The 72089-nt window shown below is 44.9% G+C and overlaps 1 protein-coding gene across 4 annotated transcripts; it reads right to left on the bottom strand.

Annotated features, from left to right (window-relative positions):
• Positions 1-14171: 14171 nt before the first annotated feature.
• LOC141194352 (uncharacterized) lies at positions 14172-65871 on the bottom strand. 4 transcript variants are annotated; one of them, XM_073662255.1, is made up of 9 exons: positions 28654-28742; positions 20985-21375; positions 20818-20888; positions 20301-20450; positions 20070-20171; positions 19863-19986; positions 19682-19779; positions 19387-19477; positions 14172-17423 (listed from the first exon to the last, which is right to left on the bottom strand). In XM_073662255.1, exons 4-9 carry the CDS (start codon positions 20376-20378, stop codon positions 15811-15813), a joined length of 2106 nt encoding a protein of 701 aa, XP_073518356.1. In that variant the 5' UTR covers positions 20379-20450; positions 20818-20888; positions 20985-21375; positions 28654-28742; the 3' UTR covers positions 14172-15810. The 4 variants fall into 4 exon arrangements, with proteins under 4 accessions (XP_073518356.1, XP_073518357.1, XP_073518358.1 ...); XM_073662256.1 differs by lacking the exon at positions 28654-28742 and having other exon boundaries at positions 20985-21398; XM_073662257.1 differs by lacking the exons at positions 20818-20888; positions 20985-21375; positions 28654-28742 and adding an exon at positions 20616-20809.
• Between the last annotated feature and the right edge of the window lie 6218 nt (positions 65872-72089).

The following is a 72089-nucleotide window of genomic DNA, read 5'->3' as shown; positions in this document are numbered from 1 at the left end:
TTCATTTCATTTCTATTTTTCAGCAGGGAACTATATAGAATTATGGAATTTGTGAGGAATATGGAGAGAAGACGTTTGATAAAGCCTCAGGATATTCTGGCTACTTTCCAATCCATACCGGAGGATGAATCGGAATCCGAATTGCAGGAACATGTATTTGATTCTGACAGTGATGAAGATTTCATTCCTCAGAACATATCAAGTGAATCTGAAGACTCAGAAGGAACAAATCCAGAAGGTAAGTAGTTATGTGTATTTATTTGTTCTTCCACACACTGAGTTAGGGCCTGTGCACACTAGCAGAATTCTGGCTGAATAGCCATCTGGATATTCTTGCCGCAATACAGGCCGTACCTGCCCGCTCATGCCTGAAGCTCCGCTCCGAACCCCGGGCTGGAGCCGCTGTCAGGGACAGAGCAGCGCTTGCTTACGCGCGAGCACGGCTCCGTCCCAGACAGCGGCTCCAGCCCGGGGTTCGGAGCGGAGCTTCAGGTATGAAACTCCGCTCTGTACCTGAGCGGGCAGGTACGGGCCGGATTGTGGTGAGAATATCCGGTCGGATATTCCGCCGCTAATCCAGCCAGTGTGCACGGACCCTTACAAAACAAAAATTCTAAATATTCATCAACTTTTTTACAGATATTCCAAGCACATCAACTGGGGATCGGGCTCATGCAGTTATGTTGCCTCGTGACCATCCTCCTAGTCGTGGACAGAAAAAATCAGCAAAACGTCCCAGAAATGAAAGAACAACAGATAACGATGGCGGCGAAGGTAATGCAACAACAAACACCAGAGAAGGCGAATCTGAAGGAATACTAGTTTCAGCGGATGGTATTCAATGGAAACCTGTTGAAATTGGAGAACACTTGCCTGGTAGGCGTGACAGCCAAAATATTCTTCGAGAAGCACCTGGCCCTACAGGATACGCCAGAAGAAATATCATTATCGATAGTCCTTTGAGCGCATGGCGTTTATTTTTTGATTCATATATATTGACACATATAAAGAACTGTACGCTTGCAGAAGCATGCAGGAACAATAATTTACAGTTTACTCTATCTGATGAGGAGCTAGATGCATTCATTGCGATATTCTATGCTCGTGGAATATCTGGCACGAACCGTCACTCGATTAGCAGTATTTGGTGCAATGACTGGGGAATACCGTTTTGCAAAGCGACAATGTCTAGGGACCGCTTTGTTGAAATTATGAGGTTTCTCAGATTTGATGAGAAATCTACTCGATCGGAGAGACTGCAAACGGACAAGTTTGCTCTATTTTCTACTGTGTGGGACAGGTTTATTGAAAATTGTATTGCGTGTTACAAACCTGGCCCATACATAACGGTGGTTGAGCAACTTTTCCCAAGCAAAACTAGGTGTCCATTCATGCAGTACATGCCTTCCAAACCAGATAAATATGGCCACAAATATTGGCTAGCTGTTGATAAGAGGAGCAAATATCTGGCAAATGGCTTCCCTTATCTAGGCAAAGATGACACACGCCGTGCTGAGGACCGTTTAGCTGACCATGTGGTAATGAAGTTATTGGACCCGTTTTTGAAAAAAGGTCGCAATGTTACAACCGATAATTATTTTACTTCAGTAAAATTAGCTAAACAGCTAAAAAGCTAAGGAACAACCATCATGGGAACACTGAACAAGATAAGGCGAGAAGTGCCTAAAGAAATAAAATCCATGAAAGAGGAATTGTACAACACTAAAGTGTTTAGAAATGAAGACAATTTTACACTTACAGTATATCAAGGAAAGCCCAACAAAAATGTTGTCATTTTGAGTTCCGTCCATCCAGATGTTGTTGTTGCGTCTGATTCCGCTAAAAAAACTCCAGAAACGGTAAAGTTTTACAATGAAACAAAATATGGAGTAGATGTAGTGGATCAGATGGCACGAAAATATACCACACGAACATGCACAAGGAGATGGCCTGTTCATGCATTTGAAAATGCCTTAGACTTTGCGGGTATAAATGCATGGATAATATTCAAGGAGATTACCCACCAAAAAATGTCACGCAAGGCATTTTTGCAAACGCTTGTGAGAGAGTTGAGTGGTCCTTATGTCACAGATAGGGAAAAGGGTTCCACGTCCCAAGTTTCTACATGCTCAGAAGTGATGGTTCAAACAAAATTTTGCCAGATCAAAGAAAAGTGCAAGAAAAATAGATCTGTCGGAAATTGTAAGACTTGTGGTAAGTCTTTGTGTGGGCAATGTACTGCCATAAATCAAAGGCAATGCCTAAAATGCGAAACACCAAATGTTTAGAAGGTGAATTCTGCGCCATATTTTCATTTTTATGTTCCTCCACCTACATTTTCTCTGCTTTTTATTCTTCAGTTGTTGTTTATATGTGTGCACTTGAATAAAAAAAATGTTTGAAAAACGTCTATTATAATTATTGTTATTTTCTGTAGAAAAATAAGAAAAGCAGAAAAAAAACAATCAAAAGCATTACTGTTGGATCTCACAATAATAATACATTACAAAAAATATAATTATTAATAAATAACCACAAATGAAACTCTAAAAATAAACGAAAACAAGCAAGGAGTCAAAATGACTCCTTTCAGTAGTTCTAGGCGGGGTCACGAGTCCAGTAGTCCTAGTGTTAAAGCGCTTGATAACCCGCATGCGGAAATGCATGCAAAAACGCTTGACAAACGCTTCTATATGGCCGGAAAAACGCATGTAAAATCCGCATGCGTTTTTCCTGCTAGGGAGATGCGGAAAAAATCTACAGCATTTCTGCATCGTTGGCACTTAGCCTTAGGAGGTATTTTTGTCCACTTTGATCTTAATGAACAACATGGAGCATATAGTGGCTACTGTGATCCATTTACTAACAAGGATTTCATCTTCAAGTTCTAAAGTGGGAAAAAGCTGGATTCTCAGACTCCCAGGAATTATTTTTTGATCTAGATAATTCTCAAGTGAAGTTTTGGTCCACCAAAGTTTGGTTTTCTTGAATAATAGATTTTTGTATTGATGTATGGTTTCTTTATTTGAGGTGGAGGTGTCACTAAAACCACATGTACTACCTTTTTTAAAAATGTCTATAGCCTTAGATTGCCAGACCTGTTCTCTGCCTTTAAGATCCATTTTGGATTTAATCAAACAATTTTTTACTTGGACACTCTGTAACGACAGAAATAATTCAGATATCAAAAAACGTCCAATATCACTAAGAATTTAAATTCAGTGGTCACCCTACATGTGGAACAGCATAAAAAAAAACTTCCTGAACTGTTGGTTTTTGTTTATTCCTCCCAAAAATTGGAATAAAAAGCCATTAAACAATGTCACATGCCAGAAAATGGCACCAATAAAAACTTCAAATTGTCCGGCAAAAAGCAAACCTTTACATGACTTTGTCGGTCGAAATATGGAAAAATTATAGCTATCAAAATATGGCGATGCAAAAACTAGTCTTTGCAAAAATAAGTGTATTTTAGTGTGACAGCAGCCAAACATAAAAACCCGATATAAATCTGGTATCACTAATCGCACCGACCCAAAGAATAAAGTAGTCTAATCACTTACCGTATTTTTCGGACCATAAGACGCACTTTTTTCCTCCCAAATTTTGGAGGAAAATGGGGGGTGCGTCTTATGGTCCGAATGTTGGGGGTGGGTGGTGTTTATATATGTGGGGTGTGGGGGGAGCGGTAGCGGTGGAGGAGCGGGGCACAGGAGGCAGCAGCCGCCCGCTGCAGCCTACACTGTCCCTGCTGCTAAAGAAAATGAATATTCACTGCTCCCCACGCCCCATGGGACGTGGGGAGCACTGAATATTCATGCTCCTTAATAGCGGTACACAGTGTAGCCACGCTGCGGCTCCTGCTGCTGCCGGAATCACCTGTGCACTCTGTTAAAGGGCATGAATATTCAACCTCTCTCCACGCCCATGGGCGTGGGGAGGGTTTGAATATTCATGCCCTTTAATGAGCGAGCACAGGAGATAGCCAGCAGCAGCCGCAGCGCAGCTCCGCTGTGTGCCGCTATGAAGGAGAGTGAAGTCACTGCTCCCCGTGCACACAGTCCCGGCGTGGGGAGCAGTGTCTTCCGGCAGCTGAGCTTTCTATGTGAGCCGCGCATCGCAGTGACGTCATGCGCGGCTCACATGGAAAGATCAGTGCAGGCAGACAGGACGCAGCGCTGGAGGAGAGAAGAGAGGTGAGTAGGAGTGTTTATTTTTTTTTAATGTGCAGCATGATGGGGATTAGGGGTGCCATGTATACCAGGACAGGGATGAGGGGTGCCATGCATACCAGGACAGGGATGAGGGGTGCCATGCATACCAGGACAGGGATAAGGGGTGCCATGCATACCAGGACAGGGATGAGGGGTGCCATGCATACTAGGACAGGGATGAGGGGTGTCGTGCATATCAGGATAGGGATGAGGGGTGCCATGCATACCAGGATAGGGATTAGGGGTGCCATGCATACCAGTATAGGGATGAGGAGTGCCATGCATACCAGGATAGGGATGAGGGGTGCCATGCATACCAGGATGGAGGGATGTCAGGCATACCAGGATGGGGATGGGGACCACGTATAAAAGGAAGGGGGGCGGCACATATATCAGAATATGGGATATTGTCAGAATTGGGGGACATTACCCCTATACCAGTGTCAGCAGAAGACCCCCTCCCCCTTAAAAGTGCATCATGACCACATTTTTTGCTTACATTTTTTTTTTCCTCCTCTAAAACCTAGGTGCGTCTTATGGTCCAGTGCATCTTATAGTCCGAAAAATACGGTATACCACATGAGGAACGGTATAAAAAATAAATAAAATCAATTCTTTACCTGCTGCTGATTTGTTCATTCTGCCTCCCAAAGATCGCAGGATGGCTCAGCTCACATTTATCCTGTATTCTGCGCTGAGGGCTTACACCGGGGTTTCTGTGTAAATCTCTGAAATACATGATTCAGATGGAACCCCCTGCGGAAGACTCCCTGTAATGAGTCAGATGGAGGCAACGTGGACGCAGTCTTGCCTGTGATCCCACGGTGTCTGTCTTTTAATTAGATGTGCATAAAAGTGCCATTAGCCACAGTTTTGTGAACCTCTGAAAAAAAGGACAGCGCTAAACAGAGGCCAGATAGAGTCCAGAGAAACTCTGCTGCCTCTTTATAGTAAATAGATCCCTTGGGGTAGGGTTAGGGTTGTGTTAGGGTTAGGGTTGGGGTTAGGATTAGGGTTACAGTTAGGACTAGAGTTGTGTTAAGGTTAGGGTTATGTTAGGGTTGGGATTTTTTCAAAAGTAAAGAAAAAAATGATGAGGATATGGCGATGTCACGGGTGTGTCGCCACGAAGATCGTCACGATTACACAGCCTGACTTCTCGCAGCTGAGTTTTTGGTGCTTTGTGTTTTTCGGCAGTGAGGGAGTTAATTCTCTCTCTCTCTCTGTGCTAGAGGAGGTCCAGCCTCGCCCAGCTGCAATCAATGCTGCTGTAGTGAGACTCCTTCAAATGCCTGCCGGTCTGTTAGGGAAGTGTCGGTGAAAGCATTTCATGCAGACTAACAGAGCGGATCGTGGTATTTGGAGTTTCAAAGATAAGTGTATTCGGAGAGTTTTTTCCCTTCCTCGCTTTATCATTTATCTCCTTTCCCGTTGGTGTTCCCTCTGTTGTAGTTGTGTAGTTTTTGTATGCAAGGTGGTTTTGGTTTTTCCCTTGTACTGTCTCGTTCATCAAAGTACTGAGTGTGGGCATATTATTACTTAGTCCCCTTTTGTTGTGATCGGGGTCCTTCTCAGGACTAGATTACTTAGGTGCAGGGATCCTCAGGAGGTAGGGGTTACGCTGGCGGCCTGGACCTCTGTACCTTTAACAGTACCTCCAGGTAGAGGGATTAGTCAGGGCCCCAGCTTAGGGTCAGCTTAGGCCCCCTACCTCCAGTACACAGAGACAGCGTGACATTTTCACCGACCACTTAGATTTTCTCCAGCTACCATGGATCCAGTAGCCGGTCTAGCTCGGCAGTTGCAGAGTTTGTCCATGGAGCTGGCGGACGTTAGGTCCAAGGTTTTTGTATCCTCAGGAGCAAGCCGGACCAGAACCTAAAGTAGCTCTCCCTGACAGGTTCACTGGGGGGCGGGACAAGTTTTTTGTTTTCCGGGAGGCATGCAAGTTGTACTTTCGGCTGCGGCCTCGGTCATCGGGGAGTGAAGAACAAAAGGTGGGAATTGTCATCTCGCTCCTACAAGGGGACCCACAATCTTGGGCGTTCTCTCTTCCCTCGGGTTCCCCGGCTCTCCAGTCAGTGGATAGGTTTTTCGCTGCTCTGGGACTCGTATATGATGACCCGGATCGGATCTCCCTTGCTGAGTCTAAGTTACGTAGGATCCAGCAGGGAGATCGTCCGGCGGAGGAATTCTGTTCGGAGTTCCGTAGGTGGGCCACGGACACCCAGTTGAATGACCCGGCTCTTAGGAGCCAGTTTTGTCAAGGTTTATCCGACAAATTACAGGATATGTTGGCACAGTATGACTCTCCCGCGTCACTGGAAGCCGCTATGGCCCTTGCTATTCGCGTTGACAGACGGCTTCGGGAGAGGTGCGGGATAACTCCACCCCCTGTGATGACTCCACCTCCTACAAGGTCCCCTCATATGGTGGTTCCCCTGGTCAGTCCAGAGGAGCCTATGCAATTAGGAGGGACATCATTTCGGGGGAGGGGACCGGTGGTGCGCCATAAGACAGGAAGGTGTTTCTTCTGCGGGAGAAAGGGACATTTTATTGGGGGGTGTCCATCCCGTCCCTTGCAGAGTGAAGAGTCGTCGGAAAACTGTTGATCCCAGGTTGTGTGGTGGACGGCAATCTGGGAGTAGGTATTTCGTCCCTAGGTTCGTCTCAGTTTCTCGTACCGGCGGAGGTGGTGGTGGGTACGAGAACTGAGAGGATATCTGTTCTTCTGGATAGTGGGGCCGGGGCTAATCTGGTGGACGCTCGGTTTGCCCGGGTTCAAGGTATGCGATTGAGTGAGTTGGCTAAACCCATCCCCATATTCTCGATCGATGCCAGGCCTCTCGGTCAGGGAAGTTTTTTGCAAGCTGTGCATAACGTAAAACTTCAAGTGGGGGCGATACATAAAGAACTGTTGTCTTGCTACGTGTTGGAGGGTCTTCCCACTCCTATAGTGTTGGGCCTTCCTTGGTTAACTAAGCATAACCCGGTTATTAATTGGCAATCCAGAGAGATAAGCCAATGGAGTAAATTCTGTAATAAAAACTGCATGAACACGGTCATCGATGCGGTTACTCCTTGGGTCTTACCTCCATTTCTGGCGGACTTTGAGGATGTATTCTCGGAGAAAGTGTGTCAGGAACTACCTCCTCATCGCGAGTATGACTGTTCTGTAAAACTGCTCCCTGAGGCCAAGTTACCTAAAGCTAGGTTGTATAACCTTTCTGGTCCTGAGAGGCAGGCCATGAAGGATTATATTTCAGAAAGTCTGGCTAAGGGGCATATTAGACCTTCATCTTCACCGATGGCTGTGGGGTTCTTCTTTGTTAAGAAGAAAGATGGAGGCCTACGCCCTTGCCTGGATTTCCGTGAACTTAATCGGATTACGGTCCGAGATCCGTATCCGCTCCCACTTATTCCCGATCTCTTTAATCAGATCGTGGGCGCCAAATAGTTCTCTAAGTTGGATCTTAGGGGGGCGTACAATCTGATTAGGATGAAGGAGGGGGATGAGTGGAAGACGGCGTTTAACACTCCGGAGGGGCATTATGAGAACCTTGTCATGCCATTCGGTCTGACTAATGCCCCGGCGGTGTTCCAACACTTTGTTAATGACATTTTTCGCCGCCTGGTGGGACAGTTTGTTGTCATATATCTGGATGATATCTTAATTTACTCGCCGGATCTGGTGTCTCATCAGGAGCACGTTAGGCAGGTGTTACAGATCTTGCGGGATAATAAACTGTATGCCAAATGGGAAAAGTGTGTGTTCGCCGTACAGGAACTCCAGTTTTTAGGCTTCCTGGTTTCAGCGTCCGGTTTTCGTATGGACCCTGGGAAAGTGCGGGCAGTTCTTGAGTGGGATCGGCCAGAGAATCTTAAGGCACTACAACGTTTCCTGGGGTTTGCTAATTATTACCGGAAGTTCATTCGTAATTTCTCGTCCATGGTTAAGCCTCTCACAGACATGACTAAAAAGGGGACGGATTTTTCTAGGTGGTCTGACAAGGCTTGTCAAGCATTTTCCTCCTTGAAAAAATGTTTTGCCTCGGCACCCATACTCATTCAACCTGATGCGTCACAGCCATTCATTGTAGAGGTAGACGCTTCCGAGGTAGGGGTGGGAGCAGTATTGTCACAAGGTTCGTCCCCTGGTAAGTGGCATCCGTGCGCCTTTTTCTCTAAAAAATTGTCGTCCGCTGAGAGGAATTACGATGTCGGCAATAGGGAACTCTTGGCCATTAAGTTAGCTTTTGAGGAGTGGTGCCATTTTTTGGAGGGGGCAGTCCATCCGGTCACCGTCATCACCGATCACAAGAACCTGCTATATCTGGAGTCCGCGAAACGTCTGAATCCCAGACAAGCTAGGTGGTCATTGTTTTTTACCAGGTTTAATTTTGTCGCTACATATCGTCCTGGGTCAAAAAATGTAAAGGCGGATGCCTTATCTCGTAGTTTCCCTGGGGCCGGGAATACGGACGACCCGATTCCTATCCTTCAGGAGGGGGTGGTGGTTTCGGCAGTATGCTCTGAGCTGGAGGAGGAGGTATTGGAGGCTCAGGGGGACGCCCCTGTTGGACCTCCGGGGAGACTGTTTGTTCCAGATCAGTTGCGACAAAAGGTGATCGAGGCACACCATAACTCAGTTTTTGCAGGACACCCGGGGAGTAAAGCAACTGTGGATCTCCTCTCGCGTCGGTTTTGGTGGCCTAACTTACATAAGGAGGTGGTAACTTTTGTCGCGTCCTGTGGGGTTTGTGCGCGCTCTAAGACCTCACATACCCGTCCGTCTGGGGCCCTCTTACCTTTGAAGATCCCGGAGCGTCCTTGGACTCATCTGTCTATGGACTTTATTACGGACCTCCCTCCGTCTTCGGGTAAAACGGTCATACTCGTTGTAGTGGACAGGTTCAGCAAGATGGCACATTTTATCGCTCTTCCTGCTCTCCCTAATGCTAAAACTCTTGCGCAGGTGTTCATTGGGGAGATTGTGAGGCTTCACGGGGTACCCTCCGAGGTGGTGTCTGATCGGGGGTCTCAGTTTGTGTCCAAGTTCTGGAAGGCGTTTTGTGCACGGCGGGGGATGCATTTGTCGTTCTCATCGGCTTTTCATCCTCAGACCAATGGTCAGACGGAACGAATGAACCAGAGTTTGGAGACATATCTCCGGTGTTTTGTGTCAGAGAACCAGGAGGACTTCTTTCTTACCTCTGGCAGAGTTTGCTCTTAATAATAGGCGGAGCGAGTCCACTGGTAAGTCCCCGTTTTTTGGGGCATATGGTTTTCACCCCCAGTTTTGTACTTTCAGTAGGGGGGGCTCTTCGGGGGTTCCTGAGGAGGAACGATTTTCCTCATCACTCGCTTCAGTATGGAGAGGGGTGCTGAAGAATCTGAATACTATGGGGAACCGATACAAACGTATGGCTGATAGGAGGAGAGTGTCTGGTCCGGACCTAAGTGTGAACGATCAGGTATGGTTGTCTACCAGGAATATAAAACTTAAGGTTCCCTCCTGGAAACTGGGTCCCAGGTTCATCGGGCCGTACAGAATCAGTTCTATAATTAATCCGGTGGCATTCCGTCTTGACCTCCCCCCTACGTTTAAAATTCACAACGTGTTCCACAGATCGTTGCTTAAGAGGTATGTGGCGCCGGTGGTACCGTCACCTTTACCTCCCCGTCCAGTGGTGGTCAATGGTAACTTGGAGTTCCAGGTATCGAGGGTCATCGATTCACGCTTTAATCGCCGGTCCCTTCAGTACCTGGTTCATTGGAAAGGGTATGGTCCTGAGGAGAGGATGTGGGTTCCTGCGTCGGATATTAACGCAGACCGATTAGTTCGGGCCTTCCACACGACTCACCCGGATAAACCTGGCCCTGAGGGTCCGGAGGCCCCTCGTAGAAGGGGGGGTACTGTCACGGGTGTGTCGCCACGAAGATCGTCACGATTACACAGCCTGACTTCTCGCAGCTGAGTTTTTGGTGCTTTGTGTTTTTCGGCAGTGAGGGAGTTAATTCTCTCTCTCTCTGTGCTAGACGAGGTCCAGCCTCGCCCAGCTGCAATCAATGCTGCTGTAGTGAGACTCCTTCAAATGCCTGCCCGTCTGTTAGGGAAGTGTCGGTGAAAGCATTTCATGCAGACTAACAGAGCGGATCGTGGTATTTGGAGTTTCAGAGATAAGTGTATTCGGAGAGTTTTTTCCCTTCCTCGCTTTATCATTTATCTCCTTTCCCGTTGGTGTTCCCTCTGTTGTAGTTGTGTAGTTTTTGTATGCAAGGTGGTTTTGGTTTTTCCCTTGTACTGTCTCGTTCATCAAAGTACTGAGTGTGGGCATATTATTACTCGTCCCCTTTTGTTGTGATCGGGGTCCTTCTCAGGACTAGATTACTTAGGTGCAGGGATCCTCAGGAGGTAGGGGTTACGCTGGCGGCCTGGACCTCTGTACCTTTAACAGTACCTCCAGGTAGAGGGATTAGTCAGGGCCCCAGCTTAGGGTCAGCTTAGGCCCCCTACCTCCAGTACACAGAGACAGCGTGACAGGCGACTAGTGTTGAGCGCAAGTGACATACATAACATAGTAACATAGTTTGTAAAGCCGAATAAAGATTTGCGTCCATCAAGTTCGACCTGTTAGTTCTGTAATTGCTAAAGTTGATCCAGAGGAGGGCAAAAACCCCAAATGATTTATCCAATCTTCACCTGAGGAAAAATTCCCTCCCGACTCTGAAACCAGCAGTCAGAATAAATCCCTGTATCAACCTACTATTTTATTTTATTTTTAAGTATATGCTGAAATCTGCCTGGTATCTAGAAATGCATCCAGTCCCCGCTTGAACTGGTGTAGTGAATCTGACATTACCGTCTCCTCACTCAGTGAATTCCATATTCTCACTGCTCTTACCGTAAAGAACCCCTTCCTATGCTGGTGCTGGAACCTTTTCTCTTCCAGTCTTAGTGAATGCCCTCTTGTTACCGTAATATCCCTCCTTTTGAACAAATCCCGGGCAAGATCTCTATACTGTCCCCTAACATATTTGTACACATTTATTATGTCCCCCCTCAACCTTCTCTTTTCCAGGCTGAATAGTCCTTGTTTTGCCAACCTCTCTGGGTATTGCAGTCCCTCCATTCCCTTTATTAATTTTGTTGCCCTCCTTTGTACCTTTTCAAGCTCATTTATATCCTTTCTATATATTGGGGCCCATAACTGAGCACAGTATTCCAAGTGTGGTCTGACCAGAGCTTTGTACAGTGGAAGAACAATGTTCTCATCCTTTGCAGCTATACCTCTTCTGATACATCCCATTACCCTGTTTGCCCTTACAGCAGCTTCCTGACTTTGGGCACTCCAATTTAGTTTGCTATCAATTAAGATGCCCAAGTCCTTCTCCATCTCTGAATGCCCCAATGATTTCCCATTCAGTGAGTACTGGTGACTTCCATTTTTCCTTCCCATATGTATGACCTTACATTTCTCCTCGTTAAACCTCATTTGCCATTTAATGCTCCACCTACCCAGCTTATCCAAATCCCTCTGTAGGTCTGCACTGTCCTCTTTTGTATTAATTGTTTTACATAACTTTGTGTCATCTGCAAATATTGATATTTTACTATTTATCCCGTTGACTATGTCGTTAATAAAGATATTAAATAACATTGGGCCTAGTACAGACCCCTGTGGTACCCCACTAGTGACGCTTACCCAATCTGAGTATATTCCATTTATAACCACCCTCTGCCTTCTATGCTTTAGCCAGTTAGCTACCCACTTGCAGACATTTTCCCCCAGCCCCATCATTCTCATTTTGTATACCAACCTATTATGTGGCACGCTATCGAACGCTTTTGAGAAGTCGAGATACACGACATCCATTGGTTCCCCCTGATCTACTCGAGAGCTAACCTCCTCGTAGAAGTCAATCAGGTTTGTTTGGCAGGAGCGATTCCTCATGAATCCATGTTGGTTCGGGATTAAAAGATTATTAGCATCAAGATGCTCCGTAATTGCCTCTTTAATGAAGCTTTCAAAAATTTTGCCCACAACGGACGTCAGACTCACCGGCCGATAGTTTCCGGCGTCACTTTTCGCTCCCTTTTTGAATATTGGCACTACATTCGCCTGTCGCCAATCAAGTGGTACAGACCCAGTCTCAGAGTCCTTAAATATAAGATATAATGGTCTATCACATTACTTAGTTCCCTTAGTACCCGTGGGTGTATGCCATCAGGTCCTGGTGATTTGTTTATTTTAATGTTACTGAGGCGTTTCTGTACCCCAGCTTGGGTTAGATTTGTCATACTTAGTGGAGGATTAAGCTGGTCACTTCTCATTTCTCCTGTTAGTTCTATTTCCTTTGTGAAAGTTGTCGAAAAAAAATTATTTAATAGATTAGCTTTATCCTCATCTTTCTCTATGATTTTGCCTTCCTCACTTTTTATCGCTCCAATATTATCCGATTTAATCCTTTTACTATTTGTATACGTAAAGAACAGTTTGGGATTTGATCTACTTTCCCTAGCAATACGTTTCTCTGTTTCCTCCTTCGCTATTTTTATTTGTTTTTTACAGGTTCTCGTTTTTTCCTTGTAACACATTAGTGCCTCCTTACTGTTTTCCTGTTTTAATCTCTTGAATGCCTCTTTTTTGCTATTTAACGCCCCTTTTACGTTCTTGTTCAACCATATTGGTTTCCTCTTATTTCTGGCCCTTTTATTCCCATATGGTATATACCTCTCGCACTGACTATTCAGAATTCTTTTGAAGGTTTCCCATTTACTATTCGTATTTCCTTGATTAAGAACTTTGTCCCAGTCAATAAGTTGAAGGTTTTCTATCAGCTGATCAAACTTCGCCCTCCTAAAGTTTAATGTTTTTGTTGTTCCCTTATTGATAACCCTACTGAAGGGCATTTTGGTGTTTTCAGAAATACTGCTGATACCACTACGTCACTAGAAAGTCAGCGGGAACTTAAGGAGATAATTGTCAGGAAGAAAGGGTTTAGGTTCATGGAGAACTGGGCTGACTTCTCTGTCGGCTACAGGCTGCACCTCAATGGGGAGAAAGCAGATGTGCTGGGGAAAAAAAATGGTCAGATGGATGGAGGAGCTTTCAAACTAGGATCTGGGGGAGGGAGGGTAGCCGTGCAAATAAGGGGGTAGAATAGACAGAGTGAGACATTCAAGGAAAGTAAGGAGGCGAGTAGCAGTAATAAATGTGCTAATAGTATTAAATGTCTGCAGGCAAATGAAAGAAGTCTTGAAAACAAAATGAATGAATTAGACTCTTAGGTCAGCCGCAGATTACAGAAACCTGGTTGGATGAAAGCCATGACTTGGTGTCAAACATAGATGGTTACACTACATTCAAATGGATAGGAAAGAAAAATAGGTAGACGGGTGGGTATTTTCGTTAAAACCAACTTAAGACCTCAAGCTCAATGACGACATGGGGGGCAGTTTCGACAATGTACAGCACACATGCCCAACTCTTGGTGATTATATTTGACCCACGACACCAGAACCACCACACCTATGTGGGGCCATTATTCTGCATGGAGGACTTTGTGGGATCCATTTTACTGTATGGAAAGCTTTGTGGGGCCAATCATACTGAATGGAGGACTTTGTGGGGCCCATTATTCTGTATGGAGGACTATGTGGGGCCCATTATACTGTATACTGGTTGGTCCACAACTTTGTCCAAGTTTTTCATTTTGGCCCTCTACATGTTTTGAGCTTTACATCCCTGATGTAAAGTCAGTATGGGTAATGTACATGGAAATGGCAATAATGGAAAGCTGCTAACTGGACTTTGCTACAAGCCTCCTAATATAGCTAAACATGAAGAGGATGATATGCTGCAACAAATTAAAAAGGCAACAAAAACAAGTCATGGTCAAAAGTGTTGGATCCCTTGAAATTGTGCCAGAAAATGAAGTAATTCTCCCAGAAAATTATTGCAATTACATGTTTTATTATACACGTTTATTTCCTTTGCGGTTATTGAAACAGCACAAGAAAACAGAGAAAAAAAAGGCAAATTGAACATAATTTCACACAAAACCACATAAAATAGGTCGGACAAAATTATTGACACCTTGCCAAAATTGTGGGTAAACAACTCTGTTTCAAGCATGTGAAGCTTGTTCAAACGCAATTGTGGCAAGTAACAGGTGTGGGCAATAAGAAAATCACAACTAAAACCAGATAAAAAAGGGAGAAGTTGATTCAATCTTTGCATTGTGTGCATATGTGTGGCACACTAAGCATGGAGAAAACAGAAAAAGGAGAAGAGAACTGTCTGAGGACTTGAGAACCAAAATTGTTGAAAAATATCAATAATTTCAAGGTTATAAGTCCATCTTTTGAGATCCGGATGTTCCTCTGTCCAATGTGCAACATAATCAATAAATTTACAAACACATACAGTCAAATATGGTGGAGCTTCAAAGAGGTTTTGGGGTTGTTTTGCTGCCTCAGGTCAGGTACCTTGACTGTGTGCAAGGAATCATGAAATCTGAAGATTAGCAAAGGATTTTGGGGCACAATGTAGTGCCTAGTGTCAGAAAGTTGGGTTTGCGTGCTAGGTCATGGGTCTTCCAGCATGACAATGACCCCAAACATACTTCAAGAAGCACCCAGAAAATGGATGGAAACAAAGTGCTGGACAGTTCTGACTAGCAATGAATCCGGATCTAAATCCCATTGAACACCTGTGGAGAGATCTTAAAATTGCTGTTTGGAGAAAAACTTTAAAATTTGAAAGTCCTCAGTGGAGGATACCATCTTTTCAGTTAGCCATTAGTCAGTAAGCTTTCTAGACTACTCAGGTCTTTCATCAGGCATAGTATAACACAAAATCTGAAGAGTCACATATTTATACACAACAGGGCACAGGAATAATGCAATAGATAAGACAAGTGACGTGAAGCAGAACTATCAGTTTCGGAAAGGGATAAGCAGTTGTGGCGGTAAATATGTGTGGACACAAGTAGATCTATTCTTTTTTTCTTTTTTTGGGTGGTGATGAGAATTCATCCTTGTTTTAAGTTTTTGCCTGGTCTCCCCTACATACAGACCCCCAGTTGGACATTTGCTACATATAATTAAGTACATTACATTAGTTGTGATGCAGCTGAAAGTCCCTGGGATCTTGTGGTCCTGATGTGAGTTGGGAATCTTTATCTTGTCCGCGGTCATTATAAATGGATGGGTTTTACGTACACAGTTGGTGAGGATAAATTTTGTAAGTTTCACCACAAAGGTGAAACTATCCTCCCGGTCAGTTTGCTTTCCCTCCCAGTACCTTTTAATTCTAACAGTGATGAGTTTCTGGGAGATTATACTTGTTCCTTTTATTTTTGGTTCTCCTTAGCTTGCCTTCTTTGCCCTATATGAATGTGTTTTTGTTTCTCATTCAGAGTTTTCATATTTTACTTCATACTTTCCTTTCCCCTTGTTGAGAGTGTTTTGCAGCCTCCTCTCTGGTTCCTCAGGAGGTATGAGAAACTCCTCAACGGCTTATTAGTTAGTTAGGTGTGTGGTGGCATTTTTAGTTGTGCAGCTAGGTTTTTTTTCTAGTTTCTACAGAGACTAGTTGGGTGTAGTTGCGGCATTCTCCCCTGTGTGGGTTCTCTGGTGGCTATCAAGATGCGCTTTCTGGTTAAAACATTTCCCACATTTTGAACATGAAAAAGGCTTCTCCCCTGTATGAGTTCTCTGGTGCTTATCAATATCTGATTTCTGGTTAAAACATTTCCCACATTCTGAACAAGAAAAAGGCTTCTCTCCTGTGTGAGTTCTCTGATGTTTGATAAGACTTGATTTCTCTGTAAAACATTTCCCACATTCTGAACATGAAAAAGGCTTCTCCCCTGTGTGAGTTTTGTGATGTTTGGTAAGAGTTGATTTCTCTGTAAAACATTTCCCACATTCTGAACAGGAAAATGGCTTTTCTCCTGTGCGAGTTCTCTGATGGTTGATAAGAGTTGATTTCTCTGTAAAATATTTCCCACATTCTGTACAGGAAAATGGCTTCTCCCCTTTGTGAGTTCTCTGATGTTTATTAAGATATGATTTGTGTCCAAAACATTTTCCACAATCTGAACATGAAAAAGGCTTTTCCCCTGTGTGAGTTCTCTGATGTTTGGTAAGATTTGATTTCTTTGCAAAAGATTTTCCACATTCTGAACATGAAAATGGCTTCTCCCCTGTGTGAGTTCTCTGATGTACAATAAGATTTGATTTCTCTGAAAAACATTTCTCACATTCTGAACAGGAAAATGGCTTCTCTCCTGTGTGAGTTCTCTGATGGTTGATAAGAGTTGATTTCTCTGTAAAATATTTCCCACATTCTGAACAGGAAAATGGCTTCTCCCCTGTGTGAGTTCTCTGATGTATACTAAGATATGATTTCTGTACAAAACATTTCCCACAATCTGAACATGAAAAAGGCTTCTCCTCTGTGTGGTTTCTCTGGTGCTTAAGAAAACTAGATTTCTGGTTAAAACATTTTCCACATTCTGAACATGGAAAAGGCATCTCCCCTGTGTGAGTTCCCTGATGTATATTAAGATTTGATTTCTGGTTAAAACATTTTCCACATTCTGAACAGGAAAATGGCTTCTCCCCTGTGTGAGTTCTCTGATGTGCGATAAGATTTGATTTCTCTGTAAAACATTTACCACATTCTGAACAGGAAAATGGCTTCTCCCCTGTGTGAATTCTCTGATGTGCGATAAGATTTGATTTCTCTGTAAAACATTTACCACATTCTGAACAGGAAAAAGGCTTCTCCCCTGTGTGAGTTCTCTGGTGCCTAACAAGATCTGATTTCTGATTAAAACATCTCCCACACTTGGAACAAGAAAATCTATTCTTCGCTGTGTGAATTTTTTGAGGTTTAAGAAAAGACTTTTTGAGAGGAAAACTATTTCTATATTCTGAACGTGAAAATGGCTTCTTTGCTTTAGAAGCAGTTTGTTTTTTAATGCTTGTTTTGTGACTTTGATTTTCCTTAGTAGTCGGTAATGAATCAGAAGACAGGACCTGTATCAAAGGATCAGATGACAGATCTTTGCTGTGAAGGGATGATGGTAAATCTGGAGAAATGTCATTCATTTCAATTATATCCTGTTGGATCTGAAAATTATCTGATTTGAAAACTGAAAATGTCAGCTGTCCCTCTGATCTCCTGGTACAGACATCTGCCAAGAATAAAACCAATTATTATTTTTAATAAAAAATCCTTGAATTTTATATTTTTGAACATTTCTACTTAAACTCTCCATAAAAAAGGCAAGTTATATAAAAAAAAAATTCACTTATTCACCAGGACAATGACTGTCTAATAGGAAACTTCATAGGATGGATCAGTAGAGCGAGTTCCACTGTTTTTTCATTCTGCCTCCAAAATATGGAATAAAAAGCCACCAAACAATGTTATGTAGGCGAAAATAATACCAATAAAAACTTCTACTTATTTGACAAAAAACAAGTCCCCACTCAGATCCATCATCTGTCAATGGAAAAACAGAGGTTTCCATATTACTAGTGGCTCAAAGGCTCTTGAAAAGCAACATGGCTTCCATAAACCAATCCAGCAATATCCACTCTCCCAAAGTCAGATCTCCCCCTCACTTCTGAGCTTTGCAGTAGTTTATGTGCCTAAGTCACATTCAGCATCCATGTATTTGGTATTACTATAATGAGAAGAACCCACTTAATTTACGGTGTGTGTCTCCTGGAGCACAATCTGGGCACTATGTGTTGGGTAATAAAATAGCATATTTGCAATTTTCACTCTCCAACATCCACTGCGTGCTAATTTCTGGAGAGTGACTGTAGAGTCAAAATAGTCACTTCTCCTATAAATTAATTCACTGAGGGTTATAATTTCCAAAATGGAGTCACTTTATGGGGATTTCTACTGCTTCTGCAAAAGGTGTGTCCCAACTCCTCTGGGACGTCTACTTCTCCTCCTGCTTCGACTTGTGTGAGGTCTACTTTTGACACCAGAAGCCGCCTTATTCATTCTGCAGGCGGCGCTGGTGATGGAAGAGACGTCAGAACCAGAAGCTCTGCGAGGCGCAGGCTCTGCGCAGCCACTAAGATTAGGGTTGCAGGGACCAGTAGTACCATCCAGTTTTGCAGTATGGGTGTGTGTGCTGTCCAGCTGGAATAATCTGCTCCCTACTTCAGCCATTTGGAAAGCACCGCACCCTACTAAAGCTGGAAGCATATTGCCGGAAGCTGCCAGATACAGCCTTGTTCTCCTCTGGTTCAGTCCTCTGTGCTCAGCTCCCGGCTTGTGTATTTGTTTCTGTTGTGACCTCGGCCCGTTTACTGACTACTCTTGTGTCTTCTGATTTTGTATTTTCTCTGCCCTCCTGTTCTGACCCGGCTATCTGACTATTCTTCTTCCCATGTCACTCCACAGAACAGCAGGTAACACCGTGGCCCAAGCCTAGGGGTCTCTGTGTAAGTCCAGATCCATGTAGAGAGGTTAAAGGGTGATGAGGAAAGTAATTTGTGAAATATGTAAACGGGGTAGATAAGACAAGCCTGTTCGTGGTAGCCATCTTTTGAGCTGCCAGGTGACCATGAACAGCGCCCCCAATACATTGTGTCTGCAAACTATTCCAGCAAAATCTGCATTCCTAATAGCTAAATGTCGCTCCTTCCCTTCTTAACCTGCCATGTGCCCAGACAGTAGTGTACAGCTGTATATAGGGTATTGTCAAATTCAAAAGAAGTTGGAAAATAATTTGTAAGGTCCATTTGTTTCTTATTATCCTTTGTGAAAAATTTCAAAGTTATCACCACATAAAGTGACATCTGTCAGATTTGAAAAATGGGGCCTGATCATCTGCACATTCTGCGTACGCTGTCATTTGGCTTTGTAGTTTACAGACCTGGGCAGGTAACGGTCAGCATCATCTAATCCCAGGGGGTAGGTGGATCCTCCAGGTTGTAAGTTCTATAGAAAAGGGCTTTCACAATTTCCCAAAGTAATCTGAACATTTTCGGACGGAGGAGAATGTTGTGGTCTAGCGGCAAAATGGTGATCACACGATTGTGATACAGCCGGACTACACAAACGATAAAGCAGCCACAGCCGGTGACTGAGAAGAATCTGTGACTTCTCAGTATTCAGTGATTACTACTCACCTGGGTAGTCATATGTAGAAATCTCCTCTTTACACCGCTCATCATCCCTCACATATGTCTCTGTAGTATTACTATGGGTCAGATCTTCACCCTGAAACAAATATTGTAAAAGTCACAGACAGATGGAGAAGTCACATCTATGATTGGCTCTAATCCTGCCATCTCCACCGTTCTCATTACACAAATATAAAACATAATAATGGTGGATAAAACAAGACTGAATCCAAAAATACAAAACCTTTACAGCCGTCTACACATCATAGGGGAGATCTCATGACTCCTTCTCTCCATCTACCTGATGATCCTGAGGAACATTGGGATCTTCTTGTTTACAGTCCTGTGGAAGAAGAGGATGGGGACATCTCTCTGGTGTTGTCCTCTTACTGGATAGATCTGGAGGAAACACATACAGGGACTGAATTCATTCTTTACATACAGATAATTATAGGCCGTGTGTATTTAGTCCTGTCTATTACCTGGTGATGTGAGGGGCTGGGGAACCTCCATCATGACGTTCTTGTATAGATCTTTGCGTCCTTCTAAATACTCCCACTCCTCCATGGAAAAATAGACGGCGACATCCTGACACCTTATAGGAACCTGACACACACAATGATACCGTCATCTCCCCGATCCCTTCATAGTGTTACTGTATAATGTCCCATCATTCCCAGCAGTGTCACCTCTCCAGTCAGCAGCTCAATCATCTTGTAGGCGAGTTCTAGGATCTGGTCATTGATGTCCTCATGTATCAGGGGGTGAGGTGGAGGCCCCGTGATTAATCTCTGGTTATGGAGAGACACAGTAATAAATCTCACTCCAGACATTTCCAGAGTTCTCACCTCTCCAGTTCTGTCCATCTGTTATTTCCATAGATAAGAATGATGTAATGTGACGTCATCAGAATCTCTCACCTCTCCAGTAAGCCGGAAGAGGATCTCTAGGGTGAGGTGTAATATCCTCTCCGCCATCTTGTCTCTGTCCATATCCATCTTTGATGGGTAAATCAGAAAAATTTTCTTATATAGAAGATCTTCACTGAGAGGATCCGATATTGTAGAGACCTGAAGGAGAAAAAGATAAGCTGATGGAACATTATAAAAATCCTGTGTAATAATACAACTATTGGAGATAATGAGAGGAAACATATAAGGAGATTTATTATTTTACAGTATTTAGTTTTCTTCTTTATATCTAGTAATAAAACCTTTATATTTTAGGACACATACAACAAGCAGTTTCTTCCTTGGAGTCTGCAGCTGAATACGTTTCTCATAGACGCACTGTCAGGGAAATATTGAGAAAATATTAACAATTTCTCCCAAACCCCTCTTAAACAGTGTATAATATTTCGTCAAACCCCATTAATGCGGATACAACATCATAGTATAGAGCAAGTATATATACAAATTGAAGAGAGGCGACACCTACTAGCCTCCTGGATGGTATTCAAAGGTAGGAATTCAAAAGTGTGGAGATATGGTGACACTGGTTACTTGGGTCTGCAGAAAAGAGCAGAGAGTGGCAGACTCAAGAGTTATCAGCTGAGAGGGACTGTGGAGGCAGAGATAGACCGAATAGAGCTGGACGTAGCATACCTGTGACCCCTAGTTCCTGGTTATAAGGTGGTACTGCACGTAGTGGCTTAGAGGAACGCGGTGTCCACCGCTAGTTCCTGGTGCTGTGAGCGTTGTCAGGGGCAGGATGGTATCAGCTGACCAATTGCCACCAATCCCGCAGTGCTGTGTAGTGTGCACTTCGGAAGTGCACGTGTGACGTCACCGGAAGTGACGCGTTGCTCCCAGGAAGCTGTGCGTTCCGCAGGCCGGTGTAAATGCGTTCCAGTGAGCCGGAAGTTTGAGTGCCAGGGAGAGAGAATGTGGGTTCCACCAGTATAGAGCATAAGACCCAATGGGCATGAGGCAGAGCCTTTGTTGGAGTGGAGAAGGATCCAGGAGAGGGGACAAGAGTGTGCCAGAGAGGAATAATCTGCAATAAAGGATACAATATATGAGTAGGATATGGAGATCAAAACATGTATATTATTGACCTATTCAAATTGAAGACCACATTTCCAAATGTCAAATACATTTCAACATAGGGTCACATAAGATCCCTGGGTGACAAGTTTCTCTATACCAATTGTTCAATGAGAACCAAACTCCAATCATAAAAAAACCTTATATAAAAAGCCAGTAGTTCATAGTCCCTATTAAGGCCTTTCGACTCTAAGAACTGTAATTCATGAATCCAGTAGGCTTATCTACGTTTGAGAAGGCTCACTCGGTCGCTTCCCCGACGTGGTGTCAAAACTTGTTCCAATAACTGGTATTTGAATTGAGAAATACTATGTCCTGCCGTGATAAACTGTTGGGGAATGGGTAACATTAGGTTTTTGCACCAAATTGTGGACTTGTGCTTTGAAATCCTATCCATTATGGGATGTGCCGTCTCCCCCACATAGATTCGGCCGAATGCACATTTAATAAGATATACCACATATGAACTGTCACATGTAAAGTACCCTTTGATGTTGTATATTTTGCCAGTTTGTGGGTGATGAACAATGCTACCCCTGAGGACATTGTTGCATTGACGACATTGGAGACATGGGAATGTGCCCATTTTGGGATTCTGCAAAAAACATTGTTTAGGACCTAGGTACGCTGCGCCCAAATCGGCACATACCAGAGAGTCTCTAATATTGGTTGCTCTCTTAAAACACGGTAGGAAGGGTTGTTAGAACGCAGGGATCGTGGAATAACCGGTTTGTAAGATGTTCCTGTGTTTCCTAATGGTTTTATGTAAGATGTAGGCGAAGGGCTGTAACGTGTGAACAAAGGGGATTCTGTCCTTCTGTCCTGTTTGGACGATCAGTTCTGGAATTCGACGCCTGGGGATGCAAGAAGCTAGGTGGATAGCCTCGTTCAGTGAATTTGGTCGACATTTCTTGTAACCTCTGATTGCGGATAGTTTCACTGGACACAATCCGTTTGACCCTCTGAAATCGTGATGTAGGTATAGATTTCTTCATCGACCTTGGATGATTGCTAGAAAAGTGTAATAGGCCATTGAGATCGGTGGGCTTGGAATAGTGGTCAGTTAGGTGGCCCTGTGTATCCTTGATCACCATGGTATCAAGGAAACTAACACGGCTTGAATCATATGTCATGGTGAAGCGTCTTGAAACCACAGACGTTTAATGTTGTGGGATTGATTGCATCAGATAAATGTCTTCTAATACATTTTTTTTAGCGACTCTGACGTGCATCCCACATATTATAGTTTACTCACTATACATTCTATTAAATGCACTGCTCAAAAAAATAAAGGGAACACTCAAATAACACATCCTAGATCTGAATGAATGAAATATTCTCATTGAATACTTTATTCTGTACAAAGTTGAATGTGCTGACAACAAAATCACACAAAAATCATCAATGGAAATCAAATTTATTAACCAATGGAGACCTGGATTTGGAGTCACCCCCAAAATTAAAAGTGGAAAAACACACTACAGGCTGATCCAACTTTGATGTAATGTCCTTAAAACAAGTCAAAATGAGGCTCAGTATTGTGTGTGGCCTCCACGTGCCTGTATGTCCTTCCTACAATGCCTGGGAATTCTCCTGATGAGGTTCCGCAAACTCCTGGACAGTCTGTGTTGTAACGTGACGTTGGTGGATGGAGCAAGACATGACCCAGCTTTCGTCCTTCTCCATCACAGCAACATCCCTTTAAAAACATATAAAAACTCGATACTGAGACTCTTGATCACGTCTGCTAGAGCATGTATTCCCTCGCTATGGAAAAGTAACACTATCCCGACAATCTCACTATGGTTCTCCAAAATAAATGAGATTATGTTAAGGGAGGAGCTCACCTACACGATCAATAACTCCCATGATAAATTTTATAAAACATGGTCCTACTGGAGTTTAAATCTTCCGCTGATAACTTTCCCCTATGAGGTCAAGGTAAAGTCTATACTTCAGGAGCCTCTCTGACGTTACCCTAACCCTTTTACCCATACATCCCTTCCCCCACTTCCCTTTGTCTTTCTGTATATTTGTGTTTTTGGTTTTAACTACTCGTTTTTTCTTTTATAACCCTTATTTGTTAACCAACATGAATATGTAATGACTTAATGTTTAAGTCAGAGTCACCACGCTGGTATATCCTAAAACACATTGAACCAATGTTCTACCAGCGACTCTACTTTGGATTGTGTTAACTTCTTTCATTTTGTTTTCAAATGTTTTGGAAATACTGGTTATTGTTATGGTTATGTGGTCATGTTTGACCTACTACTTGTTACACAACTAGTACCCGGCGTTTGTATTTGTATTTCCTTTTCAAAACTTAATAAAGATAAATTTATGAAGGATAACCAAGTCACAATGCGTTTGATATTTGTTTCTTGAAAAAAAAACTAGGTGAAAGTTTTCCGCCTTTTTGGATACAAAACTCAAACAAAATATGTAAAAGAATTTACAAAGTCTGGAGGATGGATCTGAGACATCGAAAAAACTAAGTTTGAAAGAGATATCAAAGACGAGTCAAATTCAATTTACACATGGAAATGAAAAACCAAGAGCTACTGTTCTGAAATACAGGTCGCACAATAAATTCAAAGGAAATAGAGGAGAGCGGAGGCCAGCTTCACAAATCCTAATGTGTCCATGGGTTCCTCTAATTATAATTCTCTGAGGACTTATCTGATGTATCAGTGGGATCAACTAAAGACAGATGGAACAAAAATAAATTCTCAAGTATTCCCCACAATTCAGCACAAAACAACAGGCCGGAAGAAAGCTCAAATGTGACCGGACATGTGCGTTCCATGCTGGAGTGCATCACGGTCTCCTATCTGCGAATGCGCATGTCCGGAAGCATGCGTTCCACGCTGGATCGCATAATGGTTTTGGATTGCATACCACCAACATAGAAAAGTCCTATCTCTGAGATCAGCGTCATGGGAGACTAAAAACAAGTATTTCACATCCTCCCATCATGCAAAAGGCACGTAGATCTACTTTATCACTACATAAAATATGGGATGATGGCCCACAGTATATTCCTAAATGATCACATTAGACCCCCATTGCATAATTAGAGATACACAAGGATCATCACATTTGCTAGTTACTAAATAGTATATGTAGGATATAACTGATAAGAAATAATTCTGATATAGAAGCTCAGATATCTCGATGACGTACAATAATATGTGAACTCCAATCACTGGGAACTGAGTAGCAATGAATAGAGTATAAAATCCAAAATGTAATCCGGAATGGGGCTGTATTCACACAAAACAAGCATAGGAAATTGGCTCATTCAGTCCCTTAGGGTCTAGTCAATCCAGTCTGGAAATCCACTCACTTTCCTTTTTGAGGATATATCTATTGTGATCACCTCCTATCACATTGGGTTTAACCACATCAATGATACAAAAGGAGATGTCTCTGGTTTCACCTCGATGTACACTATTCATGTGTCTCGCTAATCGGGTGTCCTGACCATGGCATATGTCATTCAAATGCCCCCCACCCTCCTCCTAGACTCCCTCTTGGTCTTGCCTACATAATCTGTCCAAACACAAAAAATAAAACAAGAACCGGCAACTTTGTACGGGGAAGACAATTGGTCCAGGAATAGTGTACCGATGTCATACAATAAAGAAGTACGTTTTACGGACCGGTGAGTGCTACCCTTTCTTCTTATTTGCTTACATGTTACCTACATAATCTAGGGGGCAGGTGCATGTGGCCATATATACAAGTCCTGAGGTTTTACAGTTGGAATAACCCCTCTGAAAAAAGTTTTTACTCGTGGAGGAACTCGAGAAAGATTTACATGGTCTCATCCAATTACATGTACAACATTCTCCACATCTAAAGAAACCACAGATTCTTCTATCTAGCCAAGTCCCCTTGGGTGCAGTTTTTTGGTAGAAACTATGCACTAAACGGTCCCTAATTGACCAACCCTTTCTGAAAGTTATTGTGGGAGTAGATCACACAGCACCCTCCGAGCTGGGTCGGCCACAAGTATATCCCAGGTCACTCTGATTGTCATAAGTTTTTCTTACTCGTGCTACCCCATCTTTTTCTTGGTCTCTTGGTTAGGTATGGAGGAGTCTGTTTCTCCCATTTTTCTGCAAACGATGATGTGGAATCCAAAATGTACCATGAGTACCCTATAATCCCTTAATCTGGTGTTCAGGTCTATTGCCAGTATATTCTATTGCCAGTATATTAAAATCTGTGACATTATGGCAGTACCTTCTCAACCATAAAAATTGACCCTTGGGTATTCCTCTTTTTATGGGGATGGGGTGGTGGCTATTCCACTTCAATAGTTTATTAGTGCTTGTAGGTTTATGGTAGATGAGTGTTCCTAGGGTCCCATCCCGTTCTATCTAGATTAGTACATCCAGGAAAGTCAACTGGTTATAATTAAACTCCGATGTAAATCTCAGGCCGACTCTATTGATGTTCAGTTCTCTGACAAATTCAAAAGATTGTTCACTCGTCCCTGACCAGATGATTAAAATGTAGTCTATATATTTGTACAATACCCCAATATATGAATGCCATCACTTATGATCATCCCTGAATATTGTGGATTCCTCCCACCAGCCAAGGAATAGGTTAGCATACGAGGGGGCACAAGGGCTCCCCATCGCAGTACCACTGAGCTGGTGGAAGTACTTCCTGTCAAAAATAAATAAGTTATGAGTAAAAGTTAATTTTAGAAGATCCTCCATGAAGTCATTATGTCTGCTACACTCTATTGATCTCGATTTCAATAAACGTCTTACTCCTCTGATACCATCATCATGTGGTATATTACTGTACAAAGCCTCGATATCTAGTGAGGCCTGCTCCCCTACATGCATGTATACATGCTCGAGGGTCTACATGTAGGGGAGCAGCCAAAGGGAAAACCAACTCCAGAGGGATTATTCCAACTGCAGGACCTCAGGCGGTACTGGGAGAACATTACACTGTGTGGGGGCATTACACATACTACATAAGGGGCATAATAGGGGCATTACAATGTGTGGGGCATCATACATACTGCATAAGGGGCATAATGGGGGCATTACACTGTGTGGGGGGCATCATACATACTGCACAAGGGGCATAATGGGGGCATTACACTGTGTGGGGGGCATCATACGTACTGCATAAGGGGCATAATGGGGGCATTACACTGTGTGGGGCATCATACATACTACATAAGGGGCATAATGGGGGCATTACACTGTGTGGGGGCATCATACATACTACATAAGGGGCATAATGCATTACAATGTGTGGGGCATCATACATACTGCACAGGGGGCATAATGGGGGCATTATACTGTGTGGGGGCATCATACATCCTGTATAAGGGGCATAATGGGGGCATTACACTGTGAGGGGGCATCATACATACTACATAAGGGGCATAATGCATTACAATGTGTGGGGCATCATACATACTGCACAAGTGGCATAATGGGGGCTTTACACTGTGAGGGGGCATCATACATCCTGCATAAGGGGCATAATGGGGGCATTACACTGTGTGGGGGCATCATACATCCTGCATAAGGGGCATAATGGGGGCATTACACTGTGTGGGGGCATCATACATACTGCATAAGGGGCATAATGGGGGCATTACACTGTGTGGGGGCATCATACATACTGCATAAGGGGCATAATGGGGGCATTACACTGTGTGGGGGCATCATACATCCTGCATACGGGGCATAATGGGGGCATTACACTGTGGGGGCATCATACATCCTGCATAAGGGGCATAATGGGGGCATTACACTGTGTGGGGGCATCATACATCCTGCATAAGGGGCATAATGGGGGCATTACACTGTGTGGGGGCATCATACATCCTGCATAAGGGGCATAATGGGGGCAGTACACTGTGTGGGGGGCATCATACATCCTGCATAAGGGGCATAATGGGGGCATTAAACTGTGTGGGGGCATCATACATCCTGTATAAGGGGCATAATGGGGGCATTACACTGTGTGGAGGCATCATACATCCTGCATAAGGGGCATAATGGGGGCATTACACTGTGGGGGGCATCATACATCCTGCATAAGGGGCATAATGGGGGCATTACACTGTGTGGGGGCATCATACATCCTGCACAAGGGGCATAATGGGGTCATTACACTGTGTGGGGGCATCATACATCCTGCACAAGGGGCATAATGGGGTCATTACACTGTGTGGGGGCATCATACATCCTGCATAAGGGGCATAATGGGGGCATTACACTGTGTGGGGGGCATCATACATACTGCATAAGGGGCATTACACTGTGTGGAGGCATCATACATCCTGCATAAGGGGCATAATGGGGGCATTACACTGTGGGGGGCATCATACATCCTGCATAAGGGGCATAATGGGGGCATTACACTGTGTGGGGGCATCATACATCCTGCACAAGGGGCATAATGGGGTCATTACACTGTGTGGGGGCATCATACATCCTGCACAAGGGGCATAATGGGGTCATTACACTGTGTGGGGGCATCATACATCCTGCATAAGGGGCATAATGGGGGCATTAAACTGTGTGGGGGCATCATACATCCTGTATAAGGGGCATAATGGGGACATTACACTGCGTGGGGGCATCATACATCCTGCATAAGGGGCATAATGGGGGCATTACACTGTGTGGGGGGCATCATACATACTGCATAAGGGGCATTACACTGTGTGGGGGCATCATACATCCTGTATAAGGGGCATAATGGGGACATTACACTGCGTGGGGGCATCATACATCCTGCATAAGGGGCATAATGGGGGCATTACACTGTGTGGGGGCATCATACATCCTGCATAAGGGGCATAATGGGGGCATTACACTGTGGGGGGGCATCATACATCCTGCATAAGGGGCATAATGGGGGCATTACACTGTGGGGGGGCATCATACATCCTGCATAAGGGGTATAATGGGGGGCATTACACTGTGGGGCATCATACATCCCGCATAAGGGCATAATGGGAGCATTACACTGTGGGGGGCAGTAAAGGGGTCCTGTACTATGAGAACAATACGTTTCCTCCCTTCCTGTCTCCATAGTTGGGTCGTATGTATCTATTACAGGAAACAGAACAAAAACCTTATGATTCTTATAAAGGGGCAACACAAGACCCCAAAAGAGTCTCGGTGCTGAAGGGGTTAATGCCCCCTGCGCCCAGTAATGGGGAATCTCCACATACCTCCACCTGCAGAGCCGCCACCACATATATGGCTGCTCTGTGCGCACAGGAGCTGTGATGAGGTCACAGGAGGGGAGGAGTCAGGGGTCACATGATCAGGGGCCTCAGTGGATGCAGGACTCTGCTGTGCTGGTTGTCATGGTGCTGGATGAGCTGAAGTTTATGTGTGGGGTCAGGAGGGGTTTACAGTGTGGATGTAGCAGAGCCGCGTGTGTACGAGGTGTACGGAGCAGAGCCGCGTGTGTACGAGGTGTACGGAGCAGAGCCGAGTGTGTACGAGGTGTACGGAGCGGAGCCGCGTGTGTACGAGGTGTACGGAGCGGAGCCGCGCGTGTACGAGGTGTACGGAGCAGAGCCGCGCGTGTACGAGGTGTACGGAGCAGAGCCGCGTGTGTACGAGGTGTACGGAGCAGAGCCGCATGTGTACGAGGTGTACGGAGCAGAGCCGCGTGTACGAGGCGTACGGAGCGGAGCCGCGTGTGTACGAGGCGTACGGAGCGGAGCCGCGCGTGTACGAGGCGTACGGAGCGGAGCCGCGCGTGTACGAGGCGTACGGAGCGGAGCCGCGCGTGTACGAGGCGTACGGAGCGGAGCCGCGCGTGTACGAGGTGTACGGAGCGGAGCCGCGCGTGTACGAGGTGTACGGAGCAGAGCCGCGCGTGTACGAGGCGTACGGAGCGGAGCCGCGTGTACGAGGCGTACGGAGCGGAGCCGCGTGTACGAGGCGTACGGAGCGGAGCCGCGTGTACGAGGCGTACGGAGCGGAGCCGCGTGTGTACGAGGCGTACGGAGCAGAGCCGCGTGTGTACGAGGTGTACGGAGCAGAGCCGCGCGTGTACGAGGCGTACGGAGCGGAGCCGCGCGTGTACGAGGCGTACGGAGCGGAGCCGCGCGTGTACGAGGCGTACGGAGCGGAGCCGCGCGTGTACGTGGCGTACGGAGCGGAGCCGCGCGTGTACGAGGCGTACGGAGCGGAGCCGCGCGTGTACGAGGCGTACGGAGCGGAGCCGCGCGTGTACGTTGCGTACGGAGCGGAGCCGCGCGTGTACGAGGCGTACGGAGCGGAGCCGCGCGTGTACGAGGCGTACGGAGCGGAGCCACTCGTGTACGTGGCGTACGGAGCGGAGCCGCGCGTGTACGAGGCGTACGGAGCGGAGCCGCGCGTGTACGAGGCGTACGGAGCGGAGCCGCGCGTGTACGGGGCGTACGGAGCGGAGCCGCGCGTGTACGGGGCGTACGGAGCGGAGCCGCGCGTGCACGAGGCGTACGGAGCGCAGCCGCGCGTGCACGAGGCGTACGGAGCGCAGCCGCGTGTGTCCGAGGCGTGCGGAGCAGCGCGTGTACGAGGCGTACGGAGCGGAGCCGCGCGTGCACGAGGCGTACGGAGCGGAGCCGCGCGTGCACGAGGCGTACGGAGCGGAGCCGCGCGTGCACGAGGCGTACGGAGCGGAGCCGCGCGTGCACGAGGCGTACGGAGCGCAGCCGCGCGTGCACGAGGCGTACGGAGCGCAGCCGCGCGTGCACGAGGCGTACGGAGCGCAGCCGCACGTGTACGAGGCGTGCGGAGCCGCGTGTGTACGAGGCGTACGGAACGGAGCTGCGCGTGTACGAGATGTACGGAGCCCAGCCGCGTGTGTACGAGGTGTACGGAGCGGAGCCGCGTGTATGAGGTGTACGGGGCGGAGCAGCGCGTGTACGAAATGTACGGAGCAGAGCCGCGCGTGTACAAGGTTTACGGAGCGGAGCCACACGTGTATTAGGTTACGGAGCAGAGCCGCGCATGTGTACGAGGCGTATGGACTCCGGCGATGACACCGCACCTTTCCAGGGACATGACAGCTGATCAGTACAGCTGTCACGTGCCCCTAACAGCCACAGGTGCAGTTGCGATCCATCCATGGCTGTTAACATGTTACAGGGAATTTGTCACCCCTGGGACCTATCTGACCTCTAATATTGGGATCCAGGTGATAGAAGTATGAATCTATACTCACCTGTATGTCCCATATTAGAGGTCTATTTGCTGTGTAATAGCTTTTTATTAAATTAGTTTTGGCAAGCTTCACGCCTATTAGCTTCCTTTCCTTATCCCCCCTCCTCCCCTGCTCGTCACAGGGGCCTGTGACGTGCAGTTCCCGGCCGGATCCCGCGCCTGCGCAATTTGCCCTGTATGGACGGCGCTCTTCTTCCTGCCATCTGTGTAGCCAGGTGGAGCAGGAAACTTGTGCGCAGGCGCCGGTGAGTCACAATTGTGAAATTGCACTTTTTTTGCAATTTCACCACACTTTGAATTATTTTCCTGTTTTCCAGTACACAATATGGTAAAACCAATGGTGTTGTTCAAAAGTACAACTCGTCTTGCAAAAAACAAACCCTCACATGGCCATTGACGGAACAATAAAACATTTATGGCTCTGGAGAGAAAGGGAGCAAAAAACGAAATGGAGAAGCCCAAAGTGGTAAAGGGGTTAATATCAAATAATTATAAAAAAAAAAATAGAAAAGCGTTAGAAAATATTTGTTTTTATTTCTTTCATATAGGAATCGAAGAAAACCAGCGTATGGATCTTTTCCAGCCTGGGTGCCGGGTTATCTGGGCCCATCCATCCAGTGTTGTTCATATGGTGCGAAATCCCTTCCCAGATCCCCTGAATTCCTACCTGGGATGTAAATTCCCTCAGGACCGACCCGCTGAATTCACGTCTTATCAATGAACATTTACATTTTGTTCATATTTATCCGGAACTTTTCGAAAACCGTTTAAATGGTTAACATTTCTGATTAATTCTATCATTTATTTCAGTTAAATGTACAATATAGATTTTTGGCAATGTTCACACTCTGCATCTGAGGCTGAATGGTCCACAATGTACATTATATAATCATTGTCATAGATCATTTTATAGAGAAATTCATAAACATTTTGAAATATAATAAATAGATAGTGTGGAGACATGAGGGTCAGTGGGTGGTCTCATCTTTAGAAAACCATATGGACCACGGCTCACCCCACTGAACGCCCGCTCTCCTTTCCCGTGGACACTACTCAGACCAGACAGGGTGAGGGTAACACAGTGCGCCAATAACTTATTGCACCAACACCAGCCGGTCACATACAATACAGCCCCAGCAAGTACATAAGATTGTGCAGATGACATAATCTCACCTTTCCGCTGGCTCTGAGCAGCTGTGACTTTGGAGCATCCAGGGCTGACTATCCCAACTTCTGGCCGGCAACCAGGGAGGAGGTAGCGGCAAGCTTAGGAAGCTGAGTGAGTGCAGTGAGGTACATAGCCAGGTGACCTGATTGTCTCAACCTGGATTCTCCAGCGTCTTTGAGGGGTCAGTGATGATCAGTGGAGCAGATCTGTGTTCCTCCAGCTGGTCGGTGGCTTGCTGTAGAGTGTGTGGGAAAAGAGGCAGATGCTACTTTTCTAGGTCACACCTCATATTCAGGTATTTTCCCACTGGATTGGGAGAAGGTCGTCTCTCATTGCTCCAGTGTTCATAGTTTGTCCTTCAATATTTGCAGAACAACCTTGAACTCACTAATACAATAGGTAGACAGCAAAACTAACAATGATCAATCTGTCAGTTAGCATGTGCCTTTGTTCCACGATGACAGCAGGACAATAAGCTGCAGGGGGCGCTATAATCTGTACACAGCAGCCATTCAAGATTCCAACAATTATTTACATCTACAACTAGAGTCACCAACAATAGCTCATGTCCCTGTGCCGACTGACTAATTGCATTTGGCAGAATTAAGAAGAAATGCTGGGTCCTCACATAGATATATATATATAAATATTCAACTATATACAGTATATATAGATATGGACATAAAGTTCAAGTACAGTTGAAACCAGAAGTTTACATACACTATATAAAAAGACACATCTGCATGTTTTTCTCAATATCTGACATGAAATCAGAATAAACCTTTCCCGTTTTAGGTCAATTAGGATTACCATCATTTATAATATTTGCCAAATGCCAGAATAATGAGAGAGAATGTTTTAAGGAATTTTTATTATTTACTGCAAAGTCAAAAGATTCCATACAGTACATTTCATTAGTATTTGGTACCATTGCCCTTAAACTGAATGATTTATGTCAAGCGTTTGGAATATCTTTCCACAAGCTTCTCACAATAGTTGGTCGGAATTTGGGCCCATTCCTCCTAACAAAACTGATGTAACTGATCCTGGTTTGTAGGTCGCCTTGCTCGCACCTGCCTTTTCAGCTTTGCCCATAAATTTTAAATAGGATTGAGATCAGGGCTTTGTGATGGCCACTCCAAAACATTGACTTTGTTATTCTTAAGCCACTCTCTTACCATTTTGGCAGTATGCTTCGGGTCATTGTCCATTTGGAAGACCCATTTCCGCCCAAGCTTTAACTTCCTGGCTGATGTCTTGAGATGTTGCTTCAGTATTGCCACATAATCTTCTTTTCTCATGATACCATCTATTTTGTGAAGTGCACCAGTCCCTCCTGCAGCAAAAAAAATCTACAACATGATGCTGCCACCCCCGTTTTACAGTTGGGATGGTGTTCTTATGCTTCCAAGCTTCTCCCCTTTTCCTCCAAACGTAACGATGGTCATTAAGCCCAAAAAGTTCTATTTTAGTTTCATCAGACCACAGGACATGTCTCCAAAAATTAAATGAGTTGTCCAGTACTTTTTACTATGGCCCAAATGTATTTACCCTGTTAAGATAAGGGTTTTTGTAAATACTTTTCGTTGTCGTTCTGACCTGTGAGCGGCGCTATCGCTGGCCACTCTCAAGCATCACGTGACCCCCAACTGCAGCCGGCTCTTCCTTCTGCTGATGTCACGTCAAGTGAGGTGAGACATCAGTGACAAGGTCCCCGCATTGGATAACGGGCTGTGGGCAGGGTTACCCTGCGAGTCGCACCCAGCATCCACTGCACGCTTTCCCAATGAGGAGAGGGAAAGTGCGCGGTGGATGCTGGGTGTGACGCTCGGGGTAACCCCACCCACAGCCCATCACTCACTGTGGAGCGCAGCACTGAGTCACGCCCGGCTGCAGCCAGAATTTGACGTGACATCAGTGGATGTCAGAGCCGGCTGCAGCCGGGGGTCACCAGAGCGGCCAAAAGGACAACGAAAGGTATTTACAAAAACCCTTATCTGAACAGGGTAAATACATTGGGGGATATTTGGGCCATAGTAAAAAGTACTTGACATCTTTAAGGTCTTTGCTACTGTGCAGATTTGCTAACATTAATCTGGCTCTTTTATGTTTCTTTTGCAGTAATGGCTTCTTCCTGGCAGAGTGGCCTTTCAGCCCATGTTGATACAGTACTCATTTCACTGTGGATATTGACACAATCTTACCAGCTTCCGTCATCATCTTCACAAGGTCTTTTGCTTTTGTCCTTGGGTTGATATGCACATGTCGGACCAAAGCAAGTTCATCTCTGGGACACAGAACCAGTCTCCTTCCTGAGCGGTATGATGGCTGGACATTCCCATCTTGTTTGTACTTGCGTATAATTGTTTGTACAGATGAACGAGGCACCTTGAGGTATCTTGAAATTGTACCCAAGGATGAGCCAGACTTGTGCAAGTCCACAATTCTCTTCCTGATATCTTGGCTTATTTCTTTAGACTTTCCCATGATGCTACACAAAGAAGCAGTGTCTTTCAGGTGTGCATTAAAATACAGCCACAGATGTGTCTCTAATTAACTTTGCAGTAAGTAATAAAAATGCCATAAAACATTCTCGCTTCCTCATTATTCTGGCATTTGACAAATATTATAAATTATGGTAATCCTAATTGACTTAAAACGGGAAAGGTTTATTCTGATTTCATATCAGATATTGAGAAAAACATGCATATGTGTCTTTTTATATAGTGTATAGAAACTTCTGGTTTCAACTGTACATAGAACTTTATTCACACAGATACAGTTGAAACCAGAAGTTGGGCCCCGCTTTATGTATAATTTGATCTCATTGTTTCCTTATTGTCTTAATTAATTCACTTAGACGGGCATTTTATAGGTAGCTTTTAGACGGGTAGCTACCTTCTGTCCTCGAATCATCATGATTTTATTATGTCTTGCTAATATCTTAGGCCTAATATATCAGGCCTTCTTGCCCCTTTTGGGGGCATGATTAATTTTTACATATTACTGACTTAGACATGTAAACATTAGTTTATCTTAGATCTCTTGCTATGAATTTTTATATATTTTTAATCATGATGTCCATTAGATACATATATACCCGCAATTATGTGCTCACTTGCCCTATATTGATTATTTTATATTGATATGCTGTTCTCCAGCACATGTCACTTTATCTTAGTATGCCTGTGCACTTGTCACTTTATCTTAGTATCCCTGTGCACTTGTCACTTTATCTTAGTATCCCTGTGCACTTGTCACTTTATTAAAATGCCTATTGATTTTCACATATGTGTTATTTGCTGTATTTTCAGCACTAGTCACTTTTTTGCCCCTATGGTAATGCCACTACATGGAGATAACTTTAAAGGGCATTATCATTTTTTCATTCTTATCCTATCCTACTCTTTCCTGGCACCGGCCCTGGTGCCGGTCCATTCATATAACTTTAATTAGCATCTTCACTTTCACCACACTCATCATTGTATTCACTTTCCACCAGTAAGAGGCTAGGCAGCTTTATTTATTCTTTATTTTTCATATTTTCAAAGTGATTTATTACACATCATTATGTTTCTCATTAGATATAATCCCCTCAGTGTATCATTGTGCATCATTTTCCCTGCAACACGGCCCCCCTTAAATTATTCTAATATATTCATAACTCATCATTTCATAATCTATAATTCATTATATACCTACAGTACAGACTAAAAGTTTGGACACACCTTCTCATTTAAAGATTTTTCTGTATTTTCATGACTATGAAAATTGTACATTTACACTGAAGGCATCAAAACTATGAATTAACACATGTGGAATTATATACTTAACAAAAAAGTGTGAAACAACTGAAAATATGTCTTATATTCTAGGTTCTTCTAAGTAGCCACCTTTTTGCTTTGATGACTGCTTTGCACACTCTTGGCATTCTCTTGATGAGCTTCCAGAGGTAGTCACCAGAAATGGTCTTCCAACAATCTTGAAGGAGTTCCCAGAGATGCTTAGCACTTATTGGCCCTTTTACCTTCACTCTGCGGTCCAGCTCACCCCAAACGATCTCGCTTGGGTTCAGGTCTGGTGACTGTGGAGGCCAGGTCATCTGGCGTAGTACCCCATCACTCTCCCTCTTGGTCAAATAGCCCTTACACAGCCTGGAGGTGTGTTTGGGGTCATTGTCCAGTTGAAAAATAAATGATGGTCCAACTAAACGCAAACCGGATGGAATAGCATGCCGTTGCAAAATGCTGTGGTAGCAATGCTGGTTCAGTATGCCTTCAATTTTGAATAAATCCCCAACAGTGTCACCAGCAAAGCACCCCCACACCATCACACCTCCTCCATGCTTCACGGTGGGAACCAGGCATGTAGAGTCCATCCGTTCACCTTTTCTGCGTCGCACAAAGACACGGTGGTTGGAACCAAAGATCTCAAATTTGGACTCATCAGACCAAAGCACAGATTTCCACTGGTCTAATGTCCATTCCTTGTGTTCTTTAGCCCAAACAAGTCTCTTCTGCTTGTTGCCTGTCTTTAGCAGTGGTTTCCTAGCAGCTATTTTACCATGAAGGCCTGCTGCACAAAGTCTCCTCTTAACAGTTGTTGTAGAGATGTGTCTGCTGCTAGAACTCTGTGTGGCATTGACCTGGTCTCTAATCTGAGCTGCTGTTAACCTGCGACTTCTGAGGCTGGTCAATCGGATAAACTTATCCTCAGAAGCAGAGGTGACTCTTGGTCTTCCTTTCCTGGGGCGGTCAACATGTGAGCCAGTTTTTTTGTAGCGCTTCATGGTTTTTGCAACTGCACTTGGGGACACTTTCAAAGTTTTCCCAATTTTTCGGACTGACTGACCTTCATTTCTTAAAGTAATGATGGCCACTCGTTTTTCTTTACTTAGCTGATTTTTTCTTGCCATAATACAAATTCTAACAGTCTATTCAGTAGGACTATCTGCTGTGTATCCACCTGACTTCTGCACAACACAACTGATGGTCTCAACCCCATTTATAAGGCAAGAAATCCCACTTATTAAACCTGACAGGGCACACCTGTGAACTGAAAACCATTTCCCGTGACTACCTCTTGAAGCTCATCAAGAGAATGACAAGAGTGTGCAAAGCAGTCATCAAGGCAAAAGGTGGCTACTTTGAAGAACCTAGGATATAAGACATATTTTCAGTTGTTTCACACTTTTTTGTTAAGTATATAATTCCACATGTGTTAATTCATAGTTTTGATGCCTTCAGTGTGAATGTACAATTTTCAAAGTCATGAAAATACAGAAAAATCTTTAAATGAGAAGGTGTGTCCAAAATTTTGGTCTGTACTGTACATCGTTTCCTATTGAGTTCCCCTTTTTGTATTATTGCATCATTTCATCTACACAACCCTTAGTAATCCATTGATTTCAATCCGCATTTATCTGCGTCACAGAGACAGTGTGCATGCTCCGCTCTCGATGTCTCCGGGACTTCTGATGGCGCTCATCACATGACCCGCTTGCGTTCCACGCTTGCGGTCATTGGGCGCCGGAAGGAAGATTCTCATTCAAAGAAGCAGGTACAACAGCGTCATGCATCTATTAAGTCTCACATGAGTCGGGCACTCTGGGACTCCCATTGGCCACCTTTATATTTAAATATTTTAGTCACCCTCCACCCTGACACGCCCCCGGAAGAAGCTGGCAGCAAAACGCGCGTCGGGGTGAGAGGACACAGCTGGTGACTTCTTCCACCGTCCAGGATTACTACGCTCAGCCTTACATACAAGTGTCACCTCTAGGTTACCCTCTGATTATACCTATAGGCATTTGCCATTCATATCCCTAGGCTCCCATACCAATGTTGCATCTATGCCTCACTTGTTCACTACACGAACACTGATCCTAATCACTTAGCATTATCCCTGTCAGGTCTATACTGTATGCATTTGCATTTGATATTTGTACTTTCTGGTTTGGAATTTTTTTGCTATCTAAGGCCTCTTTCACACGTTCATGTTTCTAGTACGTGTGGTGACAGTTTCTACGCGTACTGGAGACACTGACACATGTAGACCCATTCAAATCTCTGTGTCTGCGCACGTCAGTGTGTTTTTACGGATCATGTGCTCCACACGCTGACATGTCAATTTTTTTGCGGATACACGGTCCTCAAAACGTCCCACATGGATGACATCTGTGTGTTATCAGTGTGACACGTACCCGCGCCAGGGAATCAATGCTACAGTTTGCGCTGTTCCCAAGCGCCAGGTGCTGAACACTGCCCTCATCATGGTTACTGCCGGCACTGCGATCAGCACCAGCAGGCACAATGATGAGGGTAGTAGTGTCTGCTCCCCCAGTGTCCACCAGTGTAAAAATAAGATTAAAATAATAAAATTCATATAGTCACTTGACCAGAGATGTCCCCTGCTGTAATCGAGTGACTGCTGACGCTGAGGAGCCGAGGAGAATGAGCTCAGGAGCGGTGTCCTGTCACTCAATGAGTGCAGCTCCGGAGCCGCTCGCTGGAGCAAGTCATTCTACCAGGCTCCTCTGCTGAATGTCCCTCACTACCAGCGCCCCTATGACAATGACTCGCCCCCTGGGCCGTGGGGCACTCGGATCCGGGTAATAGGGGGAACGATGGGAGTAGTAGTGGCAACCCGGTTCCGTGGCTCAGGGTGGTCAGGCCTGTGGTAGTCCGTTATGTGCTGATGTTTATGTCCGACTACGCCACCCGTGGATTGCGGTTATTAGGAACCGCCGCTGCATGCAGACCGCTGGGGCTGATGAGGTGTGCAGCTAGGGTAGTGTGACTCCCCACGGGAAGAGTGCGGCCCCAGGGCAGTATAGTGGATGGTGGGAGTGATGGTAGTGAGAGTCCCAGTGCTGGTAGTGCTGGAGGAGCAAGGAGCACACAGACAACAGGTTGCAGTCCAGGGTCTTTACTAGAACAGGTAAACTGACCCACAAACAGTCCCGGCTAGGAAGGGACCTGGATGTCTGAGAGCAACGGGGAAATTGGCCCTGGTCAGGGTGAGGGTGTAGGCCTACCGTGCTTTCTGCGCACCTTCTGGCTATCTCCGCCTGATAGGGTAACAGCCCACGTTTCCGAGCTTTCCGTGTATTCTCGCCTGTATGGCCTGCGATGTGGGTTCCTTTCTGCTCCCAGCCTTGTACGGCTTTACTGGTCCCTTCGGTTGTGGCAGGGCCTCCAGGCTTCTTAGGCCAAGGAATATACAGTCCCTTGCGGACTGGTTCTCTGCTGGGGGATGTGGAATCCTTCCAGCCTCAGACACCAAAGTCTGGTAAAGTCAGTCTCTGATTTGCCAAGACAGGCCTGCTTCGCCTCTTGTCTCTGGCTGGTGGCTCTCCTACTGCCACACTTCCTCTTAGGTGCAATCAACTTTCTGTCCCTGCTCCACTCTGGGACACGTCTCAGTGCTGAGACAGGCCATCCGGTTCTCTCTAACCCTGCCCCCAGTACCAGCTTTTATAGGGGCAGCCTGCTCCCCCTACTGGCCTGAGACAGGAGGCATTGCATGCTAATGTTCCCCTGACTAGAGAACCTCCCCCTTGCTCTCAGACACAGCTTTAATTACACTTGTGGCATCCAGGCCAGGGTGACACATTCCCCCCTAGTGAAATTTAGTACTCCGGGACTAAACAATAAACAAGGACAATATGCATAACCATAAAACAATAACAGAGAGACGACGCACAGATTGAGTTCTTAAGGTCACAGTGTGGCCTGTGACCGGGTGTCCATGTCACCAGAACAAAGGGAGCCTTAACCAGGTGGGGGTCTGTCCTACCCCAAGTCCTTTACAGTCTTAGTTCATTCCTGGGTTAGGCTCTGAACGCAGTCCATACAAGTTCCCGGTTATAAAAAGTCCATAACCTTTGAGTCCTTACGGTAGCTGCAAGAAACTGAAACACAGAATTACCAAACATGCATGTAACTTGGCAAACAATTCAACATTTGGCAACAGGGTTATTTACAATCTTAGTACACTCTATATCTTCCAGCGAGCGGGTATCTGTCCCTTTGTGCTCCTGGTTGACCTACGTAGCCCACTGTCTGGTGGTGGACCAACCTGGCTTTCCCCACTAGCGTTAGGGGTACAGCTACCAGCTGGGTGTACAGGTAGGGCAGGCAGCTGTCTGCGGGTTCTTTGGCTTACCGCAGGCATGGCAGGCTCACTGTCAGCAGAGGGTTGACTCTCCTGGGCTGCTGGTACAGGCTCTTCTGCCTCTGGAACCGCTTGCTCCTCTTCACCTTCCGGCTCTGGTGTTGGTTGTTGCTGTGCCGGTTGCAGGAAATGCAGGACGGGTACCACTATGGCATCATTTATGCGAGTCCAGGACTGAGGGAACTCTCCGAGAACGGTGCTGATCTTTTCTTCCTTGTCCTCTGCGGGTTCAAGGTCACTCTGATCCTCTTCTGCACTACGGAGTTGCTCGGGGCATCTTTTGAGGTGGTCTCTGGAGACGACACTAGTGGTTTCTCCTCCATCCTTGGTGATTACGCACACCTTTGGGTTGTCGTGGTCAGACTGCAGTACGGTGTAGGGTTCCCTTTCCCACTGGTCGTCCAACTTATGTAGCCTTCTTTTTCGCTTTAGGACTTGCTCATCAGGTTCTAGGGGACCAGCAGGGGCATGTTGATTGAAGAGTCTTTCTTGCTTCTCTCTCACCTGGGCCAGGCTCTTCTCCACACTCTCCTGTACCTTCTTGTACTGCAGTTGCCTTTCCGCATCCCAGTCCGCATGCGAGGAGGTGTCCTCAGGTATTAGGACTCCCATCTCCAGGTCTACGGGCAGCTTACCCGGTCTGGCTCGCATCAGGTAAGCCGGGGTGCAGTTTGTAGCATTCACCGGGATATTGTTGTATAGGTCTATCAGGTCCGGCAGTTTTTCTGGCCACAGGCTGCGTTCCTCCAGGGGCAACGTCTTCAGGAGATCAATGACTATATTGTTCATCTTCTCACACATCCCGTTGGTTTGTGGATGGTAAGGCGTTGTCCGAATTTTCTTACAGCCATGGAGGTTGCAGAACTCCTGGAAGATTTCAGCCTCGAACGCTGGACCCTGGTCTGTCAGGACCTGTTCCGGATACCCGTGTGGACCGCAGAAATATTGCTGGAAGGCTCTGGCCGCTGTTTGGGCTGTCAAGTCCTTTACCGGGACCACCACTAGAAAACGGGAATAGTGGTCCACGATTGTCAGGGCATAGATGTATCCTGACCGGCTTGGAGCCAATTTGACGTGGTCCAGAGCTACCAGCTCAAGAGGCTGCGTGGTGACGATGGGCCTCAAGGGTGTCTTCTGGCTGGTGCGGTCCTTCCTCCTTAGGTGACAAGGGCCACAGTCTCTGCACCATTTTTCTACAGCTCCTCTCATGCCGACCCAAAAGAACCTTCCTCTTAGTAGGAACTCCAGTTTCTTCCAACCGAAGTGTCCCGCTCTGTCATGGTAAGCCCCCAGGAGCATAGCTGCATCCCGCCTTGGGACCACGACTTGCCAGATCAGCTCGTGCGTCCGGTGGTTGACAATCCTTCTGCACAACTTGACTTCGTAGAGGAACAGCTTGCTCTTCTCCTTCCATAGCTGCTTGGCTTCCTCTGGGGCATCTGGATCTAGGTGGGCATCTTCCCGGGTCAGCAGATCTTTCACCAGGCGGACTGCAGGGTCACTATCATGGGTCTCGGCCCAGCTGTGGTGAGGTAGGGGATTCATCATCACAGTTGTTAGATCCTCCTCCTTCATGCGGTGAGAGTGTTGAGCGGCTCCATACCGGTGAAACGTGGTGAGTTCTACCTCCTCCAGCTCTTTTGGGTCTTCGTCACCTTCAGGTAAGTGAGGCATTCTTGATAGGGCATCCGCGTTGGCGTTGGTTTTGCCTGCCCGGTACTTGATCACGAAGTCATAGTTGGAGAGACGGGCCATCCACCGCTGTTCCAGGGCACCCAGTCTTGCATTGTCCAGGTGTGTCAACAGGTTGTTGTCTGTGTACACGGTGAACTTTGCGGAGGCCAGGTAATGCTTGAAGCGTTCCGTCACGGCCCACACCACCGCCAATAATTCTAGCTTGAAGGAGCTGTAATTCTCCGGGTTCCTCTCGGTGGGCTTCAGCCTCCGACTGGCGTATGCGATCACCCGTTCTCTGCCCTGTTGGTTTTGGGACAGTACGGCTCCCAGTCCCACATTACTGGCATCTGTGTGGAGAATGAAAGGCTGGCCGTAATCAGGGTAGGCCAGGATCTCATCCCCCGTGAGGGCCATCTTTAGCTGGCGGAAGGACTCCTCTTCCGGTTTATCCCACTTGAAGAGTGGCTTTTGACTTCGGGACTTAGACTGTCCGATCAGGAGGTCCTGCATAGGAGCTGCCATCTTAGTGAACCCGGGGATGAACCTTCGGTAGTAGCCTACCAACCCGAGAAACTGTCTCACCTCTTTGATGTTCGAGGGGCTTGGCCAGCTCTTGATTGCCGTGACCTTGTCAGGGTCGGGGGCCACTCCTTCCGCGCTTACCACGTGCCCTAGGTACTGGACCTTTGGTTTCAGCAGGTGACACTTCGATGGTTTCACCTTCAGGCCATAGCCTGCCAGGGCTTCGAACACCTCAGCCAGGTGCTTGAAATGGTCCTCGTAGGTCTTCGAATAGACGATCACGTCGTCCAGGTAAAGGAGGACCGTCTCGAAGTTTCGGTGCCCTAGACAGCATTCCATCAGCCGCTGGAAGGTCCCTGGTGCGTTGCAGAGCCCGAAAGGCATACAGTTGAATTCGATCAGTCCCATCGGGGTGGTGAAGGCGGTCTTCTCCTTGTCAGCCTCTGCCACAGGAACCTGCCAGTACCCGCTAGTAAGGTCCAAAGTAGAAAAGAAGTTAGCAGATTTTAGTGCGGCTAAAGACTCCTCTATTCTAGGCAGCGGATATGCGTCTTTGTGGGTGATACGGTTGATTTGTCTATAGTCCACGCACATTCTCATGGTGCCGTCTTTCTTTTTCACCAGAACCAAGGGGGCTGCCCAGGGGCTACAGCTATCTCTAATGACCCCAGCTTCTTTCATCTCTCTTAGCATGCCCTTGGCGTTCTGATAATGTGCAGGGGGTACAGTCCTGTGTCTCTCTTTTATTGGTGGGTGGCTCCCTGTGGGGATGTGGTGTTCTATCCCCTTTACTCTGCCGAAGTCTAGCGGGTGCTTACTAAAGACTCTCTCGTACTCCTGTACCACCCGGTAGACTCCTTGTTTTTGGTGCACGGGAGTGGAGTCAGCACCCACGTGGAGTTTCTGGCACCAGTCCTCCTTTTGTTTCTGGGAGCCATTACCCTCCGCCTGTGGAGATGGAGGCAAGGGTTCCACGGCCCTGATAGCTTTGTGTTCGACAACAAACAGTTTGGCGAGTGTAGCGTACCTGGGTAAGTGTACTTCCCTCTCCCCAATGTTGAGGATGCGGACGGGCACCCTCCCATGACGGACATCAACCACCCCCCAGGCTGTCAAAATGGTGGGCCTGCTGTCTGAGTACACGGGTTCTACCATGGCTTGGTAGTCTCTACCTCTCAACCCGATTGCAGTCCGACACCAGATCATCATTTCACTTTTGGGAGGCATGGAAATGGGGAATGGGTCACTCAGTCTTACGCTACCGATCTCACCACCAGACAGTTCTACCTGCTGCCGTCTCATCAGGGCTTTTATCTCCTTGTTGAGGACTCTCTGTTGGCTGGAACTAGCATTCACCGCCACCTGTTGTAGAATTACAATTACCTCTGAAAGACAATTTTCAATTACGTTAGTACCCACAGTTATTTTAGGGTGACTTTCATGACGGTCAATGTCCACAATAATCACTCCCTGTGCCGGCAGTTCAACTTTACCAATTTTAATGGTCATCTCCTTGAACCCCATCTGCGGCACGGGTAAGCCATTACTGGCGATGATGCTCAAGTTACTGTATGGATACCGTGTGATATCAGCATCAGTCCAATACTGCTTAAAAAGTACATAAGGGATTGTGGTTACTTGCGACCCAGTATCCAGCAAGGCGCTCATGGGGATACCGTCCAGCACCACGGGTAAAACCGGGCACCCCCCAACGTACTTATCACGCCAATTATAAGGGCCTGGTGATCTTATGCCTGGGGGTCGGCCCTCTGCCCCAGGTTGGACCCGTTTAAATTACAGTACCTGGAAATGTGTCCGGGCTGGTTGCATCGACGGCAAATGGGCTGTCCATCCTCTGCGTAGCGGTCTGTGGGCCTCCCTCGGAACGACGGGATCCTCCTCTGTCGATGCCATGAAGAAATACAGCAAGATAAGACTTTGCCAGCAATGAATAACCTTGTAAGCCCTCAGAATCCTCCTGGATGGAGAAAGAAGAATGTTGTGAAGAAAAAACGGAGAGTGGTGGTCATGGGGGATTCCCTGTTAAGAGGAACAGAGGCCGCTATCTGCAGACTAGACATAACCTCAAGAGAAATGTGCTGTCTTCCAGGAGCAAAAATTAAAGATGTGTCTGACAGGATATCAAGACTCTTCAGACCTACAGATCACTACCCATTCCTGCTAATACATGTGGGGACAAATGACACCGCAAGAAAGGACCTGGAAACCATCTGCAGTGACTTTGAAGACTTAGGCAAGAAAGTGAAAGAATTGGGAGCGCAGGTGGTCTTCTCATCCATCCTCCCAGTGGATGGCCATGGAACAATGAGGTGGAATAAGATTCTACAGGTGAACAACTGGCTACGTCGATGGTGCCGTCAACAAGGATTTGGATTTCTGGATCACGGAATGAATTACCTATACGATGGACTACTTGCTAGAGATGGGGTGCACCTTACGAAGACTGGAAAACATGTATTTGGAAGTCGCCTTGCTACACTCATCAGAAGAGCTTTAAACTAGAACAATGTGGGAAGGGAAGCAAAAGGCCAGAAAAAGCCATACAGCTGACAAACACTATTGAGATCTCTGCTACTGGAAGTGGAAAAGAAGAACAAAGACAAAAAAATCTAAATAATAAAAATATGGGAGGAAGAGAAACCAATCACAAACTAAAATGTTTTTATACAAATGCACAAAGCATGGGCAACAAACAAGGAGAATTGGAACTACTAATGCAGGAAAAGGAATATGATGTCATTGGAATCACTGAAACTTGGTGGGACGATACACGATTGGAATAAAAGGCTAAAAGGATACAACTTATTTGCAAGAAACAGACTTGATAAACGAGGAGGAGGTGTTGCATTGTATGTTAGAAAAGCGTATATCTGCACAGAGATTGAAGCTTCAGAGACTGGGAGTTCTGTGGAAACTGTTTGGGTAAGAATACAAGGAGAGAACAACGGAAAGGACACCATTGTAGGCATTTACTACAGGCCACCTGGGCAAGCTGAAGATATGGATGAACTCTTTATGTATCAAATGACCAAGTTCTCCAAAAAATATGACGTAGTGGTCATGGGAGATTTCAACTATCCAGACATTTGTTGGGAATCTCTCTCAAGTAAAACTAACAGGTCAAGCAAATTCTTATCCTCTCTTGCTGACAACTTTATCTTCCAAAAGGTAGGGGAGAAAACAAGGGGATCTGCTACTTTGGATCTAATCCTTATAAACAGGGAGGAAATGGTTGAGGAGGTAAAGGTGGCTGGGACCCTAGGAGGCAGCGATCATGCTATTATAGAATTTTGGATAACTAGAGGAGGAAGACATGTGAAGACTCAAACTTCAAGGTTAGATTTTAGAAAGGCAGATTTTAAGAGACTCAGAAAGAGAATAGGAGGGATCCAATGGCTGGATGTCCTTAAGGACAAAAATGTCCAGGAAGGATGGGAAATTTTTAAAAATGAGATTCTCAAAGCACAATCGTTAACAATCCCGAAAAGTAGGAAGAATGGGAAGCATTTAAGGAAACCAGGATGGATGAACACAGAACTTAAACACATGCTAAAAAGAAAGAAAGAAATGTTTATTAAATGGAAAGAGGGAGGCATATCTAAAGAAGATTATAATGCAGTCTGCAGATCCTGCAGGGCACGTATCAGGTTAGCTAAAGGTGACAATGAATTAAGGCTTGCAAGAGATGTCAAAAGCAATAAAAAAGGATTTTGGGGGTATGTCAAAAGTAAAAGAAAAGTCAAAGATGCTATAGGATTTTTACAGGATGAAAATGGAGAAATGGTAAGAGAGGATGTTGAGAAGGCCGAACTTTTTAATTCCTATTTTGCATCTGTTTTCTCTCAGAAAGAAAATGTAACATCAACTGATCTTCACTGTCCTTTTAAAGGAATAGAGGAATCCAAGTTATCAGTAAACAGAAAGATTGTGAGGGAATATTTAGCTAACATAAATGAGTTCAAGTCTCCAGGTCCAGATGAATTACACCCCAGAGTACTGAAGGAGATTGTAGAAGAAATTTTAGAACCACTCTCCATAATCTTTGAAAATTCTTGGAGAACAGGAGAAGTCCCAGAAGACTGGAGAAGAGCAAATGTTGTTCCTATCTTCAAAAAGGGGAAGAAGGTGGACCCAGGGAACTATAGGCCGGTGAGTCTGACTTCTATACCAGGAAAGATCTTTGAACAAATTATTAAACAACATGTATGTAAGTACATGGATAAGAATGAAGTGATTAACCAGAGTCAGCATGGGTTTGTAACTAACAAGTCATGTCAGACTAACTTAATTTCCTTCTATGACAGAATCACTGACTGGGTGGATCAGGGAAATGCTGTAGATATAGTATATCTTGACTTCAGCAAAGCATTTGACAAAGTATCTCACATCATCCTTATTGAAAAAATGACCAAGTATGCAATGGACCAGGCAACTGTTAGGTGGATTCATAACTGGCTTAGTGATCGGACTCAAAGGGTGGTTGTAAATGGCTTCACATCCAGCTGGATGAATGTCTCAAGTGGGGTACCACAGGGCTCCGTCCTGGGACCTGTATTGTTCAACATCTTTATCAATGATTTAGATGAAGGAATTGAGGGTAAACTGATTAAATTTGCTGATGACACAAAGCTAGGAGGGATAGCTAATACTAGAGAAGAGAGAGAGAGGATTCAAAAAGACCTAAATAAACTGGAGCAGTGGGCAGCAACCAACAGAATGGTTTTTAACAGGGAAAAATGCAAAGTACTACATCTGGGCAATAAAAATGAAAAAAGCATATACAGAATGGGAGGAATAGAGCTAAGCAACAGTACATGTGAAAAAGACTTAGGTATACTAATAGATCATAGACTGAACATGAGTCAACAGTGTGATGCAGCAGCAAAAAAGGCAAATACAATTCTGGGATGTATTAACAGAAGCATACAGTCTAGATCACGTGAAGTCATTATCGGTCTTTACTCCTCTTTGGTCAGACCTCATCTGGAATACTGTGTACAGTTTTGGGCACCACATTTTAAAAAAGACATCGACAAACTGGAGCAAGTTCAGAGAAGAGCGACCAGAATGGTGACTGGTCTGCAAACCATGTCCTATGAGGAACGGTTGCAGGATTTGGGAATGTTTAGCTTGCAAAAAAGAAGACTGAGAGGAGACTTAATAGCTGTCTACAAATATGTCAAGGGCTGTCACATTGTAGAAGGATCATCTTTATTCTCATTTGCACAAGGAAAGACTAGAAGCAATGGGATGAAACTAAATGGGAGGAGACACAGATTAGATATTAGAAAAAACTTTTTGACAGTTAGGGTGATTAATGAGTGGAACAGGCTGCCACGAGAGGTGGTGAGTTCCCCTTCAATGGACGTCTTCAAACAGAGGCTGGACAGACATCTGTCTGAGATGATCTAGTGAATCCTGCTTTGAGCAGGGGGTTGGACCAGATGACCCAGGAGGTCCCTTCCAACTCTACCATTCTATGATTCTATGATTCTATGACATCCTTCGGACTTGAAGCCAGCTCGATGGGTCTTGACGGGTCCACTTGCAACGCCTGGACGGTCCTGGTCAACGCCGCGACGCTCCTGGTTAGCTCCTGGACTTGGTGGTGCAGGCCTTTCGACGGGGCTTGGTTCAGGGCCTGTGCATCAGCCTCCACGGAGTCCATAGAGGAGAGCGCCTTCTCCTGGTGGTAGGTGATAGCAGGGCGCCGGGGGTTTATAGCGCCACTGGTTGCAGATTCACGGAGCACCCTTATGGCCCTGTCCTTAAATTGGGCAAAGGTCAGGTCGGGGTTCTGAAAGAACATGAGGCGCAGTTGGGCCCTGTGGGCGCTAGACAGCAGACCTTCTATGAATTGTTCTGTTAGCAGCTTATCGGTTTCCTGCACACTGCCAGGGTCAGTTTGTTGAATAGCCCTCAAGGCTTCCTGCAGATTTAGAGCATAGTCTCTGATGCTGTCCTGTGCCCGCTGCTTACATCCATAGAACCTCATTTTAATCTCAGCGGAGGTACGTGTATCAAAGGTACCCCGCAGCCGGGCCAGAATACCCTTCACAGTCCTTTTCTCCTCAGTGGGCCATGATTTTACCTCCCTTTGGGCTGCGCCAGTTAACTGCCCTGTCAATATGCTGACCTTCTGCTCCTCTGTCAGGGGGTAAACCTGGAACAAACTGTATAGCCTTTCCTTAAAGTCAGTTAGGGCATGGGGCTCCCCTGAGTACTTGGGCAACCAGGCCGCTCCAGGGATGTAGGGCAAGGAAAAGGGCATCACCGCTGCTGCAGCTGCGTTGGTGGTAGTGCGCGCCTCTGTGTCCGACATCTTCCTCCCCCCTAGTTAAGCGTGGCCTACCTTCCGACGATCCTTTTCTGTAGGCCGCGGCTCTGCTGCTGCTGCTATGGACGAGGACCTGGCGTCGTGTCCTGATGACGTCAGCGTCGCTCTCTCTCCCTTCCAGGACCTTGCGCAGCCTCGGTGCGGTTTTGACGTCCACGCCCCTCTTCTTCCCGCGCAGCGTCCTGAAGATGGCGTCTGATGGCGGTAAGCAGCCGCGGATGGCGGGAAGACGGCAGAAGACGGCGGGAAACGGTCCAAGATGGCGTCAGATGGCGGGAATCGGCTCCGGATGGCGGGAAACGACTCCGGACGGCGGGAAACTTCGCCACAGGTAAGTTACAAAAGTCTTTTTCAGGCACGCAGTACCCCGTGGTTGCGGGCACGAAATCCTGCCGACTACGCCAAAGCTGACTCGCCCCCTGGGCCGTGGGGCACTCGGATCCGGGCAATAGGGGGAACGATGGGAGTAGTAGTGGCAACCCGGTTCCGTGGCTCAGGGTGGTCAGGCCTGTGGTAGTCCGTTATGTGCTGATGCTTATGTCCGACTACGCCACTCGTGGATTGCGGTTATTAGGAACCGCCGCTGCATGCAGACCGCTGGGGCTGATGAGGTGTGCAGCTAGGGTAGTGTGACTCCCCACGGGAAGAGTGCGGCCCCAGGGCAGTATAGTGGATGGTGGGAGTGATGGTAGTGAGAGTCCCAGTGCTGGTAGTGCTGGAGGAGCAAGGAGCACACAGACAACAGGTTGCAGTCCAGGGTCTTTACTAGAACAGGTAAACTGACCCACAAACAGTCCCGGCTAGGAGGGGACCTGGATGTCTGAGAGCAACGGGGAAATTGGCCCTGGTCAGGGTGAGGGTGTAGGCCTACCGTGCTTTCTTCGCTTCTTCTGGCTATCTCCTCCTGATAGGGTAACAGCCCACGTTTCCGTGCTTTCCGTGTATTCTCGCCTGTATGGCCTGCGACGTGGATTCCTTTCTGCTCCCAGCCTTGTATGGCTTTACTGGTCCCTTCGGTTGTGGCAGGGCCTCCAGGCTTCTTAGGCCAAGGAATATACAGTCCCTTGCGGACTGGTTCTCTGCTGGGGGATGTGGAATCCTTCCAGCCTCAGACACCAAAGTCTGGTAAAGTCAGTCTCTGATTTGCCAAGACAGGCCTGCTTCGCCTCTTGTCTCTGGCTGGTGGCTCTCCTACTGCCACACTTCCTCTTAGGTGCAATCAACTTTCTGTCCCTGCTCCACTCTGGGACACGTCTCAGTGCTGAGACAGGCCATCCAGTTCTCTCTAACCCTGCCCCCAGTACCAGCTTTTATAGGGGCAGCCTGCTCTCCCTACTGGCCTGAGACAGAAGGCATTGCATGCTAATGTTCCCCTGACTAGAGAACCTCCCCCTTGCTCTCAGACACAGCTTTAATTACACTTGTGGCATCCAGGCCAGGGTGACACAACAACTCCTCCTGACAGGGGAGAAAGAAATGGTAAATGGCATGGCTAAAATTTGCCTCAACATCCGTCCCTCTTTCTATTCTACTTGTACACACACGGCTCCGCTCCGTACACCTCGTACACGCGTGGCTCCGCTCTGTACACCTCGTACACGCGCAGCTCCGCTCCGTACGCCTAGCACAAGCGCGGCTCCGCTCCGTACTCCTCGCACACGCGCTGCTCCGCTCCGTACGTCTCGTACACACAATTTTGGGCAAAGTAGCAGTGTGTGGTACTCATTGTATTAGGCTCATTGTATTAGGCTGCATCTAGCCTGGAAAATAATTTTGGGCATAGTAGCAGTGTGTGGTACTCATTGTATTAGGCCATCTATACCAAGCTACACCTGCTTTGAAATTAATAATAATTTTTAGCTGCATCTAGCCCGGAAAAATACCAAGCTCCACCAGCTTTGAAATTAATAATAATTTTTAGCTGCATCTAGCCCGGAAAATAATTTTGAGCCTGTAGCAGTGTGTGGTACTCATTCTATTAGGCCATCTATACCAAGCTCCACCACCTGTGTATGTAATAAAATTGTTTTACTGCTTCTAACCCAGCCAATCCTTTTGGGCTAGTACCACAGTTTGGCCACTCAGCTCTGCTCGGCTTCCATCCATCGTTTTTTGTGCAAACAACTACAGAGTCGTCAATTAGTTAACCACCAAAATGAGTGGCAAAAGGCCTGCTGCTGGTGGAAAGGGGAACAGGCGTGTTGGGAAGGAAAAAAAAGGTTGTGTCCGTGGGGTAGGATTTAAAGCAACAGTAACATCTGCAGAAGAAAGACCATCTTCCAGCCAAACTAATATGTCTACTTCTTTTCGTGGACAATGTGATCCAATCCCTTTCTTACGGCCACGCCCATCGCTACAAATTCCAGATGAGGCACAAAAACAGCAGGTGCTTTAACGGATATCAAGTGCTCCTTTAAGTGGGCTCTCCTCCACCTCAACTTCAACATCACAAATACTCCAGTCCTCAGAGGTGTCACCCCAATCGCACTTGCTTCCTCACAGCTCCCAAGTCTCCAGCTGCCCATCTAAGTATGGGGTAGCACAGATGGTTGAGTCTGCAGAGCGGTTTACTCATACTATAGCCTGGGAATCAGAGGTCTGCTCCAGAGCTTCTGTGAATCCAGACGAGGAATAGATCTGCATTGATGCCCAGAATCTTTATGAGTCAGGTCCAGGCCCAGATGAAGAAGGTTCTGAGCATAATGTAGACCCTTGTTCCCAAACTGTAACTCCTGTTGGTGGAGACAATGATGAAGACAATGATGAGACTCAAATACCTGATTGGAGTGACAACTTGTGTTTTCGGTCAGGGCAGGAAGAGGTTGCCTCTGAGGATGACGGGTGTGAGAACACACAGGGTGATGATGACGAGGTTGGAGATTCCACTTACTGTCAACCCACAGTCAGCCAGTCAATGAGGTCAGCAGAGGAGGTGGAGGAGGATGCTAGTGGTGACGAGGTTAGGTTGCGCCTTCCTGGACAGAGACGTAGTACTGGAAGCACGTCAACAACTGCATCCTCAAACACAACTGTGCCTCTGACCACAATTCGTGGTGGCTCTTCAGGTCACATGGGCTCTAAGCCTTGCATAGCCTGGGCATTTTTTCAGATCGATAAGGATGACCCAACTCGTGTTATCTGTAACATTTGTCACCAAAAGCTAAGTAGAGGCCAAAAAATCCATAGTTTGAGTACTTCATGCATGAACCGTCACATGGATATGAAGCATAAGTTGCAGTGGGAAGCTCACTGTGCTACAATGCGGCCTAGCCGGCCGGGCCAACCACCGTCTGCCCCATCTTGTGCATCCGCAGCCTCTTCATCCTCTGTGACTGGGGGGACAGCAGTCACACATGTTTTTGGATGCAGACCTGCCATCTCTTTACCCGCAACAACGCCAGTGTGATTGGCAGGTCACCATTTCATTTGGAATTGAAACACCAGCTGGTGTTGAGCACTCTCCGACATCGAGAGCACCACCTTTGGACCAAGGCAACCTAACTTTTCCGCCTGCATCTTCCTCACAGACCGGCAGTTTGCCGGGGACACCCTACTCAACCCCGTCTAAGCACAACAGCCAGCCCTCGGTCCCTCAGATGTGGACAAGTAAAGGACCATTTCCTCCTAGCCATGAGAAAGCTAAGAGGTTGAATTTCACCATCTGTAAGCTCTTGGCTACACAAATGCTGCCGTTCCGTCTGGTGGACACAGAGGATTTTCGAGATCTTATGTCTGTCGCAGTGCCCCAGTACCAGATGCCCAATCGGCACTACTTCTCAAAGAAAGGTGTGCCTGCGCTCCACCAGCATGTCGCACACAACATCACTGCTTCTTTGAGAAACTCTGTGTGTGACAGGGTACATTTCACCACAGACACTTGGACGAATAGGCATGGACAGGGGCGTTACATGTCGCTGACTGGGCACTGGGTAACTATGGTGACACCAGGACAAGGGGCTGCTGTCCCCACAAGTTGTGCGTCAATCCTCTTTATCTCAAAGTTCCTCCACTGCTTCTGCCTCCTCAACCTCCTCTCGGTCCTCCACCTACACCCAAAGCCTGTCTGGTAATGCCATCCGCCTTCTAACTGCGCAGAAGGAATCCTGCACACCTCCTTACTATGCTGGCCGCAGGGCTCAACGTCATCAGGCGGTTTTTACTTTGAAATGTCTGGGAAATGTGAGTTACACAGCTGAGGAGTTGTGGTCAGCTCTGGAGAACCAGTTTCATGAATGGTTGTCTCCACTGGACCTGCAACCAGGGAAGGCCGTGTGCGACAATGCTGCAAACCTGGGTGCGGCCCTTCACCGGGGCAATGTCACACACGTGCCTTGTATGGCTCACGTGTTGAACCTGGTTGTCCAGCAATTTTTAGCCCACTATCCCGGACTAGATGGCCTTCTGCAGAGGGCACAGTCGCTGTGTGATCACTTCCGCCGTTCACATCCCGCAGCTCAGCGACTTACATCTCTACAGAAGTCGTTGGGCCTGCCACTTCACCGGCTGAAATGCGATGTGCTGACACGGTGGAATTCAACTCTGCACATGTTGCAGCGACTGTGGCAGCACCAACAAGCCCTGGTGCAATACGTTGTGATGTATAGCCTGGGCCAACGAGATCCAGAGGTGGGGCAAATCACACTGGAGGAGTGGTCTCAGATCAGAGACCTATGCACCCTTCTGCACAGTTTTGAAATGGCGATGAAGATGTTTAATGCTGACGAAGCCATTATCTGCATGACTATTCCGGTGATTTACATGCTGGAGCACATGTTAAACAGAATTCGGAGTCAGGTGGTGGGACAAGAGGAGGTGAAGGAAGTAGAGGAGGAGGAGTTGTATGCAGAAGGGCTAACATCTGCAAAGTTCAGACGGTCGGCAGCACCAAGGCGGCAGGCATGGGAGGGTGGGGGAGAGGGATTAACCAGGGCGCATGTTAGCAGCCAAACTGTTGAGGAAGGTGCAGGAGCCGAGGAAGAAGTGGAGGACGAACTGGCGATGGGCATGGAAGACTCATCAGATGAGGGAGACCTTGATCACATTTCTGTTGTGCGAGGTTGAGGGGAGAGGGCAGAGGAAGGAAGCATGATTCTTACCTCGCCACCAACACAACAGGGACTTAGTGGTCCTGGATGCGCAAGACACATGAGTGCCTTCTTGCTGCACTACCTGCAACATGACCCTCGGATTGTCAGAATTCAAAATAATCCTGACTACTGGGTTGTCACACTCTTAGATCCCCGGTACAAAAGTAAATTTGCAGAAATAATTCCTGCCATAGAAAGGGATTCACGCATGCAGGAGTATCAGCAGAGGCTGTTACAGAATCTTACATCTGCTTTTCCACAAAACACCAGTGGTGCACGCAGTGAATCTCACAGTTCTAACTTGCCAACCGTGGGACTGTCGAGTCTTCAGCACTCAAACCGTAACAGAAACACAGTATCTGCCGGTAACAGCAATTTTGTGCAATCATTTCACCACTTTTTAGCCCAACCTTTGCAAGGCCACAGGAGACAAGAAGTCTGACACATAGTCAACGCCTAGAGACGATGGAAAAGGAGTATCTCCAAGTGAACATCGAAGCCATGACTGTGTCACTGGACCCTTGCTCATTTTGGGCTTCAAATCTGGAAAAATGGCCAGAGCTCACCACTCACACCTTGGAGATCTTGTCGTGCCCCGCAGCCAGCGTTCTCTCTGAACGTGTGTTCAGCGCTGCTGGTGGTGTGCTGACAGATAAGCGCACGCAGCTGTCCACTGAGAATGTAGACAGGCTCACGTTCATAAAGATGAACAAATCATGGATCCGCAAGGACTTTTCTACCCCTGTGTCATCCTGGGGAGAGTAAAAGCTTGAGGATTTGGTAAAATCACCTCACCAACCGTTTTAAGCAATTCTGGGGCAATTGATGCCACTTAAGTGGTGTCTGTGCCACAATTTTTGGAAAAAATGGAGACTCCTTTTGGAGTCCCCTTGCTGTGTTTTACGTGACGTTGGCATCGTCAATTCCAGGTGGGTTGGGTCGCCCCCCCCCCTTTTAACTGTAAGAAACTACATACACTATGGCTTGGGGTAACACAGATGGTTGAGTCTGAAGACCTGTTTACTCAGAGGTCTGCTCCAAAGCTTCAGTGTCTGCTAGTCAGCGTAGAATTTTTAACTGCATCTAGCCTAGGCAATACTTTGGGCGTAGTAGCCCAGCTGCGAAGCAAGCTGCACTGCCTGTGTATCTAATAAGAATTTTTAAATGCATCTAGCCTAGGCAGACTGTGAAGACCCCCAACCAAACCCAGACGCTCAGCCCCCCTACCGCCCCCCTTTCCTTGACAATACAATAATGTAACTCTTACAACTGGATGGGTGAGGATCGGTCACAGCTTTATTAACTCTTTATACTCATTCCATTATAAAGGCATTTTATTTCTAAAATAATTCAGCTTGTTGCAGCATGCCCTGGGTCTCCACACCGGCAAGTTGGCCAACAAGTGTAACTCTCCAACATGTTCTTTCTATTTCCAGGCCACGGAGGATCCTGCGTACTCGTATGCAGGACTCTGACCCCCATCCATCACTCTTAACGCTTGTTCCACTCCGTCCTGGAGTCCTGACAGGAATATGTCCAGTCCAATATCCATTAAGTGAACACCGTCGGGCCGTATGAGGCCTGCTTTATCTCCTTCCAGTTGTCGGTGTTGTATCACTACACAGCCTCTGTCTCTTCTAAATTTTGCCATCCCAATATTTATTACCCGCCTTGTCCGTTCGATGGCCGTGATGTCTCGCGCACCTTGCCATACCGCTATCGGCACAATCTCTGACCATACTATAGTTAGTTTTGTGAAAAATTCTGAGAAGCGCTCAGTGTCTAGTTTCATTATTGCCATTAGTTATGCGCTCTTGTGATGACCTAGGTCGTTTCCCCTGGCCTGTATAACTAAGATGACCGGACCTCTTGCCTCTTTCCCTACCTTGATTACCTCCATTAGTACCCGTGGCCATAGCAGGCCTCCAATACCTCTCCAGTTGAAATATGTGTTAAGAAACTAATTTCCTCCCGCCTGGGCGGATTTTCGCCCTTTTTCTGCCAAATATATATACGAGTGGCCTATCACCCACACTGTTGGCTTAGCATCACCTGTAAAAGAAACAAACCACGTTAGGATAACAAGTCCGATCTTATGTATCTCGCCAAACACGTGGATCGCCATCTCCCTATCCTCTGAACTTCCGTTTCTGACAGTCCTGCTCTTGCTGCTTCCGTGGCCGCGCCTATGCGGAATGAGTGTGTCCCATAATCTTTGGGGTGGTTCCCTGCCGATGTTATGCATTTATTAAATATAGCTTGGAACTGGTATCTTGATAATGGCATTCAATCAATGTGTGATAGGAAGAAATTACTTTGTGATCTGATGGTTATATATGTTTTTACTATTGTTACCCAACTCAGTGTACCGTTTGTGGGTTGTAGAAGTACCCAAGTGCCCCTGCCCGCTGGAACTGTTTTCGATTGACGTATGCGTAGAAGTATTGCATTATTGGCTATGACTACGTCCTGGTGTAATAAGCCTGCACTGGTGGTAATTTTGGATTGAGGGACTAATTCGCTTATGCATAGCGTCTCGAAGAAGGCGATCGCAAATGCAGTAGACAGTAGTGTTGCTTCAAATTGTGAGTGTCATGTTAATGGTGTTAGGGATATGATGTGAGAAATCAGTTTTAGAGACACGGAACGGGACGTCTACACTCGACTTGGCTGACCCCTTTTATGGATTGTCTGATGATGAATCTCTTTGTCACATCTCCCCAATTCAGTAGTTGGAAGTGAAATGCTACTCCGGTCAGACACCGCTGCGCTGACGCCCCTGATATGCCCCTCATCATTAGCTGGTGGAGAAATTCTATGGTGACTTGTAATCTGGCTTGTTCACATTGGTCAACCCGTCTGCCTGCTACTAGTCGTGTCCACTCTTCCCATGCCTTACCGTATGCTTGCCACGTCGACGGGGCAACTGACGCTCTGATTAATGGCATCAACTATTCGCCACTAGATCCCATAGGGAGGGTGGGCAACTGTTGCCCGATGGGTGGGCGTTGGGGATAAGCTCTGTGAAAATCTGCCAATTGAATTGTGATAAAGCGTTAGCAGCAGCTTTAGACCCCTCAGCATCGTGGCTAACACGGACCCATACATTGTGTTTTAGGCACAGGAATGCTAGCCGGCGTAGTAGGCCTAGCACTGGGAGAGACGATGATGCCATCTTATTAATGCAGTGCGCTAGGCTGGTGTTTTTTGTTATGAAGCATATATTTTTGTTAGCCAGGCGTGCGCCCCATATTTCTATTGCTACCACTATTGGGAAGAAAAATTATTTTCCGGGCTAGATGCAGCTAAAAATTATTAGTAATTTCAAAGCTGGTGGAGCTTGGTATAGATGGCCTAATACAATGAGTACCACACACTACTACTATGCCCAAAATTATTTTCCAGGCAAGATGCAGCTAAAAATTATTAGTAATTTGGAACTGGTGGGGCTTAGTATAGATGGCCTAATAGCATGAGAACCACACACTGCTACTATGCCCAAAATTATTTTACAAGCAAGATGCAGCTAAAAAATATTATTAATTTCAAAGCTGGTGGAGCTTGGTATAGATGGCCTAATACAATGAGTACCACACACTGCTACTATGCCCAAAATTATTTTCCAGGCAAGATGCAGCTTAAAATTATTATTAATTTCAAAACTGGTGGAGCATGGTATAGATGGCCTAATACAATGAGTACCACACACTGCTACTATGCCCAAAATTATTTTCCAGGCAAGATGCAGCTAAAAATTATTAGTAATTTGAAAGCTGGTGGAGCTTAGTATAGATGGCCTAATAGAATGAGTACCACACACTGCTAATATGCCCAAAATTATTTTACAGGCAAGATGCAGCTAAAAATTATTATTAATTTCAAAGCTGGTGGAGCTTGGTATAGATGGCCTAATACAATGAGTACCACACACTGCTACAGGCCCAAAAGGTTTTACTTGGCTAGGTGCAGTAAAAAATTTGTATTACATACACAGGTGGTGTAGCTTGCAACACAGATAGGCTACTCCACTGACTAACACACACTGCAAGAGGCTCAAAAGGATTTGCTTAGCTAGATTTAGCCAAATGCTGTGAAAAACACTTGCACAGCACTAAAACAGACCTGCCTGGTAAAAAGTGATAGGAACTGATGTAACCTAGCCCTCAAAAGGGCTGCAATTACAACTAGTCCTTACTCCCAACCTATCTGTCGATTTAAGAGCACAGACCTGCCTGCTAAAAGTGCTAGGAACTGCTGTAACCTAGCCCTCAAAAGGGCTGCAATTACAAACTAGTCCCTACTCCCTACACCTTTCTGTCTATTTAAGAGAAAATTTGCTTGCAATTCAGTTACACAATATAGCGCTAACAGCAGCAGCAGTGCCGTCTAACACTCAGCTGCAGCAGTGAGAAAATGGTGGCGACGGGGAAAATGGCTGGGTCTTATAGGGCAAGGACATGTGACATACACAGCCAATGACACATGCCCTTGTTTGTGTGAAAAAAAGCACTTTGCTCCGTGTGTGCGCTGCTGATAGGCTGACAGACTGCACCTCCCCACTGTAAATGCGGGAAAGAGAAAAAAAAATGGAGATCTTCATTATTTCTGCAGAGATCCATCCCCTGCCCCTCCCCCCGCCCCGCTGTACACTCAAACTGCGTATTAACATTGATTAACAGTATTACTGTGAAAAAATCCAGTTACGATTTTGGTGCACGAACAGTTATCGAACATAACCTCGAACAGCCGGATTTTTTTCAAATCGTTCGGGTTCGTCGAACGGCTCGAACACCGCCCAAAACAGCTCGAATTTGAGATTGGCGAACAGTTCGATTCGAACACCGCTGGGAGGAACAATTTAATGATCAAGACATTGGTGTTAAGATAAGAGAAGGTTGGGGAAAAACCTGTAAAGCAATAACTTATGAAATGTGGAGGGAAACCCAATTTAAGATCATTCATAAAGCAAGATCCGCCTTTGATCTCCCCAAAACGCCCCTTAAACCTGATAGAATTACTTATTGTCCTAAATGTAAAATTCTTTCTATGGTCTTGTTACATGGACTTTTGCTGTATCCAGAATTATGCATCTGGGGGGCTATTCTAGATTGCATTAAAGAAATGTGGAACTTTAAAACACAACTCCCTCTTGTTTGTTTAAGATCCCCCATTATTATTATATGTTTTGGTTCTATTGGCAAAGCGTATGTTACTAGGTTGTTGGTTGGAACCTTCAATCCCGACTTTACAGGATTTTATCTCACAATTAAATCTATTATATCTAGAAAGAATAGACGCAGAAAAAAATAAACTCACGAGCAAATACTTTGTTAAATGGAAAAGTTTTATTGGAAAACACTGTAATCAAGAAGAAATCACATATTGTAACGCCGTTTGTTAACTCTGTTTGGTGTCACACTGAGACATTGAGAGGGTCCCTAGGAAAACTCCTGCAAGACCCAACAGATGATTCTGCAAATATTGTTTGATACATAAGAATCTATTGGGAAAAGTAATAGATATTAGAACACATAATGAGAAACCAACTTGCATAAAGGTGTGAAATGGTTAGACAAAGATTAATAATGAATAGCATGTAGATCAGGGAAAGGAAGGAGGATGAGAATAAGAACAAATTAGAAAGGAAGGATTGATCCATGTCACAACGTATGGCTGAAAGCTCAAGAATCAACAGCAAGACCCATTTGGATTGATTTTTTCTTGTGTTTATGTTTGGATGTGTTTTGAATTATCTTTACAATAAAAACAATAAAATGTTTTAAAAAAATAATAATAATAATACTATGGGAGGCCATGAAGGCCTATGGTAGAGGAACACTTATAAGAGATATTATTAGATACAAAGCTAAAACTAAATAATTCACACAAGATTTCCAAAATGGGGTGCAACAGGCTGAGGTGCAATACACCCTAAACCCATCAGCTGGTAATGGCCGGGAGTAAGAGGCAGCTCAGAGATTATTTCATGATCATCTTATCTCTAAGGCAGAAAACAAGCAGTTCTTTACAAAGAAAAATATTTTTAACAGGGGGAAAGTGTGGAGCATCTTCTCTATACCGTAGATAAATCACAGGAGGGTCCATCTTATGTCACGGAAAATAGAGACACCACAACAGGAAACAATAATGTGCTAAATGCCTTTCATACTTACTATTCTAATATTTATGAATCAAGATTTAGAGGAAATGAGGATGAACTTGGATTGTTTCTTGAGGATAAAAAATTACCTAAGTTTAAAGAGGAAAGTAGCTCCTAGGAAATCCACTGACAATGTCTGATCTTGAGGATGCATTACAGTCCCTTGCTAATGAAAAGGCACCCGGCTCTGATGGACTGTCATGAGTTTTTAAAAAAATATAAGGATCTCCTAATCCCTAAACTATGAGATACTTTTAATGAAGCATTAGAATAGGGTCACATACCAAAATCTACGAATGAGGCAATTGTAGTGATCCTTTTGAAACCAGGGAAAGACCTGCTGTCATATCGTCCCTTTTTTCTTCTATCGGTAGACACTAAAATTATTGCAAAGGCCCTGGCAAATAGATTGTTTCACATTATTACAGAGATTATTCATCAGGATCATAATTGCATGTGAAACAAGAGGAAAGAAGGAAAGAATGTATGCTATGCAAAGAATAATAACATGATTTTAGCAAACAGCAAAAATGAAGTAACTATAAAAGTAATTATAGCATGGATATCGATATGTCCTTTACAGCGGAAGCTGGTAAGATTGTGTCAATATCCACCATGAAACGAGTACTGTATCAACATGGGCTGAAAGGCCACTCTGCCAGGAAGACGCCATTACTCCAAAAGAAACATAAAAAAGGCAGATTAATGTTTGCAAATGCACACAGGAACACAGACCTTAATTTTTGGAGACATGTCCTGTGGTCTGATGAAACTAAAATTGAACTTTTTGGACATAATGACCATTGTTGCGTTTGGAAGAAAAAGGAAGAAGCTTGGATGCCTAAGAACACCATCCCAATTGTGAAACACGAGGGTGTCAGCATCATGTTGTTGGTTTGTTTTGCTGCAGGAGGGACTGGTGCACTTCATAAAATAGATGGCATCATGAGGAAAGAACATTATGTAGCAATACTGAAGCAACATCTGAAACATCAGCCAGGAAGTTAAAGCTTGGGCGGAAATGGGTCTTCCAAATGGACAATGACCGAAAGCATACTGCCAAAATGGTAACAAAGTGGCTTAAGGATAGCAAAGTCAATGTTTTGGAGTGGCCATCACAAAGCCCTGATCTCAATCCTATTGAAGATTTATGAGCAAAGCTGAAAAAGCAGGTACGAGCAAGGTGACCTATAAACCTGGATCACTTACACCAGTTTTGTCAGGAGGAATGGGCCCAAATTCCGACCAACTATTGTGAGAAGCTTGTGGAAGGATATCCCAAACGTTTGACCCAAGTCATTCAGTTTAAGGCTAAGTGCCCACAATGCAGAAATGCTGCAAATTTTTTCCGCATCTCCCTGGCAGGAAAAATACATGTTAATTTTACATGCATTTTTCCTGTCAGGTAGAAGCGTTTGTCAAGAGTTTTTGTATGCATTTCTGCATGCGGGTTATCAAGCGCTTTTCCAAGAGATTTTAGCATCACTTGGAAAGTGCTTGACAACTTGGTCACACTATATAAATCCATGCAACCGGCATGGATTTATATAGTGTGACCAAGTTAATAGTTAAAAAAAAGAATAAAAATGGTAAAAAATAAAAAACAAACATTATACTTACCTTCCGATGGCCCCCGGTCTTTCCTCCGATGCGTCCGGTATCTTGTACAGTTCGCAATGGTGTAAAAGGACCTGCGGTGACATCATTTAGTCATGTGACAGGTCACACGACCGCTGACGTCAGCGGTCGCGTGACCTGTCACATGACTAAATGACATCACCGCAGGTCCTTTTACACCATTGCGAGCCGTACAACTGACCGGACGCATTGTACAGGAGACCGGGGGCCATCGGAAGGTAAACATAATATTTATTTTTTATTTTAAATTCTTTTTTTAACAGGTACTATGGTACCTGGGTTAGGAGGAGAGTCTCATCTTCTCCAGACCCGGGTACCATCCGCACATTGAATTGCTTAAGATCCGCATGTGCACATGTAGTGATGCGAGTAGTAAGCGATTCAATGCAAGTCAATGGCGGCAATTACGCTGCGTGTCCGCAAAATTAATGGATATGGTGTGTATTTTTCCGCAATGATAATGGGGACCATGGGGCACGTATTACCAAGCATTTTGTAAGCGTTTTCGCTGTGGAAATTCCGCTGCAAAAATGCTTGAAAAACGCATATTGGGCACGCAGCCTAAGGGCAATGTTACCAAATACTAATGAAATGTATGGAAACTTTTGACTTTGCAGTAAGTAATAAAAATGCCATAAAACATTCTCTCTCTCTCATTATTCTGGCATTTGGCAAATATTATAAATTATGGTAATCCTAATTGACCTAAAACCGGAAAGGTTTATTCTGATTTCATGTCAGATATTGAGAAAAACATCATATGTGTCTTTTTATATAGTGTATGGAAACTTCTGGTTTCTACTGTAGGTGATATCCAGAAGTCTACTGATCCTATTCTGAACATTATTGGATAGTTTGGAGAATGGTCAGGACTGTCCATTAATTGGGATAAGTCGGTTATTCTACCATGTGATGATATCCCTGATTCCAGCATATTAGAACATACACGAATACAAAGGGTTGAGAAATTCTAATACCTTGGTATAAGTATAACAATAAGATCTCCGGATTACATTGTACTGAATCTTTATCTTCTTCTGGAAAAGTATAAAAAGAAAATCGATGTGTGGTGGAGATTACCATTATCCGCTGTAGGAAGAGGGAACTTATTAAAAATGATATTGATGCCCCAACTCTTATACATTCTGCATAATGCCCCTATTTGGATCCATAATTCCCATTTTCAGAAAATTCATAGCAAGTTTCATTCTCTTATATGGAAAAAGAAATCGTCTAGGATAAAATGTGAATATCTACAAAGTGACGAGGAATCTGGTGGATTGGCGATTCCTAATGCACTAATATATTATATTGCAACATTTGGGTGGGTGGCATAGCGCTGCAAACCCAAATAGTATTAAGGGGTTAATTACCTCAGGACACCGTGGAATATTCCTATTCATATAGTGGAACTGAATGACCTCGCACACAAGAAATCACTATACCCTACACTTGCTCTACTCTACAAGGTCTGGGATAGGGGTAAAGATATAATGGAAATAGGAGACGGCAATGAATCTACACCTATATGGTTTAATAATAAATATGCAGAGGTCTATAAATTAGAGGGATTCCGGAGTTGGGTGGATAAAGGAATATATACGATATAAAACATATTGTCTGAAGGGATACTTAAGTGCTTTGATCAATTAAAGGGGGGATTTGGGATGACAAATAAACAATTCTATAAATCTTTACAGTTTCGGCATTCATTTAATGCACAATCAAGATGGACTCCCTTTTGGGTAGAAAATAATACTTTTGTTAAGTTGGTATTAGAGAAGGGAAATACTAAGGGTCGTATTTCTGATATTTACTGAGTCCTTCTTGATAATTATTTTAAAAAATTTCCTTCTGCAGCTAGACAAAAATGGATGGAGATATAGGTTCAATTTCTGAGGATTAGTGTTGAGCGAGTAAGTTCTGTCCGAGTATTTACAGCTGCTCGGTGATATGGTTGAATCGCTCCCATGTGCATGATTTGCGACTGTTTGACAGCTTTATTACATGTGAGGAATGTGTAAGAAATAGACATTCCTCCCATGTAACAAAACTGTCAAACAGTCGCAAATCATGTACACAGGAGCGATTCAACCATATCACCGAGTAGCTATAAATACTCGGAGCTCGGCCCGAGCATACTCGGCGAAAGGGTTAATAGAACATACTCGCTCAACACTACTGAGGATCAATGGAGAGCGGTATTAGAACTGGTTCCCCAATTATCTTTACATGAGGCTCAGAGATTTCCCCAGATCATATTAATACACAGGAAATATAAGACGTCTAGATTCCTATGTAACATAGGATACCGGACTGCTGCTGAATGTCCAAGATGTAACATGGATGCTGCGGCCTATTACACACGCTATGGGAATGCCGGGAGTTAGGTAAATACTGGAAAGGAGTTCTGTCTATTATAAAGAGGGTATATAAAATAGATATTCAACCAGACCCCACAAAATGCCTATTAAGTATATTAGAAGATGATATGGAATTTGACCCAATTTCAATAGGGATTTCACGTATTTTATTTCAAGCTAGGAAACATATTGCATCCAAATGGATTAACCCCTCACCTCCAGAAATTAGTGAACTCAAAAATAGGATAAATAATATTATCAGATTAGAAAAAGGGGTATATAAAAAACAAAACTGAATGAATACATTTGAGAAAATATGGGGCTTATGGTTGGATACACCGGGAATGTCATCAAGGGGGTTATTGTTGGAGAGACAATGACTTATGGGAGAAGGGTATTGGCGAGGTCTAATGTTTCATTGTAATGTACAGTATATTGGAATTCCTTAAATGTGGTATGGGTAATATAGCACACCTATATGTGTATAGGATTATAATGTTTATTACAATATTATGGTTTTATAAGAAATTTCAAGAACGTAGAATGTTAATTGTAAGATATAGTCACTGCAAGTTATCAGACGGTAATGGGCAAGCTGAAAGGATATATAGGAGAGATGCATATGTCATCCCTATGGTATGTTATTTTATTATTGTATGTACTGGTTTCTTGTTTTGTAAAAAAAAAAAAAAAAAACCTAATGAAAAAAATCTCAAAAATTTATTGGATTAAAAAAAAAAAAAAAAAGATTAGAAAAAAGGCTTATCCCCTGTGTGAGTTCTCTGGTGCTTTACCAAAGCTGATTTATGGTTAAAACATTTCCCACATTCTGAACATGAAAATGGCTTCTCCCCTGTGTGAGTTCTCTTGTGTTTATTAAAATATGATTTATGGTTAAAACATTTCCCACATTCTGAACATGAAAAAGGCTTCTCCCCTGTGTGGGTTCTCTGGTGGTTTTCAAGATTGATTTTACGATTAAAACATTTCCCACATTCTGAACATGAAAAAGGCTTCTCCCCTGTGTGGGTTCTCTGGTGTTTATTAAGATGTGATTTATGGTTAAAACATTTCCCACATTCTAAACATGAAAAAGGCTTCTCCCCTGTGTGGGTTCTCTGGTGTTTATTAAGATGTGATTTATGGTTAAAACATTTCCCACATTCTAAACATGAAAAAGGCTTCTCCTCTGTGTGAGTTCTTTGGTGATTAACAAGATTTGATTTCTGGGTAAAACATTTCCCACATTCTGAACAGGAAAAAGGCTTCTCCCCTGTGTGAGTTCTCTGATGCTTAATCAAAACTGATTTTTGGTTAAAACATTTCCCACATTCTGAACAAGAAAAAGGCTTCTCCCCTGTGTGGGTTCTTTGGTGACTAACAAGATCTGATTTAAGGTTAAAACATTTCCCACATTCTGAACATGAAAAAGGCTTCTCCCCTGTGTGGGTTCTCTGGTGACGAACAAGATCTGATTTAATGTTACAACATTTCCCACATTCTGAACATGAAAAAGGCTTCTCCCCTGTGTGGGTTCTCTGGTGGATATTAAGAGGTGTTTTCCGGTTGAAACATTTCCCACATTCTGAACATGAAAAAGGCTTCTCGCCCTTGTGGGTTCTCTGGTGATTAACAAAAACTGATTTCTGGTTAAAACATTTTCCACGTTTGGAATAAAAAAATCTATTCTCCGCTGTGTGAATGTTTTGATGTTTAAGAATAGACTTTTTGAGGGTAAAACTGTTTCCATTTTCTGAATGTGAAAATGACTTCTTTCCTTTAGGAGAAGTTTGTTTTTTAATGCTTATTTTATTTTGATTTTCCTTAGTAGTCGGTAATGAATCAGAAGATAGGACCTGTTTCATAGAAGAAGTAATGGTATTCACTTCAATTGTATCCTGTGGGATCTCAAGGTCATCCAATTTAAAGATCTCCTGTCCATCTGATCTTCTGGTACAGTCATCTGCCAAGAAAAAAAAACAATTATTAATTTTGAATAAAATATCCTTGAAATTGATATTTTTTAACATTTCTACTTAAAATGTCTAAACAATCAGATCCCTGGGCTACATGCTAATCCAGGGAAATGAAGAAATACATGCTCAAGTTTAAAAATCAATTTTATTAGACACAAATCTAAAAAATAGAGGATTTTAAATATTCCTCTATTTTTTAGATTTTTGCCTAATAAAATTGATTATTAAACTTGAGCATATATTTCTTCATTTTCCTGGACTAGCATGTAGCCCAGGGATGTGTTTGTTTAGATTAATTTAGAAGTGGTATGCAATCTTTATTTATTTTTCTATGGGATTCTTGTGTTAATTGTACTTAAAATGTCTGTAGAAATGGGAAGTTATTGACAGAATGACAGTTCACAGTCTAATAGAAAACCTCATAGGATGAACCAGTAGAGCGTGGTGTCCAACTGTTTGCTTATTCTGTCTCCAAAATATGGAATAAGAAGCCATCAAAAAATGTTATGTAGGCAAAAATGATACCAATAAAAACTTCTACTCATCTCACAAAAAACAAGCTCCCACTCAAGTCAAGGATTCCACATTATTAGATTCTCAAAGGCTCTTTAGAATCAACATGGCTTCCATAAACCAATCCAGCAAAATCCGCTCTCCCGAAGTCAAATCCCCCCTCGCTTCTGCGTCCAAACAACATTTAGCATCCATGTATTTGGCAATACTATAGTGAGAGGAACCCACTTAATTTAAGATGTGTGTCTCCTGGAGCTCAATCTGGGCACTATGCGATTGGTAAAAAATGGCCAATGTGCAATTTTTTCTCTCCAACATCCATTGAGTGCTAATGTTCAGAAAGTGCCTATGGAGTCAAAATAATCAAAACTCCTATAGATTAATTCACTGAGGGTTATAATTTCCTAAATGAAGTCACTTTATGGGGATTTCTACTGCTTTGGTTTTCTGACATTTTGTCATATTACGGCTTCTGCAAATGGTGTGTCCCATCTCCTCTGGGATCTTCTCCTGCGAAGTATGCTTCAGTCACCAGGAGCCGCCTTATTCATCCTGCAGGCGGTGCTGGTGATGGAGGAGACGTCAGAACCAGAAGCTCTGGGCGGCGCAGGCTCTGTCCAGCCATTAGGATTCGGGTGCCTGTGACCTGTTGAATCATCCTGTCTGGCAATATGGGTGTGTGTGCTGTCCAGCTGAAGTAATCTACTTCAGCTAATTGGAAAACACCACACCCTACTAAAGCTGGAAGCATATTGCCGGAAGCTGCCAGATACAGCCTTGTTCTCCTCTGGTTCAGTCCTCTGTCCTCAGCTCCCGGCTTGTGTATTTGTTTCTGTTGTGATCCCGGTCCGTTTACTGACTACTCTTGTGTCTTCTGATTTTGTATTTTCTCTGCCCTCCTGTTCTGACCCGGCTATCTGACTATTCTTCTTGCCATCTCACACCACAGAACATCAGGTAACACCATGGCCCAAGCCTAGGGGTCTCTGTGTAAGTCCAGATCCATGTAGAGGGGTTAAATGGTGATGAGCAAGACAATCCCTGGGATCTAGAAAATGGAGTAGATAGCGCCAAGCCTGTTCGTGGTAGCCATCTTTTTAGATGTCAGGTGACCATGAACAGTGTCCCCAATATATTGTGTCTGTAAACTATTCCAGCAAGATCTGCATTCATATAGCTAAATGTTGCTCCTTCCCTTCTTAACCTGCCATGTGTCCAGACAGTAGTGTACAACCGTATATAGGGGATCGTCAGATTCAAGAGAAGTTGGAATATTATTTGTAAGGTCCATTTGTTTCCTATTATCATTTGTGAAGAATCTCAAAGTTATCACCTCACCACATAAAGTGACACACGTCAGATCTGAAAAATGAGACCTGATTAACAACACAAAACTGGCTGCGGGAAGGGATTAAATCAGAATATTTTGGGCACCAACTACTGTAGTCAAAAACTGTGACTATAGACAATAACACATCTACTGAAATGATCAAACTCAACAGTCTCCATCAGTAATAAATGAGTAACTAGTGGTGAAACCTCTCTGGGGTAATTAGAGTATGGGGCTCGGTGGCTCTTGGCAATCTAAACTATTATAAGGGACAATATTTTCTGTCAGATGAGTTTCAAGAAGAAATATTAGACATTCAAAGAGAACTTTTTATAATAGTGCAGAGATGAGGTGTCTTAAATTTAGCCCTCGGGCATTGGGAAGACGTAATGGAGACCTTCTTTTAAAGACTACCAGGGAGTTACAGAGACACATAAGTGAGTCAGGCCGATCCCACCACAATAAAGGTATTATACAGAATGAACCTGGAAAAAAATACAGAATAAAAGATATGTTACATCCCCAATAACAACGTATGTATGAGGGGAGAGCTCCAACACTAAACCGAACTTGCACTCATATATGGTGGACCATTGGAGCTACTATAACTCCTGAGCAGAAGAGTAGAGAAAGTATTAGCGCCCCCATTTCAGGAGAGATTGTGCAGTAATCTGAATTCTTTAGGATTGAAAACATAACGAAATTTATGACGTGGAGTGAATCCATGAAACCAGGGCTGGAGCCAACACATCTCCTGCAGGGGTGAATAAATGTATATTACAGCCATCAGCCACGCACAGCTTAGAGATATATCATGGCACAGGTGTAATGTTTTCTGTATAGTTTATCACAATCCTGTTTGAAGTTAGATTTAAAATAAATTTTAAAGTTTAGATAAAAGGAAACTCTGCTGTTATTGCATCATTACCCTCCGCTTTCTCTTACAGGCCCATCATATTTTTCTTCAAGTGATTTTCTCACTTGTCAGCACATTCTACATACGCTGACATTTGGCTTTGTAGTTTACAGATCTGGGCAGGTAACGGTCAGCGTCTACTAATCCCAGGGGCTAGGTGGATCCTCCAGATTGTAAATTCTACAGAAAAGGTCTTTCACAATTCACAAAATCATTTGAACATTTTCAGATGGAGGTGAATGTTATGCTCCAGGGGCAAAATGGTGACCACACGATTGTGATACAGCCGGACTACCGAACTGATAAAGAAGCCACAGCCGGGGACTGAGAAGAATCTGTGACTTCTCAGCATTTAGTGGTTACTACTCACCTGGGTAGTCATATGTAGGAATCTCCTCTTTACACCACTCATCACTCCTCATATATGTCTCTGTAGTATTAATATGGGTCAGATCTTCACCCTGAAACAAATATTATAAAAGTCAAAGACAGATGGAGAAGTCCCATCTATGATCAGCTGTAATCCGGCCATCTCCACCGTTCTCATTACACAAATATAAAACATAATAATGGTGGATAAAACAAGACTGAATACAAAACCTTTACAGCTGTCTACACATCATAGGGGAGATCTCATGACACCTTCTCTCCATCTACCTGATGATCCTGAGGAACATTGGGGTCTTCTTGTTTACAGTCCTGTGGAAGAAGAGGACGGGGACATCTCTCTGGTGTTGTCCTCTTACTGGACAGATCTGGAGGAAACACATACAGGGATTGAATTCATTCTTTACATACAGATAATTATAGGCCGTGTGTATTTAGTCCTGTCTATTACCTGGTGATGTGAGGGGCTGGGGAACCTCCATCATGACGTCCTTGTACAGATCTTTGTGTCCTTCTAAATACTCCCACTCCTCCATGGAGAAATATACAGCAACATCCTGACACCTTATAGGAACCTGACACATACAATGATACCGTCATCCCCCGATCCCTTTATAGCGTTACTGTATAATGTCCCAGCATTCCCAGCAGCGTCACCTCTCCAGTCAGCAACTCAATCATCTTGTAGGCGAGTTCTAGGATCTTTTGGTCATTCATGTTCTCATGTACCAGGTGATGAGGTGGAGGCCCTGTGATTGGGCTCAGGGGTCTTCCCCATCCCTCAGACACAGGGGCCTGACAGCGCTCACTAGAGGTCTTCTTCACTACTGTGTAATCCTGGTTATGGAGAGACACATTAATAAATCTCACTCCAGATATTTCCAGAGTCCTCACCTCTCCAGATCTGTCCATCTGTTATTCCCATAGATAAGAATGATGTAATGTGACGTCATCAGAATCTCTCACCTCTCCAGTAAGCCGGAAGAGGATCTCTAGGGTGAGGTGTAATAACCTCTCCGCCATCTTGTCTCTGTCCATATCCACGTTTGATGGATAAATCAGGAAAACTCTCTTATATAGAAGATCTTCACTGAGAGGATCTGATATTGTAGAGATCTGAATGAGAAGAAGATAAGTAGATGTAACATCATAAAAATCCTGGGTAATAATACAATTACTGGAGATAATAAGAGAAAAATATGAGATTTATTATTTTACAGTATTTAGTTTTCTTCTTTACATCTACTAATAAAACCTATATATTTTAGGCCACAGACAACAAGCAGTTTCTTCCTCGGAGTCGGCAGCTGAATACGTTTCTCATAGACTCATCTTCCATAAAGCTAATTCTCATCTAATTTACCGACACTACAATCGGCATTAGCAATACTGCAGGAGATATTCATTACACGTGACAGGAGAAATAACTACTTCACGATGAGGACGGCATTAGGCTTTCCTGTACTGCAAGAAAAACACCAGAAATAAAGCAGATATTAAAATGTTTCAAAAGAAAATTGGTACCAACAATTCTTGTAAAAAGAAAAAAACATGAAAAAAGAAATTTTCTTATTTTTAATACGTTAAACATTTAAGAAAAACAAAAAACCTCTTTTGGGCACCAGAACATAGATGTACACCGCAGGGATGGCACAGATGCGGCTGCAACAAAATCCCTGACAGTTTAACCACTTGCTGCTGACAATTACAAACATGGCATCTAAGAAGGTTTGGTAGAGTTTTGCTGAATGTCCCTCCTCCCCCAAGGTCTTGATAATATGGGGCTTCCTAGTTAAGGCCCTGTCACACATAACGAGATCGCTAGCGAGATCATTGATACGTCACGGGTTTTGTGACGCAATAGCGACATCGCTAGCGCTCTCATTACGTGTGACAGGTAGCAACGATCAGGCCCCTGCTGTGAGATCACTGATCGTTACAAAGCTTCCTGGACCATTCCTGGGTCGTTGAGCTCCCGCTGGGCAGTGTGCATCGCTGTATTTGACACCTTATCAATGACCTCGTTAGCAATTCAGAACTGAGACACTTAGGCGTGCATAAATTAGACTTTTCCGCGCCCCTCGTCCCCGATTGGTGGTCGCTACAGCGTTCTCATTAAAGAAGGCAACAGGATAGCGATTCCGTCCTTTGTTTCTGACCTCGTGCTTGATTGCAGATCCTAGCAGAGTTCTCCGGGCTGTTAATATCCGTTCATTGGACTAGTGCTGATTTTTGCGGATCATTGTAGCGTTCTCCAGCTGTCACTCCGCTTTGAAGAAATCAGGCATCTTTAGCAAGGTAGGTATTGTTTGAGGTCTCAAATGAGTTTCCATTTTTAATTCATTTATAGGACATTTACCAATTATCTGCTATCATTGTTCTTCAGGGAGGGAGGGCTTGGCTTCTATCTGTATATATATGCTTTTGAATGGACAGATATTTTAGGGGTCTCATGCACACGCACCCACACAGCACGTTTTCTGTCACGCTCACTAACGGAATGGAACATGGTTTTCCATGATATTTTTTATATACAGTTTCAATACTTGTGTTAATTGTTTTGTTGAAAGTGTTCTCATCTTTTCATGTTATGTTTGCAGTTTGCACATCATGGACGACGGGCAGTGTGCTATTGTGGTTGCTGCATTGCTGGTTGAGGAAGCTCGGCGTCAAGATGAGGCACGAGAGCTACAGAGGCGTTCCAAACTAAAGCGTCGCATGTGGACCAGAGAGTGGCTGCAGAAGAGGTCTGAATTGTCCCACATGCAACTTGTAAGAGAGCTTCAGGAGAAGAATCCTCATGATTTTAGCAACTATCTGAGGATGTCAGAGGAATCATTTAAAGAGTTACTGGAACGAGTTACGCCACGTATTCAACGGAAGGATACAGCGATGCGTGCTGCCATTCCGGCAGATGAAAGATTGGCAGTCACACTGAGATTCCTGGCCACCGGACGCTCACTCCAAGACTTGCATTTTTCTGCAGCCATTTCAAGGCCCATGCTCAGCGTTCTAATTCCGGAGACATGTAATGCGATTTACCACAGTCTACGTAGTTACATACAGTTTCCCAACACGGAGGAGGAATGGAAAAAGATTGCCTCTGATTTTGAGCAGCTGTGGCAGTTCCCTAACTGTGGTGGGGCTTTGGACGGGAAACATGTCCGAATCAC

Source organism: Phyllobates terribilis, unplaced genomic scaffold (genome assembly GCF_046119375.1).
Source record: "Phyllobates terribilis strain yellow unplaced genomic scaffold, ASM4611937v1 Scaffold_69__1_contigs__length_7402412, whole genome shotgun sequence".
NCBI lineage: Eukaryota > Metazoa > Chordata > Amphibia > Anura > Dendrobatidae > Phyllobates > Phyllobates terribilis.
Note: the sequence above shows the minus strand (reverse complement) of the source record. Positions and strands in the feature narration are given on the sequence as shown.

Bases quoted from the DNA above. Each gene is read 5' to 3' on its own strand.
- LOC141194352 (XM_073662258.1), bottom strand. From the start codon at position 65,824: ATGTTAAAAAATATCAATTTCAAGGATATTTTATTCAAAATTAATAAT. The intron at 17,036-64,583 runs GCACCAGAGAAC...AGATCTTGTTAG, and splicing joins CATAAATCAGCTTTGGTAAA to GCACCAGAGAACTCACACAG.